The sequence below is a fragment of the Geotrypetes seraphini genome, chromosome 10, assembly GCF_902459505.1.
Source record: "Geotrypetes seraphini chromosome 10, aGeoSer1.1, whole genome shotgun sequence".
Lineage (NCBI taxonomy): Eukaryota > Metazoa > Chordata > Amphibia > Gymnophiona > Dermophiidae > Geotrypetes > Geotrypetes seraphini.
The window spans coordinates 118,519,835-118,591,923 of record NC_047093.1 but is presented as its reverse complement, the minus strand read 5'-3'; the positions used below and the strand labels follow the sequence as shown (position 1 = coordinate 118,591,923).

The window sequence follows — 72,089 nt, the reverse complement described above, 5'->3', positions numbered from 1 at the left end:
TAGATTAGACCCGGTCAAATATGTGGAGCAGTAATTTTCCAAGGGTTCCCAAATCTGTGTGAATTTAGGTAGAGAGCCAGACTTTTCAGCTACAATTCTTTCATATAATTAAGCAAAGTACCACCATGAATTAAAAGTTCAGTTGGTAGGATGTTTCCAGTTGGTTAGAAACCCCATTTATCAAAATTTGAACCTCCTAAATGGAAGTGTAGTTGGCCGTTGCCTCCTTTATTCTCCCCTGGATGAATGGAGTTTTAATATGGCTAAGCATCCTGACTTGAAAATACTCTCCTCTTTGTCAGATGTTGAAGGAAGATGGGGTAAGGCGAAAATACACGTCAAAGACACTATAATGGTTATCTTAAATATCTATGTTCCAAATATAGATAATCCTGTATTTTTTGATAATCTAGCAGATATTATTGCTGATGATGGTGGGTGGTGACTTTAACTTGACTCTACAACCTGCTATATAGACAGTTAAATACAATAAATGTATAATGTGAATGATATTATACATCAACTCAATTTAATGGATTCATGGCCTGTTATGCATTCAAAAGACAAAGAGGGGCATAATAAAAAAACATGTCTAAGTCCCCTTTTGACCTAGGCCCTAAACGCTGAAAGTAGAAGCAGGGAAAATGTCCATTGTAAAAAAAAAAACGTCCAAAAGGAGGGATTTTTTAATAATGGCCTGCCTCAACGTTCAGCTGTTTAAATGCCTAACACAAAAGCTTTTAGGCAAAGGAGGAGCCAGTCCTTCGCCTAAAAGCTGGATACTGTAACCGGTGTCTGCCAAAAAGAACACCGGTTACAGAATCCACACCCCCCCAGCAACGATCGCGGCAAGAGAGATGGCTCATCTCCCCTGCCGCAACCCACCCAACCCTCCCAAACATGACAGGGGCAGGAGGGAGCCCAAGCCCTCCTGCCCGAAAACCGCCACCCTCCCAGAGACTGGCACCCTCGCCGACACGATCAGGGCAGGAATGAGCCCGAGTCTTCCTGCCCCAGCGATCCCCCTACTCCCCACCCCTACTAAAATACAGGCAGGAGGGATCCCAGGCCCTCCTGTCCCAATGCAACCCCACCACGTCCAGCCCCCCCCGAACCCCTGATCGCCCCCTGAACACCCCCCCACCCGCCGACCTGTGAGACACCCACTGAACACACGACCCCACCCTCACCCCCGACACTCCCCGCACCATAAAAACGTTAGCTGGACAGACGGGTTCCAAACCTCTCCATCTGGCAGGCCCACCATCCTCAGAATGGCGGGGCTTAGGGCCTGATTGGCCCAGGAGCCTCAAGCCCCACCCACAGGTGGGGCCTTAGGCGCTTGGGCTGACTGGCATAGGCCCAGTTGCTTTAGGCTCCTCCTGTGGGTGGGACCTTAGGCACATGGTCCCCCACATTAGCCCTCCGAGCCCCCGATCGGCCCCCCGAACACCCCCCCATCTGCCGACCCAGAGGACCCCCCCGCCAACCTGCAACCTCACCCCCACCCCTGACACCCCCCGTACGTTAAGAACGTTGGCCAGACAGACGGGTCCGGCAGGCCCGCAATCCTCAGAATGGTGGGTCTTAGGGCCTGATTGGCCCTTGTGCCTCAAGCCCTGCCTACAGGTGGGGCCTTAGGCACATGGGCTGGGTTGGGCCCATGTGCCTAAGGCCCTGCCCACAGGAGGGGCCTAAGGCAACTGGGCCTATTCCGGTTGGTCCAGGTGCCTAAGGTCCCACCTGTGGGTGGGGCTTGAGGCGCCTAGGCCAATCAGTCCCTAAAGCCCGCCATTCTGATGGCAGGTCTGCCAGTTGGACAGGGTCGTGGGGTCAGTGGGGAGTCTCGCAGGTTGGTGCATGGGGTGGTGTTCGGAGGCAATTGGGGGTCTGGGGGGGCCGGACATGGGGGGGCTGTGTCAGGGAAGGAGGGCCTTGGATCCCTCCTTCCCGTATTTTAGTGGAGGTGGAGGGTAGGAGGGTCTTTGAGGCAGGAAGGCTTGGGCTCCCTCCTGCGCCGATCGTGTCGGCGAGAGTGCCACTCTCCGTGGGCAGGAAGGCTTGGGCTCCCTCCTGCCCCGGTCGTGTTGGGGGGGGTGGATTGCTGCAGGAGAGATGGCTCATCTCTCCTGCCACGATAGCGATCGCCCCCCCCCCCCCCAACTGTGGCACTTCGGGGTGAGGATTGCAGCAGGTGAGGATTCTTCCTGCAATCATTGCTGGGGTGGTAGGCAGGTTGCCGGGGCCGCTGAGCTGATCACGGCAGCTTCCATCAGCTCAATGGCCCCTTTTCGGCCTGCTAGGTCGGCCTACCTCTCGCCCTTTCCCCTCCTCTAAAAATGCCTCTCTTTGCTCTATGCGTTTAGAGGCAAGGGAAAGGCCTAAGCTGGTTTTAGATACATCTAAAACCAGCTTTGGTTATGGGTACTTGGATGATCAGGCTTTATGATCGTCCAAGTACCCATTTAGGCCACTTTTTAGACGGTTGGTTTTTTTTTTTATTATGAGCCCCAAAGCTTTTACCTTTATTTTGCCACCACATAATTCATACTTTCGTATTGACTACTTTTTGATCTATAATTCTTTAATGGCATCAGTTATTAGTACTGACATATCCTCTATTTGTGTATTGGATCAGGCTATGATTCTACTACAATTGAATAATCCGATATTGAGGCCTAGCAGATCGGGATGGAGGTTTAATGCATTATTACTTTCTGAATCTGACTTCAAAGAACATATATAGTTGCTTTTAATATATATATTTTGATATTAATACTGTGGATAATGGTTTGGGATGTCTTCAAAACATATATTAGAGGAATGATCAATGCATATTCAACCAATCCCCCCCAAAAAAAGTAACAGAGAACTGCAAGAACTAGAGCTAAATTGTTAAATTGAAGAATGAACATCAATCTTATCTTAATAAAGTAGAAACACTGGAATGTCTTAAAAAATGCATTTATCAGTATAATTTCATATTAAGCAATAGGGCTGGGAATTTTGTATTTTTGAAGTCTGCTACTCGTCGAGGGGCGGATTCTGTCGGCAGAAAGGGTTGAGCATCTTCATACCGGCAAACTTAGGGGCAGTGTTGGATGTTCCGGCAGTAGTGCACCCTCCTGCTGGTGATCTTCGAGGGGGCCATTGGGGGGATGGCAGGAGGAGTTGGGTATCTTCCTGCCAGCGATCAACGGGGGGAAAGTTCTCTTGGCAGGAAGGGCTGAGCACCTTCCTGCTGATGATCTTAGTGGGGGCATAGGGGGGTCCGGTAGTAGGGGATAGGTACCTTCCTGCCGGTGATCTTAGGGTGTGCCATTGAGGGGTCCGGCAGGAATTGGGCACCCTCCTACAGGCGATCTTTGGAGGGCCTTTGGGGGGGTCAGCAGTTGCGGTGGGGGACCCTTCTGTCATTATCCTTGGCGGGACGGGTTCTGTCAGCACTTTCCTGCAAGCGATCTTAGGGGGCCTTTGGGGGGTCGGCAGGAGGGGTTGAGTACCCTCCTGCTATGATTATAGGGGGAGTGGGTTCGGTCGGCAGGAAGGGCTGAGCACCTACTTGCCGGTGATCCTAGAGGGGCATTGGAGGGTCCGGCAGGAGGGGTTGGGTACCTACCTGCCGGAGATCATCGTGGGGCGGATTCTATCGGCAGAAGGGCTGAGTACCTTCCTGCCGGCAATCCTAGGTGCGGCATTGGGTAGTCCAGCAGGAGCTGTGCACCCTCTTGCCGGCGATCTTCAAGGGTGCCATTGGGGTGGTCGGCAGGAGGGTTTGGGTACCTTCCTGTCGGCGTTCCTTGGGGGGAGGGTTTTTTGGCAGGAAGGGCTGAGCACTTTCCTGCCGGCGATCCTACTAGGGCATTAGGGGGTCCGGAAGGAGGGGTTGGGTCCCTACCTGCCAGCAATCATCGAAGGGCAGATTCTGTCAGCAGAAAGGGCTGAGTACCTTCCTGCCGGCAATCTTAGGTGCGGCATTGGGTGGTCCGGCAAGAGTTGTGTACCCTCCTGCGGCGATCTTCAAGGGGGCCACTAGGGAGGTCGGCAGGAGGGATTGGGTACCTTCCTGCTGGCGTTCATCAGGTGAAGGGTTCTTATGGCAGGAAAGGCTGAGCACCTTCCTACCGGCGATCTTAGGGGAGGTGTTGGGGGGTCCGGAAGGAGGAGTTATGCATCCTACTGCCGGCGATCATCAGGGGGGCCATTGGAGGGGTCCGGCAGGAGGGGTTGGGTTCCTTCCTGCCAGCGATCATCAGGGTGTGGGTTCTGTAGGCAGGAAGGGATGAGCACCTTACTGCCAGCGATCTTAGGGGAGGCGTTGGGGGGTCCGGCTGGAGGGGTTGGGTACCCTCCTTCCGCGATTGTCGGGGGTAGGTTCTGTTGGCAGGAAGGGCTGAGCACCTTCCTGCCAATAATCATAGGGGGGTGTTGGGGGGTCTGGAAGAGTTGAACACCTTCTGCCACCGATCGTCAGAGGGGCCATTGGAGGGGTCCAGCAGGTGGGGTTGGGTACCTTCCTGGTGGTGTTCTTAGGGTGGGCCATTGTGGGGGTCAGCAGGAGGGATTGGATGCTCTCCTGCCGGTGATCAGAGAGGGGCATTGGGTGGTCCGGCAGGAGGAGTGAGGTGCCCTCCTGTCGCAATCACTGGGGGGGGTTCTGTTAGCAGGAAGGGCTGAGCACCTTCCTGCCAGCGAACATAGGGGGCATTTGGGGGGTCGGCAGGAGGGATTGGCTATCTTCCAGCCGGAGATCGTCGGGGGGGCGGGTTCTGTCGGCAGGAAGGGCTGAGCACCTTCCTGCCGGCAAACTTAGGGGGGGCGTTGGGGTGTCCGGCAGGAGCAGTTGGGTTACCCTCCTGCCGGCGATCGTCGGGGGACCATAGGAGTGGTGTTCTTAGGGGGGGCGTTGGGGGTCCGGTAGTAGAAGATGTGCACCCTCCTGCCGACAATCTTCGGGAGGGGCATTGGGGGGGTCGGCAGAATGGGTTGGGTACCTTCCTGCCAGCGATAATCGGGGGTGGGTTCTGTTGGCAGGAGGAATTGGGTACCCTCCTGCAGCGATTGTCGGGGGCAGGTTCTGTCAGCAAAAAGGACTGAGAACCTTCCTGCTGGCAATCTTAGGGGGGAAGTTAGGGGGTCTGGCAGAAGGAGTTGGGAACCCTTCTGCTTGCGATTTTAGGGGGGCCATGGTGGGAGGTCAGCAGGAGAGGTTGGGTACCCTCCTGCCGTGATTGTCATGGGGTGGTTTTTGTCGGCAGGAAGGGTTGAGCACCTTCTTGCCGGGATCTTAGGGGGGCCATTGGGGGCAGCAGGAGGGGTTGGGTACCTTCCTGGTGGTGGTGTTAGGGGATGCCATTGTGGGGATCAGCAGGAAGGATTGGGTACCCTCCTGCTGGCAAACTTAGGGGTGGAGTTGTAGGGTCTGGCAGGAGGAGTTGGGCACCCTCCTGCCAGCGATATTTGGGGGGCCTTGGGGGGAGTCAGCAGAAGAGGTAGGGTACCCTCCTGCCGCGATTGTCATGGGGGTGGATTTTGTCGGCAGGAAGGGTTGAGCACCTTCCTGCTGGCGATCTTAGGGGGAGCCATTGGGGGGCAGCAGGAGGCATTGGGTACCTCCCTGGTGGTGTTGTTAGGGGCGGCCATTGGGGGGTCAGCAGGAGGGATTGGTACCCTCCTGCCGGTGATCTTAGGGGTGGAGTTGGGGGGTCCGGCAGGAGGAGTTGGGCACCATCCTGCAGGTGATATTCAGGGGCCGTGGGGGAGTCAGCAGGAGAGGTTGGATACCCTCCTGCCGCGATTGTCATGGGGGTGGTTTTTTTCAGCAGGAAGGGTTGAGCACATTCCTGCCGGCGATCATATGGGGCCATTGAGGGGCAGCAGGAGGGGTTGGGTACCTTCCTGGTGGTGTTGTTAGGGGGGGTCATTTGGGGGTCAGCAGGAGGGATTGGTACCTTCCTGCCGGTGATCTTAGGGTGGGCCATTGGGGGGTTCAGCAGGAGTTGGGCACTCTCCTAAGAACATAAGAACATAAGTGGGAGCCTTCAGAAAAAGGACCCACAGATGGGACTGAGAGGAAAATCTTGGACAAAGGCACTGAGAGGAAATTTTTGGACAAAGGGACTGGGAGGGAACTTTTGGACAAAGGGACTGAGTGGAAATCTTCAGAAAAAGGGCCCACAGATGCAATGCAGGGGCCCAGTGCCCAAATGAATCTAACAGGCAGGGTCGAGAGAGAACAATGGGAGCCAGGGGACCATCCAAAAAAGGGGATACTGGCTGGGGGCAGAACGGACACGCCACGGGAGGTGGATGACCGAGTAAAGGCAAGCCAGGTGGGAGCGCCGAGCCATGGAAAGAAAACAGCAGGGCGGGCGACAAATCAGGACCTATATTGCCTCTACACAAATGCGAGGAGCCTCAGGGCCAAAATGGGAGAGTTGGAAATTATAGCCAGTCAAAAAGCCTTAGACATAATTGGAATCACAGAAACGTGGTGGGCTGATGACAATAAATGGGATGTGGTCATACAAGGGTACAAACTCTACAGGAGAGACAGGACACACAAGAAGGGTGGAGGAATAGCGCTATACATAAAGGACTCCATACCCTCAACCAAAATGGAAACAGCAGTAAGGGCGGACGGCTTGGAATCAATATGGGTTAAGCTACCAGGAGGATCTGGAGCAGACATCAAATTGGGTCTATACTATCGTCCGCCTGGCCAATCGGAAGAAATCGACCGGGACCTGGAGACTGAACTGCGGCAGGTATGCAAGAATGGAAGTGTGGTGGTGATGGGGGACTTCAACTACCCTGGGATAGACTGGAGTATCAGGCACTCAAGTTGCGTGAGAGAGACCAAATTCCTGGAAGCCACGAGGGACTGTTTCCTGGAGCAGCTGGTCACGGAACCTACACGAGGAGAAGCTACTCTTGATCTAATCTTCAGTGGACTGGGGGGACCTGCAAAGGAAGTAGCAGTATTAGACCCACTGGGGAACAGCGATCATAACATGATCCAGTGCAGACTAGAACTGGGATCATCCAGGGTGAAAAGAACCACAACAACAGCGCTCAACTTCAGAAAAGGGAATTATGATGCAATGAGGAAAATGGTGGGGAAGAAACTCAACGGCAGCACAAGGAAGATAGAGTCCGTAGAAAGCGCCTGGACTCTGCTCAAGCGTACGGTGCACGAAGCACAGAACCTGTACGTCCCCAGGTTCAGAAAAGAGTGCAAGAAAAATCGAATAAAGAACCCAGCATGGATAACGGCTGCTGTAAAAAAGGCGATCAATGACATGAAAGCATCGTTCAAAAAATGGAAACAGGACCAAACGCAGGCCAACCAAAAGGAACACAAGGAAAGCCAGAAGGAGTGCCACCGAGTGGTTAGGAGAGCAAAGAAGGAATATGAAGAAAGACTAGCGGGAGAGGCAAAAAATTTCAAATCATTCTTCAGGTACATAAAGGGAAAGCAACCAGTGAGGGAGGAAGTGGGGCCCTTGGATGATGGGGATAGAAAGGGAGTAGTGAGGGAGGAAAAAGAAATAGCTGACAAGTTAAATGACTTCTTTACGTCGGTCTTCACGAGGGAGGACACATCCAACATTCCGGAACCAGAGGCAATAGAAAATGGAGATCAAGATAGCAAGCTGGTCCAACTAGAGGTGAGCCAGGAGGATGTCCTCAGGCAGATAGACAAGCAAAAGAGCGACAAGTCGCCAGGTCCGGACGGCATTCACCCAAGGGTGCTCAAGGAATTAAGGAATGAAATAGCAGAGACACTTCAGCAAATATGCAACCTATCCCTAAAAACTGGAGAGATCCCGGAGGACTGGAAAATAGCTAATGTCACGCCCATTTTCAAGAAGGGTTCAAGGGGCGACCCGGGAAACTATAGGCCGGTGAGCCTCACATCGGTCCCGGGAAAGATGATGGAGGCGCTGATTAAGGACAGCATCTGTGATCATATTAAAAAAAATGGACAGCTAAGGTCGAGCCAGCATGGGTTCTGCAAGGGTAGGTCGTGCCTCACAAACTTGTTGTACTTCTTTGAGGGGGTATATAGCCAGGTGGACAAAGGTGAACCCATAGACATAATTTACCTAGACTTCCAGAAAGCCTTCGATAAGGTACCACATGAGCGGTTGCTCAGGAAGCTATGGAATCACGGGGTGCGAGGGGAGGTCCACCGATGGATCAAAAACTGGCTGGCAGATAGAAAGCAGAGGGTTGGTGTAAAGGGCCACTACTCGGACTGGCAAGGGGTCACGAACGGGGTTCCTCAAGGGACCACTCCTGTTTAACATATTCATAGACGACCTGGAGGCGGGAACAAAATGTGAGGTCATCAAATTCGCAGATGACACCAAACTATTCAGCAAGGTTGAAACCACGGTAGATTGCGAGGATCTTCAAAGGGATCTTACGACACTGGAAGAATGGGCGAAAAAGTGGCAAATGAGCTTCAACGTAGGGAAATGCAAGGTCATGCATATAGGGAGAAGGAACCCGATGTTCACTTACAAAATGGGGGGATCAATGCTAGGGGTCAGTAAGCTGGAAAGAGACCTGGGAGTGATGGTAGACAGAACGAAGGAAGTCATCCTGCCACTGTACCGGGCTATGGTGCGCCCGCATCTGGAATACTGTGTACAGTACTGGTCACCGTACCTCAAAAAGGACATGGCAATGCTTGAGGGAGTCCAGAGAAGAGCAACTAAACTGATTAAGGGTATGGAAAACCTTACATACACTGACAGACTGAAGAAGCTGGGGCTGTTCTCCCTGGAAAAGCGGAGACTCAGAGGAGATATGATAGAGACCTTCAAGATCCTGAGGGGCATCGAAAAGGTTGACAAGGAAAGATTTTTCAATTTGAAAGAAACCACAAGAACAAGGGGACACTCGATGAAATTGAAGGGGGACAGGTTTAGAACAAACGCAAGGAAATTCTTTTTCACACAGAGGGTGGTGGACACATGGAACACCCTTCCGGAGGCCGTGATAGGAAATAGCACAGTACAGGGTTTCAAGGAAGACCTGGATAGGTTCCTGGAGGACAAAGGGATTGAGGGGTACAGATAAGAGCAGTGGAAGGTTTAGAGATAAGTGTAAGAGGTAGGTATAAAATTAGTCAGGGACCGCTGCTCAGGCAATATGCCTGATGGGCCGCCGCGTGAGCGGACCGCTGGGCGGGATGGATCTCTGGTCTGCCCCGGCGGAGGCAACTACTTATGTTCTTATGTTCTTATAAGAAGTTGCCTCCGCTGAGTCAGACTAGAGGTCCATCCTGCCCAGCGGTCCGCTCTCGCGGCGGCCCATCAGGCCTAATTGCCTGAACAGTGTCCCTGACTAATTTTATAACTGCCTCTAATCCTCTAATCCTATCCCTATTACCTACCTCTACTCCTATCTGTACCCCTTAATCCCTTTGTCCTCCAGGTACCTGTCCAGACCCTCTTTGAAGCCCTGTAGCTTGCTCCTGCTTATCACATACTCCGGTAGCGCGTTCCATGTGTCCACCACCCTCTGAGTGAAAAAGAACTTCCTGGCGTTTGTTCTAAACCTTTCCCCTTTCAATTTCTCTGAGTGCCCCCTTGTACTTGTGGTTCCCCGTAATTTGAAAAATCTGTCCCTGTCTACCCTTTCTATGCCCTTCATGATCTTGAAGGTTTCTATCATGTCTCCTCTAAGTCTCCGCTTCTCCAGGGAGAAAAGCCCCAGCTTCTTCAGTCTGTCAGTATATGAGAGGTCTTCCATACCCTTTATTAGCTTAGTTGCTTTTTTCTGGACTCTCTCAAGAACCGCCATGTCCTTCTTGAGGGCGCACCATTGCACGATACAGTGGCAGGATGACTTCCTTCGTCCTGGTCGTGATACCCTTCTTAATGATGCCCAACATTCTGTTTGCCTTCCTTGAGGCTGTGGCGCACTGCGCCGACGCCTTCAATGATGTGTCTATCATCACTCCCAGGTCTCTTTCAAGGTTACTCACCCCTAGCGGTGATTCCCCCCATTTTTTAAGTGAACATCAGGTTCTTTTTCCCTACATGCATGACCTTGCATTTCCCTATGTTGAAGCTCATTTGCCACTTTTTGGCCCACTCTTCCAGCGCTGTCAGATCTTTTTGGAGATTTTTACAGTCCTCCTTGCTTTCAACCCTGCTGTATAATTTGGTGTCATCCGCAAATTTAATAACCTCACATTTTGTTCCTGCTTCCAGGTCGTTAATAAATATATTGAACAGGAGCGGTCCCAGCACCGACCCCTGAGGAATTCCGCTCGTGACCCATTGCCAGTCTGAGTAATGGCCCTTTATTCCAACCCTCTGTTTCTTGTCCGCCAGCCAGTTTTTGATCCATCGGTGGACCTCCCCTTGCACCCCGTGGTTCCATAGATTCCTTAGCAGTCTTTCATGTGGTACCTTGTCGAAGGCTTTTTAGAAGTCAAGGTAAATGATGTCTATAGATTCCCCTTTATCCACCTGGCTGTTCACCCCCTCAAAGAAGTATAATAAGTTGGTGAGGCATGACCTGCCCTTGCAGAAGCCATGCTGGCTCGGCTTTAGCTGCCCAGTGTTTTCGATGTGTTCCCAGATGCAGTCTTTAATCAGCGCTTCCATCATCTTTCCCGGGACCGAGGTCAAGCTCACCGGCCTGTAGTTTCCTGGGTCTCCCCTTGAACCTTTCTTGTAGATGGGCGTGACATTTGCTATTTTCCAGTCTTCCGGAATCTCTCCAGTTTTTAAGGATAGGTTGCATATTTGTCTAAGTGGCTCAGCTATTTCGTTCCTTAGTTCCTTGAGTACCCTTGGGTGAATGCCGTCCGGACCTGGTGATTTGTCGCTCTTTAGCCTGTTTATCTGCCTGAGGACATCGACTTTGCTTACCTCAAGTTGGACCAGATTTTCATCCTGATCTCCTTTTACGATCTCCTCGGGTTCCGGAATGTTGGTTGTGTCCTCCCTTGTGAAGACTGAAGTGAAGAACTCATTTAGCCTGTCAGCTATCTCCTTTTCCTCTTTTACCACTCCCTTTCTGTCTCCATCATCCAAGGGTCCCACTTCCTCCCTTGTTGGTTGCTTCCCCTTGACGTACCTGAAAAATGATTTGAAGTTTGTTGCTTCCCTTGCCAGTCTCTCTTCATATTCTCTTTTTGCTTTCCTAACCACTCGGTGACATTCCTTTTGGTGTTTTTTGTGCTCCTTTTGGTTGTCCTCTGATTTGTCCTTTTTCCATTTTTTGAATGATGCCTTCTTGTCACTTATCGCCCTTTTTACTGCATTTGTTATCCACACTGGGTTTTTTGTTCTATTTTTTTTGCACCCTTTCCTGAACTTGGGGACGCACAGGTTTTGTGCTTCGTGCACCATGCCCTTGAGTAAGGTCCAGGCTTTTTCTACGGACTCCATCTTCCTTGCAGTGTCGTTGAGTTTCTTTCCCACCATTTTCCTCATGGCATCATAATTCCCTTTTTTGAAGTTCAGTGCTGTTGTTGTAGTTCTTTTCACCTTTGATGATCCAATTTCTAGCCTGTACTGAATCGTGTTATGATCGCTGTTTCCTAGTGGGGCTAATACCACCAGCTCTTTAGTGGGTCCCCCATGTCCGGTGAAGATTAGATCAAGAGTGGCATCTCCCCGTGTTGGTTCCGTGATCAGTTGTTCCATGAAACAGTCCCTCGTGACCTCCAGGAATTTGGTCTCCCTCATGCAGTTTGAGTGCCCTATACTCCAGTCTATTCCAGGGTAGTTGAAGTCTCCCATCACCACCACACTTCCGCTTTTGCATACCTGCCCCAGTTCAGCCTCCAGATCCTGGTTGATTTCTTCCGTTTGTCCCGGTGGGCGATAGTACAGACCCAATTTTATGTCTGCTCCAGTTCCTCCGGATAGCTTAACCCATAGTGATTCCAAGTCATCCGCCTTTGCTATTGTTTCCATCCTGGTTGAATGTATGGAATCCCTTATATATAGTGCTATTCCTCCACCTTTTTTGTGTGGCCTATCTCTCCTGTAGAGTTTGAACCCTGGTAAAGCCACATCCCATTTATTGTCATCAGACCACCAGGCGATCATTGGAGGGGCGGTGGGGGACCCTTCTGTCATGATCCTTGGGGGTACGGGTTCTGTCAGCAGGAAGAGCAGAGCACTTTCCTGCAAGTGATCTTAGGGGGCCTTTGGGGGGTCGGTAGGAGGGGTTGAGTACCTTCCTGCCGTGATTATAGGGGGAGTGGGTTCGGTTGGCTGGAAGGGGTGAGCACTTTCCTGCCGGCGATCCTAGGGGGGCATTGGATGGTCCGGCAGAAGGGGTTGGGTACCTACCTGCCGGTGATCATCGTGGGGTGGATTCTGTCGGCAGAAGGGCTGAGTAAATTCATGCCGGCAATCCTAGGTGCGGCATTGGGTAGTCCAACAGAATTTGTGCTCCCTCCTGCCGGCGATCTTCTAGGGTGCCATTGGGGTGGTCGGCGGGAGGGGTTGGGTACCTTCCTGCCGATGTTCCTTGGTGGGGAGGGTTTTCTGGCAGGAAGAGCTGAGCACTTTCCTGCCGGCGATCCTATGGGGACGTTGGGATGTCCGGCAGGAGGGGGTGGGTACCTACCTGCCAGCAATCATCGAAGGGCAGTTTCTGTCAGCAGAAAGGGCTGAGTACCTTCCTGCTGGCAATCTTAGGTGCGGCATTGGGTGGTCCGGCAAGAGTTGTGCACTCTTCTTCCGGCGATCTTCAAGGGGGCCATTAGGTGGGTCGGCAGGAGGGATTGGGTACCTTCCTGCTTGCATTCATCAGGGGGAGGGTTGTTTTAGCAGGAACGGCTGAGCACCTTCCTATTGGTGATCTTAGGGGGTCCGGAAGTAGGAGTTGGGCACCCTCCTGCTGCGATTGTCAGAGGTAGGTTCTGTTGGCAGGAAGGGCTGAGCACCTTCCTGCCAACAATCATAGGGGGGCGTTGGGGGTCTGGGACAAAGATTTGAACACCCTTCTGTCGGCGATCGTCAGGGGGGCCATTGGAGGGGTCCTGTCGGCAGGAAGGGTTGAGCACCTTCCTGCCAGCAATCTCAGGGGGGCATGTGGGGTCCGGCCGGAGGAGTTGGGAACCTTCCTGCTTGCGATCTTCGGGGGGCTGTGGGGGGTCAGTAAGAGGTGTTGGTTGCATTCCTTCCGGCAATCGTCGTGGGGGTTGTATCGGCAGGAAGGGATAAACACCGGCAATCTCAGGGGGGCATGTGGGGTCCGGCCGGAGGAGTTAGGTACCTTCCTGCTGGCGATCGTCGGGGGCGGGTTCTGTCGGCAGGAAGGGCTGAGTAACTTCCTGCCGGCAATCTTAGAGGGGGCATTGGGAGGTCTGGCAGGAGAAGTTGGGCACCCTCCTGCCGGCGATCGTTGGGGGGCCATTGGAGGGGTCCGGCAGGAGGGGTTGGGTACCTTCCTGCCCATGATCTTAGGGGGGTGTTGGCGGGTCCGGTCGGAGGAAATGAGCACTCTCTTGTTGGCAATCTTCGGGGGGGCCATTGGGGAGGTCGGCAGAAGGGGTTGGGTACCTTCCTGCAAGTGATCATCATGGGGTGGGTTCTGTCGGCAGGAAGGATTGAGCACCTTCCTGCTGGTGGTCTTAGGGGCGTCCATTGGGGGGTCAGCAGAAGGGATTGGTACCCTCCTGCCGGTGATCTTAGGGTAAGCCATTGGGAGGTCCGGCAGGAGTTGGGCACACTCCTGCAGGCGATCTTTGGAGGGTCATTGGAGAGTCAGCAGTTGCGGTGGGGGACCATTCTGTCACGATCCTTGGGGGGACGGGTTCTGTCAGCAGGAAGAGCAGAGCACTTTCCTGCAAGTGATCTTAGGGGGCCTTTGGGGGGTCGGCAGGAGGAGTTGAGTACCCTCCTGCTGCGATTATAGGGGGAGTGGGTTCGGTCGGCAGGAAGGGCTGAGCACCTTCCTGCCAGCCATCCTAGGGGGCATTGGGGGGTCCGGCAGGAGGGGTTGGGTACCTACCTGCCGGCGATCATTATGGGATGGATTCTGTCGGCAGAAGGGCTGAGTACCTTCCTGCCGGCAATCCAAGGTGAGGCATAGGGTAGCCCGGCAGGAGTTGTGCACCTTCCTGCCGGCGAACTTCAAGGGTGCCATTGGGGTGGTCGGCAGGAGGGGTTGGGTACCTTCCTGTCAGCGTTCCTTGGGGGGTGGTTTTTTTGGCAGGAAGGGCTGAGCACCTTCCTGCCGGCGATCCTACGGGGGCGTTGGGGGGTTTGGCAGGAGGGGTTGGGTACCTATCTGCCGGCAATCATCAAAAGGTAGTTTCTGTCAGCAGAAAGGGCTGAGTACCTTCCTGCCGGCAATCTTAGATGCGGTATTGGGTGGTCCGGCAAGAATTGTGCACCCTCCTGCCGGCGATCTTCATGGGGGCCATTGGGTGGGTCGGCAGGATGGATTGGGTACCTTCCTGCTGGCGTTCATCAGAGAGAGGGTTCTTTTGGCAGGAAGGGCTGAGCACCTTCCTACCGGCGATCTTAGGGGGGACGTTGGGGAGTCTGGAAGGAGGAGTTGGGTACCCTCCTGCCGCGATTGTTGGGGGTAGGTTCTGTCGGCAGGAAGGGCTGAGCACCTACAATCATAGGGTGCATTGGGGTGTCTGGGAGGAAGAGTTGAACACCCTTCTGTCGGCGATCGTCAGTGGGGCCATTGGAGGGGTCTGGCAGGTGGGGTTGGGTACCTTCCTGGTGGTGTTCTTAGGGTGGGCCATTTGGTGATCAGCAGGAGGGATTGGGTACTCCCCTGCCGGTGAACAAAGGGGGGGCATTGGGTGGTCCGGCAGGAGGGGTGGGGTGCCCTCCTGTCGCAATCATTGGGGGTACATAAGTACATAAGTAGTCGCCTCCGCCGGGGCAGACCAGAGGTCCTTCCTGCCCAGCGGTCCGCTCACGCGGCGGCCCATCAGGCATATTGCCTGAGCAGCAGTCCCTGACTAATTTTATGCCTACCTCTACACTTATCTCTAAACCTTCCACTGCTCTTATCTGTACCCCTCAATCCCTTTGTCCTCCAGGAACCTATCCAGGTCTTCCTTGAAACCCTGTACTGTGCTATTTCCTATCACGGCTTCAGGAAGGGTGTTCCATGTTTCCACCACCCTCTGTGTGAAAAACAATTTCCTTGCGTTTGTTCTAAACCTGTCCCCCTTCAATTTCATCGAGTGACCCCTTGTTCTTGTGGTTTCTTTCAAATTGAAAAATCTGTCCATGTCAACCTTTTCGATGCCCCTCAGGATCTTGAAGGTCTCTATCATATCTCCTCTGAGTCTCCGCTTCTCCAGGGAGAACAGCCCCGGCCTCTTCAGTCTGTCAGTGTATGTAAGGTTTTCCATACCCTTAATCAGTTTAGTTGCTCTTCTCTGGACTCCCTCAAGCATTGCCATGTCCTTTTTGAGGTACGGTGACCAGTACTGTACACAGTATTCCAGATGCGGGCGCACCATAGCCCGGTACAGTGGCAGGATGACTTCCTTCGTTCTGCTCGAGATACCCTTCTTAATGATACCTAACATTTGGTTTGCTTTCCTCGAGGCTGTGGCGCACTGTTCCGATGCCTTCAATGTCGTGTCTACCATCACTCCCAGGTCTCTTTCCAGCTTACTGACCCCTAGCATTGATCCCCCCATTTTGTAAGTGAACATCGGGTTCCTTCTCCCTATATGCATGACCTTGCATTTCCCTACGTTGAAGCTCATTTGCCACTTTTTCGCCCATTCTTCCAGTGTCGTAAGATCCCTTTGAAGATCCTCGCAATCTACCGTGGTTTCAACCTTGCTGAATAGTTTGGTGTCATCTGCGAATTTGATGACCTCACATTTTGTTCCCGCCTCCAGGTCGTCTATGAATATGTTAAACAGGAGTGGTCCCTTGAGGAACCCCGTTCGTGACCCCTTGCCAGTCCGAGTAGTGGCCCTTTACACCAACCCTCTGCTTTCTATCTGCCAGCCAGTTTTTGATCCATCGGTGGACCTCCCCTCGCACCCCGTGATTCCATAGCTTCCTGAGCAACCGCTCATGTGGTACCTTATCGAAGGCTTTCTGGAAGTCTAGGTAAATTATGTCTATGGGTTCACCTTTGTCCACCTGGCTATTTACCCCCTCAAAGAAGTACAACAAGTGCGGGTTCTGTTAGCAGGAAGGGCTGAGCACCTTCCTGCTAGCGAACTTAGGGGTCCTTTGGGGGGTCGGCATGAGGGTTTGGGTATCTTCATGCCATAGATCGTCAGGGGGCAGGTTCTGTCGGCAGGAAGGGCTGAGCCCCTTCCTGCCGGCAATCTTAAGGGGGGCGTTGGGGTGTTGGGGTGTCGGGGGGGCCATTGGAGGGGTCGGCTGGAGGTATGGGTACTTTCCAGCCGGCAATCTTAGAGGATGTGTTGAAGGGTCCTTCCTTAGGGTGATAGTCGGGGGGTCCGGCAGGAGGGGTTGGGTACCTTACTGGTGGTGTTCTTAGGGGGGGTTATTGGGGTGTCAGCAGGAGGAATTGGGTACACACCTGCTGGTGATCTTAGAGGGGGCATTAGGGGGTCCGGTAGGAGCAGTTGGGCATCCTCCTGCCAGCGATCTTCGGGGGCCCTTGGGGAGGTCAGCAGGAGGTGTGGGGTACCCTACTGTCACGAACCTTGGGTGGGGGCAGGTTCTGTCAGCAGGAAGGTCAGAGCACCTTCCTGCCAGCGATCTTAGGGGTCCATTGGGGGGTCGGCAGGAGGGGTTGGGTACCCTCGGCCAGATTATCGGGGGAGTTTGTTCTGTCGTCAGGAAGGGCTGAGCATCTTCATGCCAGCGATCCTAGGTTGGGCATTGGGGGTCCAGCAAGAGTGGTTGGGTACCTTCTTGCCGATGATCGACGAGGCACTCATCAATACACTCAGTAAACTTATTTTTTGTTTAGAACTCTGCTCAGAGACATGAAGGCTGATTACTCGGCCTCACCTACCAATCATTGCAGTGTTCAGAAAATTTTTTTTTGAAATTCTTATTAATAATGCGCTAGCCAGAAGGCTATGCTGAAAGTATAATGTTCTCATGAATCCTATAAATTATACAAAATGACTTAACTTTGAATAATGACTGGTTCCGACGTGCACGTTTCGTTGCTGCGTCAGGGAACCGACAATACAGCTAAGTTTAAAGCTGGTAGTGAAGTCACTGAAAGCAAGAAATAAATACTGTAAATAACAATTCTTTAAAGTAAATGCAAGTTATAAAATACTATAGCTCTATCTTATGGCTATTAACTGGAAGAGCACACTCACCAGTGCTCTTCCACTGGTGCTCACTCACTGGAGCTCACTCACTGGTGCTCTTCCAGTTAATAGCCATAAGATAGAGCTATAGTATTTTATAACTTGCATTTACTTTAAAGAATTGTTATTTACAGTATTTATTTCTTGCTTTCAGTGACTTCACTACCAGCTTTAAACTTAGCTGTATTGTCGGTTCCCTGACGCAGCAACGAAACGTGCACGTCGGAACCAGTCACTATTCAAAGTTAAGTCATTTTGTATAATTTATAGGATTCATGAGAACATTTATACTTTCAGCATAGCCTTCTGGCTAGCGCATTATTAATAAGAATTTCAAAAAAAAAATTTCTGAACACTGCAATGATTGGTAGGTGAGGCCGAGTAATCAGCCTTCATGTCTCTGAGCAGAGTTCTAAACAAAAAATAAGTTTACTGAGTGTATTGATGAGTGCGGTGACTTTATTTTGTTCTATTGATCTCTTTAGTCACTCGACAGTAACCTTGACTTGAAAGAGTTACCCCTGTATATCTTTTTCGATGATCGACAAAAGGCAGATTCTGTCGGCAGATAGGACTGAGCACCTTCCTGCCGGCAATCTTAGGTGCGGCATTGGGTGGTTCGGCAGGAATTGTGCACCCTCCTGCCGGCGATCTTCGAGGGTACAATTGGGGTAGGGTTGGCAGTAAGGGTTGGGTACCTTCCTGCTGGCGATCATCGGGGGGAGGGTTCTGTTGGTAGGAAAGGCTGAGCACCTTCATTCCAGCGATCTTAGGGGGGGTCGTTGAGAGGTCTGGCTGGATGAGTTGGGTACCCTCCTGCTTGTGATCTTCGGGATGTTATTGGGGGGGTAAGAAGTCTAGAGGCGGATTCTGTCGGCAGAAAAGGTTGAGCACCTTCCTGCCAGCAATGTTCGAGGGGGCCATTGGGCGGTTGGCAGGAGGAGTTGGGTACCTTCCTGCCTGCAGTCAACGGTGGGGAAGGTACTGTTGGCAGGAAGGGCTGAGCATCTTCCTGCCGGTGATTTTTGGCCGGGCGTAGGGGGGTCAGGCAGTAGGGGAAGGGGTTCTTACTGCTGGTGATTTTAGGGGGAGGCGTTGGGGGGTCCGGCAGGAGGAGTTTAGCACCTTCCTGCTTGCGATCTTCGGGGGGGCCGTGGGGGTCTTCAAGAGGGGTTGGTTGCCTTCCTGCTGGTGACCGTCGGGGGGGCGGGTTCTGACAGCAGGAAGGCAGGGCTGAGCACCTTCCTGCCAGCAGTTTTAGGGGGGGCATTGGCGGGTCTGGCTGACGGGTTGGTTACCTTCCTACTGGCGATCGTAAGGGGGCGTGTTCTGTCGTCAGGAAGGGCTAAGCAACTTCCTGCTGGCAATCTTAGGGGGGCATTGGGGGATCCAGCAGGAGGGGTTGGGTACCTTCTTGCCGGCAATCAAAGGGGGGCTTTGGGTGGTCTGGCAGGAGGAATTAAGCACTCTACTGCCGGTGAGCTTCGAGGGGCCGTTGGGGGTCAGCAGGAGGGTTGGGGTACCCTCCTGCCGTGATTATTTGGGGGGCGGGTAATGTCGGTAGGATGTGCTGATCACCTTCCTGCCAGCGATATTAGGAGGGCATTGGGGGGTCCGGCAGAAGGGGTTGTATTCCTTCCTGGTGGTGTTCTTAGGGAGGCATTGGGGGGTACAGGAGGAGTTGGACACCCTCCTGCTAGAAATCTTCAGGGGGGCCATTGGGGGGTTAGCAGGAGGGGATGGGTACCTTCCTGCCAGCAATCATCGGGGGGGTGGGTTCTGTCAGCAGGAAGGGATGAACACCTTCCTGCAGGCGATCTTAGGTTGCTGTTGGAGGGTCCGGCAAGAGGGGTTGGGTACCTTTAGGGAGGTCATCAGGAGGGATTGGGTACTCTACTGCTGTTGATCTTAGGGGGGCATGTTCTGTCGGCAGGAAGGGCTGAGCACCCTCCTGCCGGTGATCGTCGGGCGGGCCTTAGGAGGGGTCGGCAGGAGGGGTTGGGTACCTTCCTGCCGGCAATCTTAGATGGGGTGTAGGCGGGCCCGGCAGGAGGAGTTGGACACCCTCCAGTTGGCGATCTTCAGGGAGCCATCTACCAAAACAATAGACTCACTCCGTGTAATCAGCAAGTCAAACAATCACTCAGTGCAAAGTAATTCTTCTTTCAGTGGGAATTCTGACTCCACTTGCTCAAAACGAGTCCGTGGTCATGGAATTCTTCATTATTCCCTTACTGATAGAATTATTTTTTAGATATTTTTTAAATTTATATACTGTTATATATCATTTTTCAACTTTTTATAACTTTTTAAATGGATATAAAAGTGTAATCACTTATCTTCAATCTTTATCAATTCCCCTTTCCGACGCGTTTCGAAGTCCTTTATCAAGGTCGGGGGAACTACAAAGGAACATAAGGATATTATACCTTCTGCTAATTTTAAAAGGCTAAAAAGTTTTGTAAATAACAGTCACTCACCGATAAGATAAGGTAATCTTACTCCAATATTCTGCCACCGGTTATCCGAAAAGATGGCCGCGGCGTTCATACTGAGTGTTCAAATAACCCCTCCCCTTACATCATACTCTCACCTAGCAACCAGCCCGACGCAAATCGCGTCACTCAAACCACATCTGAACCACGGAGACTCACACTGTCATCAAGAATCCACCTGAGCCATCCAATCCGAGGCTTCATTCAGCCCGGAGGGGGCCATAGTTTGAAGTTGGAACATCCAGCGTAATTCCCTAAGATTTAAAGTACGCTCTATATTTCCTCCCTCCCACCCTACAGTAATCATGTCCATTACCCTCCATTTTAAATCTTTCAGACCATGTTTACATAACCTCCAGTGTCTAACTAAAAGGGAAGCTTCATAGTTCATATTCACCCTAGACTTATGCTTTGTTAATCGGATCTTCACAGCTCTAGTAGTGCGACCTACATAAAGTTTTGGGCAAGGGCATTGGATCAAATATATAACGTGATCAGAACTGCAATTCCTGTTATGTCTAGCAGTATATTGAGTGCCTAAAATCGGATGGATCCACTTATCCCCTGGCATCACAAACGGACATCATTGGCAACTACCACAGGGTTCATGACTCCCCCTAATTTTAGTCATATCCTCCCTCGGGATATAATGGCCCAAACTTTCCCCTAGATTTTTCCCCCGACGATAGGAGCATATAGGGTACTCTATCAGGGATGAGATAGCAAGTTGGACAATGTGCCAATGGTTCCGTATCATACGAGCTATTTCAGAAGCTTGGGAGGAGAAATTTTTGCACAAATGCTCCAGACTCCAGTTCTTCAGTATCATCAGTGGTATTAGTTACATTCGGTTTTAGCAACAATTCTCTTTGGGCATATTTAGCTCGTTTATATGCCTTCTGGACCACTTCAATCGGATATCCTCTTTCATAAAACCTTTTTTTCATTATCTTTGCTTGAAGTCTAAACTCACTTCTCAAACGAAGGAACTGGCTAATAGGGAGATTTTGTATTAATCCCTTAGGGTGGAAGCTATGGAATCTCAGTAGACTGTTGCGATCAGTTTCTTTACGGTAAATCGTTGTAGTTAATTTACCACCTGATTTCATAATTTTTAAATCTAAAAAATTAATCTGATTTTGATGAACAGTCATATTAAATTGGATATTACTATCCACCTGATTCAGCCACTCCACAAAACTGTTTAGTTCTTCCATGGATGCAGACCACACACAGAGGATATCCTTGCTGGGGTTGAAAACCCACTCGCCGAGATTTCTGTCTTCCTCGCTGTCCCCGTGCATGCTGAAAACCCGCCTGGCCTCGTTGGCCTCTTATGGTAGAGCGTCCTCTACTCTGTCCACTACTTGAATTTGAGTCTGTGGATAGTTGATCATCATCGAAAGCCTGTTTATTACTTTGTGTGGGATTCCCTCTAAATAACCATAGATATACCTGGTTATGCATGTAATCACGTTCATCTCGCTTATATTTTTTGATCTTACTCTGTTTTATAGTATCACGATATTCCTCCATTTTTTGGTTATGGTCACTTTCCAGAACAGCATATACTTCAAAAATGTAAAGATCTGGAAAAGATTTCTGGACGATATCCTCTGTGTGTGGTCTGCATCCATGGAAGAACTAAACAGTTTTGTGGAGTGGCTGAATCAGGTGGATAGTAATATCCAATTTACTATGATTGTTCATCAAAATCAGATTAATTTTTTAGATTTAAAAATTATGAAATCAGGTGGTAAATTAATTACAATAATTTACCGTAAAGAAACTGATCGCAACAGTCTACTGAGATTCCATAGCTTCAACCCTAAGGGATTAATACAAAATCTCCCTATTAGGCAGTTCCTTCGTTTGAGAAGGATCTGTTACTCCTTGGATGAGTTTAGACTTCAAGTAAAGATAATGAAAAAAAGGTTTTATGAAAGAGGATATCCGATTGAAGTAGTCCAGAAGGCATATAAACGAGCTAAATATGCCCAAAGAGAATTGTTGCTAAAACCGAATGTAACTAATACCACTGATGATACTGAAGAACTGGAGTCTGTAGCATTCGTGCAAAATTTCTCCTCCCAAGCTCCTGAAATAGCTCATATGATACGGAACCATTGGCACATTGTCCAACTTGCTATCTCATCCCTGATAGAGTACCCTATATGCTCCTATCGTCGGGGGAAAAATCTAGGGGAAAGTTTGGGCCATTATATCCCGAGGGAGGATATGACTAAAATTAGGGGGAGTTATGAACCCTGTGGTAGTTGCCAATGGTGTCCGTTTGTGATGCCAGGGGATAAGTGGATCCATCCGATTTTAGGCACTCAATATACTGCTAGACATAACACGAATTGCAATTCTGATCACGTTATATATTTGATCCAATGCCCTTGCCCAAAACTTTATGTAGGTCGCACTACTAGAGCTGTGAAGATCCGATTAACAGAGCATAAGTCTAGGGTGAATATGAGCTATGAAGCTTCCCCTTTAGTTAGACACTGGAGGTTATGTAAACATGGTCTGAAAGATTTAAAATGGAGGGTAATGGACATGATTACTGTAGGGTGGGAGGGAGGAAATATAGAGCGTACTTTAAATCTTAGGGAATTACGCTGGATGTTCCAACTTCAAACTATGGCCCCCTCCGGGCTGAATGAAGCCTCGGATTGGATGGCTCAGGTGGATTCTTGATGACAGTGTGAGTCTCCGTGGTTCAGATGTGGTTTGAGTGACGCGATTTGCGTCGGGCTGGTTGCTAGGTGAGAGTATGATGTAAGGGGAGGGGTTATTTAAACACTCAGTATGAACGCCGCGGCCATCTTTTCGGATAGCCGGTGGCAGAATATTGGAGTAAGATTACCTTATCTTATCGATGAGTGACTGTTATTTACAAAACTTTTTAGCCTTTTAAAATTAGCAGAAGGTATAATATCCTTATGTTCCTTTGTAGTTCCCCCGAACTTGATAAAGACTTCGAAACGCATCGGGAAGGGGAATTGATAAAGATTGAAGATAAGTGATTACACTTTTATATCCATTTAAAAGTTATAAAAAGTTGAAAAATGATATATAACAGTATATAAATTTAAAAAATATCTAAAAAATAATTCTATCAGTAAGGGAATAATGAAGAATTCCATGACCACAGACTCGTTTTGAGCAAGTGGAGTCAGAATTCCCACTGAAAGAAGAATTACTTTGCACTGAGTGATTGTTTGACTGGATCTTCAGGGAGGTCAGCAGGAGGGATTGGGTACCCTCCAGCCGCGATTGTCAGGGGGCTGGTTCTGTCGGAAGGAAGGGCTGAGCACCTTCCTGCTGGCGATCTTAGGGGGGCCGTTGGGGAGGTGAGCTGGAGGGGTTGGGTACCTTCATGTTGCGATTGTCAAGAGATGGTTTCTGTCAGCGATTTTAGGGGATGTTGGGGGTCCGGCAGTAGGAGTTGTGTACCTTCCTGGCACTGTTCTTACGGGGGGTCATGGAGGGGTCCGGCAGGAGGACTTGGGCACCCTCCTGCCGGCGTTCTTTGGGGCATCAGCAGGAGGGGTTGGGTACCTCCCTGCTGCGATCATTGGGGAGAGCGGGTTCTGTCGGCAGGATGTGTTGAGCACCTTCCTGTCGGTGATTTTAGGGGGGGCGTTTGGGAGTCCAGCAGGAGGGTTAAGTACCTTCCTGCCAGAGATCTTAGGTGGGGCTTTATGGGGACCAGCAGGAGGAGTTGGGCAACCTCCTGCTTGTGATCTTCGGAGGTCGTTGGGAGGGGGGGTAAGCAAGAAGGATTGGGTACCTTCCTGCCGGCGATCGTCGAGGGGCGGATTCTGTCGGCATTAAGGGCTGAACACTTTCCTGCAGACATCTTAGGGGCAGCCTTGGGTTGTCTGGCAGGAGTTGTGCACCATCCTGCCGGCGATCTTCGAGGGGGCCATTGGGTGGTCGGCAGGAGTGGTTAAGCATCTTTCTGCTGGCGATCATAGGGGGGCTTTGGAGGGTCCAGCAGGAGTTGGGCACTCTCCTGCCAGCGATCTTCGTGGGTCCATTGGGGGGGGTGTCAGCAGGAGGGGTTGGGTACCCTCCTTCCGTGATTGTTGGGAGGGCCGTTGGGGGGCCAGCAAGAGGAGTTGGGAACCCTCCTTCCAGCAATCTTAGGGGGAGCATTGGAGGGGTCGGTAGGAGGGGTTGAGTACCTTCCTGCCCATGATCTTAGAGGGGGCGTTGGGGGGGTCAGGCAGGAGGGGTTGGGTAACCTTCCTGGTGGTGTTCTTAGGGGGGCTTTGGGAGGGTCCAGGAGGAGTTGGGCACCCTACTGCTGGCAGTCTTCAGGGGGGGGCATTGGGGAAGTCAGCAGGAGGGATTGGGTACCATCCTGTCATGATTGTCAGGGGGCAGATTCTGTCGGCAGGAAGGGCTGAGTACCTTTCTGCCGGTGATCTTAGGGGGGGTGTTGGGGAGTCTGGCAGGAGGGGTTGGGTACATTTATGCCTGTGATCTTAGGGGGGCATTGGGGGTCCGGCAGGAGATGGGCACAATCTTGCCGGCGATCTTCGGGCAGGGCCATTGGGGGGGGTCGGCAGAAGGGGTTGGGTACCTTCCTGCCAGATTTCATCAGCGAAGTGGGTTCTGTTGGCAGGAAGGGATGAGCACCTTCCTGACAGCGATCTTAGGGGGACATTGGAAGTCCGGCAGGAAGGGTTGGGTACCCTCCTGGCGGTGTTCTTAGGTGGGCTTTGGGGATGTCCAGCAGGTAGAGTTGGGCACCCTCTTGCCGGCAATCTTCAGGGGGGCATTGGGGTGGTCAGCTGAAGGGGTTGGGTACCCTCTTGCTGTGATTGTCAGGGGGCGGGTTCTATCAGCAGGAGGAGCTAAGCACATTCCTGCTGACGATTTTAGGAGGAGTTGGGCACCCAACTGCCGGTTATCTTCTGGGGGCCATTAGGGGTTCAGCAGCAGGTATTTCGGTAACCTCTTGCCGCGATTGTGGGGGGCAGGTTTGTCAGCAGTAAAGGCTGAGCACATTGCTGCCGGCAATCTTAGGGGGGGCATTGGGGGGTCCGGCAGGAAGAGTTGGGCACCCTCCTGCTGGCGATCATCAAGGGGGCTATTGGAGGGGTCGGCAGGAGGGGTTGAGTACCTTCCTGCTGTTGATCATAGGGGCGGATGTTGTTGGCAGGAACAGATAAGCACCTTCTTAGGGTGATCTTAGGGGTGTGCTGGGGGGTCAGGCAGGAGGGGTTGGGTACCTTCCTGGTGGTGTTCTTAGGGGGGCATTGGGGTGTCAGGCAGAAGGGGTTGGGTAACCTTCCTGGCGGTGTTCTTAGGGGGGCGTTGGGGAGTCCATCAGGAGGAGTTGGGCACCCTCCTGCCGGCGATTGTCAGGGGGCCATTGGAGAGGACCAGCAGAAGGGGTTGGGTACCTTCCTGGTGGTGTTCTTAGGGGTGTTTGGGGGGACCTGGCCAGAGGGGTTGGGTACCTTCCTGCCCGTGATCTTAGGGGGGGAGTTGGGGGGTCTGGTAGGAGGAGATGGGCACCCTCCTTCCGGCTATCTTTAGAGGGGGCCATTGGTGGGGTCGGCAGAAGGGGTTGGGTACCTTCCTGCCAGCAATCATCGGGGGTGGGTTCTGTCAGCAGGAAGGGATGAGCACCTTCCTGCCAGCAATCTTAGGGGGGGGCGTTGGGGGGTCCAGCAGGAAGGGTTGGGTACCCTCCTGCCACGATTGTCGGGGGGGAAGGTTCTGTCGGCAGGAAGGGCTGAGTATCTTTTTGCTGGCAATCTTAGGGGTGATGGGGGGTCTGGCAGGAGGAGTTGGGCACCCTCCTGCCTGATATCATCAGGGGGGCCATTGGAGGGGTCTGGCAGGATGGGTTGGGTACCTTCCTGGTGGTGTTCTTAGGGGGGCCATTCGGGGGGTCATCAGGAGTAGTTAGATACCATCATGCCGCAATTGTCGGTGGGGCCGTTGGGGAGGTTGACAAGAGGGGTTGAGCACCTTCCTGCTGGCGATCTTCGGTGGGCCATTGAGGGGGGTTGGCAGGAGGGGTTAGGTACCTTCCTGCCGGCAATCTTGGAGGGGGAATTTGGGGGTCCAGCAGGAGGAGTTGGGCACCCTCCTGCTTGCGATCTATGGGGGGCCAGGGGGGCAGCAGGAGGGTTTGGATACCCTCTTGCTGCAATTGTTGGGGGGTCAGACAGAGGGATTGAGAACCCTCTTGCTGCAATTGTTGGGGGGCCACTGGGGGGGTCGGCAGGAAGGTTTTAGCACCTTCCTGCCAGCAATCTAAGGGGGAATGGGGGGTCCGGCCGGAGGAGTTAGGTACCTTCCTGCTGGCAATCAGCGGAGGGGCGGGTTCTGTCGGCTGGAAGGGCTGAGTACTTTCCTGCCGACAATCTTAGGGGGGTCTTTGGGGGGTCCGGCAGGAGATGTTGGGCACCCTCCTGCCGGCGATCGTCGGGGGGGCCATTGGAGGGGTCCGGCAGGAGGGGTTGGGTATCTTTCTGCTCGTGATCTTAGGAGGGCATTGGCGGGTCAGATAGATGGGCACCCTCCTGCTGGCGATCTTCAGGGGGGCCATTGTGGGGGTCGGCAGAAGGGGTTGGGTACCTTCCTTCCAGTGATCATCAGGGGTGGGTTCTGTCAGCAGGAAGGGATGAGCACCTTCCTGCCGGCAAACTTAGGGGGGGTGTTGGGGGGCCGGCAGGAGGGGTTGGGTACCCTCATGCTGCGATTGTCGGGAGCAGGTTCTGTCAGCAGGAAGGGCTGAGCACCTTCCTGCCAACAATCTTAGGGGGGCATTGGGGGGTCGGCATCCTCCTACCGGCGATCGTCAGGGAGGCCATTGGAGGGGTCCAGCAGAAGGGGTTGGGTACCTACCTGGTGGTGTTTTTATGTGGGGCCATTGGGAGGGTCAGCATGAGAGGTTGGGTACTCTCCTGCCGGTGATCTTAGGGGGGCAGGTTCTGTCGGCAGGAAGGGCTGAGCATCTTCCTGCCGGTGATCTTAGGGGGGCCATTGGGGGGCAGCATGAGGGGTTGTGTACTCTCTTGCTGCATTTGTCCGGAGGGCCTTTGGGGGGTCAGCAGGAGGGGTTGTGTACCCTCCTGCTGCAATTGTCGTTGGGGCCGTTGGCGGGGTCGGCAGGAGGGGTTGGGTACCTTCCTGCTGACGATCTTTGGGGGTCCGTTAGGGGGTTCAGCTGGAGGGATGGCGTACCCTCCTGCCGCGATCATTGGGGGAGCGGGTTCTGTCAGTAGGAACGGTTGAGCACCTTCCTGCCGGCGATCTTAGTGAGGGCGTTGGAGGGTCAGCAGGAGGAGTTGAGCACCTTCCTGCCGGCGATGTTAGGGGGGGCGTTGGTGGGTTCGGCAGGAGGAGTTGGTCACCCTCCTGCTGGCGATCTTCGGGGTAGTCCTTGGGGGGTTCCGGGGAGGGGGTTGCGCATTGTTAAACCCGAATCTGTAACCGGCGTCTGCAACATGGATGTCGGTTACAGAATCGGGTTAAGTTTGGGCGGGTGTAGGCCCGATTCTGTATAGGATGCTCGGACCGGCGTCCTTTACAGAATCTGGGCCTAAATCTCCGTTGTTTTTGTGGTGATTTTTTGCATAGATCAGACAAGTGTAGGATCACCAGAGCATGATCAGAAATGGCGATTGGCTATTTAAAAAAAGTCAATCGTTGAGTAGAAAGAATGAGGAGCAGAGAAGAACGTAAAATCATGCTCCTGAAGATTGTGCCAAGATTTGGATTTTCTATTAGTGATGGAAGATTTCCTGTCCATCTCCAATAATGTCTTTTTCATTATTAATAATTTCATCTAAAAAGACAGGATTGTCTATTTTGGGACCATAGATATTTGTAACAGCAATTAAGGACCCCTAAATCTTTATAACAGCTTTGAAATCAATTTAAGGTCAGGTGTATTTCTTATTAGCATGACAACTCAACTGCAGGAGAGAACAAAGGCGGGCGTACCCAACGTTCTGGTATTTTTTTCGCTTCATAGTCTGGCAGGTGCATCTCTTAAAATAGGACAATGTCTGGCTGAAATTTAGAAAGATAGTCCGAGATTTTTTTCCCATTTGATAGGATTATTAAAACCCTTCAGTGTCATAATATCAAAGGAAAGATAACATCCATTCCATCAAAACTAAATAGTAAATGTTGCTATACCATGCTCTCTAACTTTGCTGAATTGGCATATAACAATAACATCAGTACAATACAAAATATAATTATTAATTAAGGACAAAGAAACCCCAACTGGGCAGTAGTTGTCGGTCATAAAGTATAAGTAATAGTAAGTCACTGTTAAAGAACAAATCACAAACTGTGACTGAATACTGGCACATGTAAACATCATATTTTTCAATGGAAGTTGGAGAAACGTTACTTCTTGGCAGCTCTTTTTCTGTATTCTGGGTGTTGTCTTGCTGGTGAGTGACGCGCAAGATCCAGCTGGGTTTATTTGACTGACGTTCTCGGACGTCACAGTGTTGTCACCTGCAGCAGAAAGTGAAATAAAATCAAGATGGAAAAGCCAAAGGATAGAAACATAGAAACATAGAAAAAGATGGCAGATAAGGGCCGCGGCCCATCTAGTCTGCCCACCCTAATGACCCTCCCCTATTTAGCTCTGTGCAGAGATCCCACTGACGATCCCATTTCTTCTTAAAATCAGGCACGCTGCTTGCCTCGATCACCTGAAGTGGAAGTCTATTCCAGCGATCAACCACTCTTTCGGTGAAAAAGTATTTCCTGGTGTCGCTGTGCAATTTCCCGCCCCTGATTTTCCATGGATGTCCTCTTGTCGCCGTCGGACCTTTGAAAAAGAAGATATCTTCTTCTACCTTGATACGGCCCGTGAGGTATTTGAACGTCTCGATCATGTCTCCCCTCTCTCTGCGTTCCTTGAGTGAGTATAGCCATAATTTATCCAGCCGTTCCTCGTATGGGAGATCCTTGAGTCCCGAGACCATCCGGGTGGCCATTCGCTGGACTGACTCAAGCCTCAGTACATCCTTGCGGTAATGAGGCCTCCAGAATTGTACGCAGTACTCCAGATGGGGCCTCACCATGGATCTATACAACGGCATAATGACTTCAGGCTTGCGGCTGACGAAACTCCTACGTATACATCCTATGATCTGCCTAGCCTTAGATGAAGTCCGCTCCAGTTGATTGGCAGTCTTCATGTCTTCACTGATGATTACCCCTAAGTCCCGTTCTGCAACAGTTCTTGCTAGGATCTCGTCATTTAGGGTGTAAGTCTCGCGTGGATTTTGACTGCCAAGGTACATGACTTTGCATTTCTTGGCATTGAAACTCAGTTGCCAGGTCCTAGACCATTGCTCCAATAGGAGTAGGTCATGTTTCATATTGTCCGTTGTGCTCTTGCTTGTTATGTTACACAGTTTGGCGTCATCGGCGAATAACGTTATTTTACCGCGAAGCCCCTCAGCCAAGTCCCTTATAAAGATATTGAAAAGGATCGGGCCCAAGACCGATTCCTGCGGCACTCCGCTGATCACTGCCGTCGTTACGGAGGGGGTGCCGTTCACCACCACCCTATGAAGCCTACCACCAAGCCAGTCCCCAACCCATTTTGTCAAAGTGTCACCTAATCCTATAGAACTCATTTTGCACAACAACCTGCGGTGAGGGACACTATCAAATGCTTTGCTGAAGTCCAAGTATACAATGTCCAAGGACTTTCCAACATCGAGCTTCCCTGTCACCCAGTCAAAGAAGCTGATTAAGTTGGATTGGCAGGATTTCCCCTGGGTAAATCCATGTTGACGGGGATCCCGTAGATTCTCCACATCCAGGATCTTATCTAATTGGTGTTTGATTAGAGTTTCCATTAGTTTGCTCACTATTGGTGTGAGACTCACTGGTCTGTAGTTCTCAGCCTCTGTCCTGCAACCTTTTTTGTGGAGTGGAATGACGTTAGCCGTTTTCCAGTCCAACGGGACTCTTCCTGTACTAAGGGAGAGATTGAAGAGCGCGGAAAGTGGTTCCGCCAGGATGTCCCTTAACTCCCTGAGCACCCTGGGGTATAGGTTGTCTGGCCCCATTGCTTTGTTAACCTTGAGTTTTGACAACTCACAGTAGACACTGCTTGTTGTAAACTTGAAATTACTAAACGGGTCTACTGAGCCATCCTTTTTTTGTAGCTGAGGGCCGGAACCTGGCGCCTCGCAGGTGAAGACCGAACAGAAGTATTCGTTTAACAGTTCAGCTTTTTCCGAGTCTGCTTCTACATAGGTCCCGTCTGGTTTCCTAAGGCGTACTATCCCGCATGTGCTGCGGTTTCTGTCGCTAATGTACCTGAAGAAGGATTTATCGCCCTTCTTGATGTTCTTTGCTAAAGTTTCCTCCATTCGGAATTTGGCCTCTCTAACTGCTGTTTTGACGGCTCTTGCCCTAGTCAAATAGACTTCTCTAGAGTCCTGAGATACTGTATGTTTGTAGGAGATGAACGCTTTTTTCTTCTCTTTTATGAGGTCCGAGATCTCCGCAGAGAACCATTGTGGCTTATTGTTCCTGTGCCGTTTGCTCACTGATTTTATATAGCGATTGGTTGCCTCCTGAATGGTAGCTTTCAGAGTCAACCACAGTTCCTCTACGTTATCTGTTCCTGCTTGGTTTTGTAGTGCTTGATGGATGAAATCCCCCATACCCTCAAAGTTGGCGTTCTTGAAGCTAAGGACCCTGGTCAATGTGTTAGTTTTGGCTAAACCCTTCCTGAGTTTGAACCATATCATATTGTGGTCGCTGGAGGCCAACTTGTCGCCCACTGAGACCTCAGTGACACTTTCACCATTGGTAAGCAATAGGTCCAGTATTGCCTGTTCCCTCATTGGCTCCAATACCAGTTGCCTCAATTTAGCTCCCTTCATAGAGTTCAATAGTCTCCTGCTGCTGCTGGATGCAGAGGAAAGTGTGTTCCAGTCCACATCAGGCATGTTGAAGTCTCCTAACAACACTGTATCCCCACGCAAGGTGATATTCTCTATGTCACCGATTAATTCTATATCTATGTCATCCTGTTGCCTTGGGGGTCTGTATACTAAGCCAAGATACAGGCATTTGTCATTCCCCCTAGTCAAATTTACCCAAAGGGATTCCCCTGTGTACCTGATATCTGTGATTCTGGTGACTTTAATATCATCCCTAGTGTATATTGCTACACCACCTCCCATTCTGCCCTCCCTGTCTTGGCGAAGAAGGTATCACCATGTCCCACCCGTGGGAGTCGGTGAGCCAGGTCTCAGATATCGCCACCACATCCAGGTCAGCGTTTCTCATTTCAGTCTCAAGTTCCAGGATCTTGTTGCCCAAACTATGGGCGTTGACGTACATAGCCCTCCATGTAGCATGTTTGCTATGCCTCCCTGGGGCTGTTCCTGCTTGAGCTGCGTGGACCTTTTCAGTACTTGTAGTTTGTGTACCTTCCCTAGACCCAGTATTGCAAAGTGTACCTACCCTAGGTTCGAAAGTGTTTGTACTCTGTGGGGGAATAACTGTTTGAGCTACTTTAATTCTTTTAGTACAGCTTGCAATGTGTGTACCCTCCCTAGACCTGGAATTACAGTATGAACCTACCTTAGACTTAGAAATGTGTGTACTCGCCCCATACTTAGAATGTGTTTACTCATCACAGTCCCAGACCCAGAATTGCGGTGTTTGCTTACCCCAGACTCAGAAAAGTATTGATGGCATAGCTCGTCAGATAGGTTGTTTGTGCTTGTACCCTCCCCCAACATACCTAGTTTAAAGCCTTGTTAAGTAGGCGGGCCAGTCGGTGTCCAAGGACGATCTTCCCTCTTCTAGTCAAGTGTAGCCCAACTGGTCCCTGTAGTCCTAGTAGTGTCTCTCCATGTTTCAGGAACCCGAAGTTCATCTCCTTGCACCAATCTCGCAGCCAGTCGTTAGTCCTCTGGATGCGATCCTCCCTGGCTCTGCCCTTGCCCCTTACAGGGAGGATCGAGGAGAAGACCACATGTCCATACATTCTCCTCAGCTTCTCACCCAGGGCTCTGAAATCTGCCGGTATGCTATCCTGGGTGCTCCTGGCGGTGTCGTTTGTTCCGACGTGGATGAGGATCATGGGGAAGTGGTCCTGAGGCTTGATGAGTCTATCCAGGCAAGCGGTTACATCCCGGATCCTGGCCCCTGGCAAACAGCAAACCTCTCTTGATTGCAAGTCTGGTCTGCAGATTGGTCCCTCGGTGCTCCTCAGTAGCGAATCTCCAATGACAACCACTCTGCGCTTCTTATGGGTGGTTCGTCCTGGTGTCTCTGGAACTGGAATCTCCTGTTGATCATCTCTCTGTACCTCATTGTCAGGTTCGTCCTGTAGCAGTTGGAATCTGTTCTTCAGGGTGATCTGCGGGGTCGATGTAGAACAGCCCTGTGTGTGAGAGAAAGAGACAGAAGATGAGGAAGGTCTTCTGCGTTTTCCTGTGGAGGAAGTTACCAGTTGCCAAGAGTCAGCGTCCCCTGCCTCCTCCTGTATTCCGATGGTTGGTCTGGAGGTTTCAGGATTGGTAGTTTGTTTGGGTGTCGCGGGTATGGTCACATTAGGTTCCTGTTTGGTGATCTGGGACAGTTCCTGGATGACACCGTCGATGAAGGTCTCGTCATCTCGAATGCTTCTTAAGCGCTGGACCTCTTCTCTCAGGTTCCTCAGCTCCAGTAAAAGGTTTTCATCTGGCTGATCCGTTACATCTGTCTGTGTAGCAACTGTAGACATTTTCAAGGGGATGGCCTCGGTCTGTACAGAGACCTCTGTACTCCGTCCTGGTTTCCCCTCCATCTGCACATGTGCCGTAGCCACCCCCTGGATATCCTCGGTGACTGTACTGCCTGTCTTGATTGAAGTCTTGCTACTTCTGGTTCTACCTGCCATTTTAGAAGGTGAAAATTATTTAGAAATCCCTTTTTTTTTTTTTTTTTAGATAGTTATAGTTTTTTTTATAGGTTAGATAGTGTTGAGGTTATAGTTTTTTGTTATAGGTTAGATAGTGTTGAGGATATAGGTTAGCTAGTGTTGAGGTTTAAGAGATAGAGATAGTCAGTAGTCAGATGATTGTTAGTTAAGACTGTCTGTTTCTTAGTGGGCTAGGGAGGTCTAAATGGTTTGAGGAAAGTGACTGGTGAGGTCTGCCTGCTTAGAGTGAAGGTTGTAGGTGCTTGGTGGTTTGGTAGAGAGTGGAAGGATTTGGTAGGAAGTTGGTAGTTTAGATTGTAGTTAATTTGGTAATTAGTAGTTGTAGAAGCTCAAGTACAGATTAAAGTTGAAGGTTATTCCTTTGAGGCCCTTCTTGAGGCCCTTCGCAAAGGCGCTCTCGCTAAGGCGAGCGCCTTTGCCGCTCGCCTTCGCCGCACGCCGAACGGCTGCGTGCCATTGGCTCGACCACTTTTATGGGGGAGTCAGCTGGTGACGTCGGGGGGTGGGCGGATATATCTCTCGCCTCTTTCCCCTCGATTCTGCTAGGTCTGCTCCTGTCCTTCTGCTTTCTCCTCTGCCTGCTCGGCTGCTTTCACTCGCTCTCCTCTCCTTACTTTTGACCCCCTCTGCACAGTCTGCCTCTCTCTCCGCTTTCACTTGTTGACCTATTGCTGTCCCCAACAATTTAATATTATTGCTAAATAACCTCTATTACTTAATTAAATTAAGTGAAATAGGTCTCACTGATACTGCACTTAGTTGGTTTAATGATTTTTTAAAAACTGTAGTAATCATAGTAAATGAGTGTGTAATGAAGGTATACGTGTATCATTGAGCAGGGTACCACAAGGTTCTCCCTTATCACCAATCCTGTTCAACATTTTTATGAGCTCCTTGGGAGCTGTTTCTTTAGATCAAAATGAATGTCTTTACTTATTTGCGGATGAAATTTTTGTTTAGGTTCCTGTTCTTAAAGACCTAGTTAGCACCTATCCAAATATATGACTGTTTAACAAAGATTGGGCTTCTTCCTACTTATTGAAATGGAACATAAATAAACCTAAAGTTTATTTATTTAAATGCTTATTAATCACACCAACCATAGTTCTGAGTGATTGCCTATAAAATGTATACAATAAAATTGAACATAAACCCAAAACAGGTAAGAAGCAAGTGCCGTTGCTGCTCTGGTCTAGCCAGGGCTCCCTTTGGAACACTCTTGCTGCACCTCATGAAGGTCATGTGACTACAGACTTCCAGCTTGCTTCTTACCTGGATCTTGCACTGACCAGTGGGCGCCATAATGTACTGCTTTTCTTGCAAGACAAGTACTTTCCACGTATCTTTCACCCTAGGACTAGCAGGGACCCCTGAGGAAGATTTGTTTGTCGAAACACGGACCGTGTTTGGTCCAGTGTTCCCAGAAGACTAGGTCCTTAAGGTGTTAATGTGGATTGCTACATATTTATGCATTTTTAATAAAGTCCATCTCAGGAACATCGTCTCTCCACAGTGTTTCTTTGCTTTGCTTTAAAAGAGCATAGAGCAGTTTTTCTCTTTTCAGGTGGTTTTTATTTGGAATGCTTTTCTTCTGCACATTAAGGGCCTAATTCTTTTTTTTTTCAATTCTTTATTCATTTACATCTTACATCAAGAACACAATATTACATCAATTGAATCATATACATCACTTGAAATTCTTTCTATATATCATCTTAAATACATAAATTAACTCCCTCCCCCACCCACCCTTTTCACAAATATTGTAATCAAAAATATCATACATGTATTATATTAATAATATTGATTGAACCTTTAATATAACAATACACCACCCCCTTCCCTAAAATTATAATATATACTTACAGTGTAAAAAGGCGTCTAATCATTACAATAAGTTATCAATGGCCCCCAAATCTTTTTAAAATTATTATAATTCCCTGATTCTAAATAAGAAGCCCGGTCTCAGCAGCCGCCTAAGGGTGTCCTATATAGAATCACTTCTGTCCTGATGGACAGACACCTAATTCCACCTAACCACCCCGATTCTCTAATTGGCATCTATGTCACAGGCGCCAGTTAGAGAATCTCGTTGCTGCTGAGCTGAGTACAGCAAGGGAATCTCCTTGTCGTGATCAGCTCAGCAGCCGTGGCAGGAAAACCCCTAGCAACAAAGTTGGCTAGCCGGAGGGATCCCACTCCCTCCTGCTGGAACCTCCCGCCCAAAGATCACCAGCAGGGAGATGCCCAGTAACTTCTGCAGGTACCTCCTCCTCCCCACCCCCCCAATATCCACAGCAGGAGGGATACCAACTCTTTCCTGCTAGCACCCCCCCCCCCAGAAAATCACCGGCAGGAGGGATGCCCAGTTCCTCCTGTTCGAAACTCCCGAACTCCCGAACATCACTGGTAGGAGGGATGCCCAAGCCCTTCTCCAGAACTCCTTCCTACCAGTGATCTTTGGGGGTGGTGGGGGGGTTCCTGAAGGAGAGAGTGGGAATTACTCCTGCCGGTGAAGGTGAGTAAGAATCCCTCCTGCTGGGGACATTCAGGGGGTGCTGGCAAGAGGGACTGGATATTTCTCCTGCTGGCTGACTTCACAGCTGGGAGGTTCCTGCTGTGGCCACTCAACTGATCGCAGCAGGGAGATTCCCTTACTGCGATCAGTTTAGCGGCCATGTATAATTGAAATGTCTACATTTTAGGTGTCTTTCGTGGCCCTAGGGAGGTATCTAAGACTGCTTAAGCTCACCCAAGGCCACTTCCAGGTAAAACCATGCCCATGTCCAGCCTTGGGCGAGCTTAAGCTTCCCTAAATGTCTCTCTGACCAGCGACAGATGTCTATAATGTAGGTAGCCTGCCTCAGGGTATTTAAAAAAAAAAAAATTAGATCCCGATTGGCTGTTTAGATAGCCGTAGAATGCCTACCACTGCGTACAATTGGAATGCTGTTTCTAGAATCTGCCCCTACATCTGTCTGCTTATGCTTAATTTTGAAAACATCTAAAAGCTTTTCTTTTCCAGAATTACTTGATAAAAGATGATTACTGACTCTTTTATTGTTCATATTCTTTCACTTGCAATTCCCAATTACCCCTAATTCTATAAGAAGTGCCAAAAATTACACACACAATTTTGGTCATGTACTCAAACTGAACACAAAATTTAATTGAATAATAGCTCTAATTGGTATTTTAACAAGTAGTTATTGACATTAATTAGAATTAAGGGTTATATGCCTAAATTTTACGCGCAAACAGGAACGGTGCAGCAATGGGTGGATTGGGGTGTTTTTTAAATTACTTGTGTAATCTGGTGAAGCTTGATGAATGGTCAAACAATTGGCAACTAAGATTTAATGCTAAAAAATGTAGGATCATGCACTTAGGCTGCAAAAAAGCAGGAGAATCGTATAGTATAGGAGGTGAGGAACTTCTGTGCATGGAAGAATTGCGGGACTTGGGAATGATTGTGTCTGATGATCTCAAGGTGGCAAAACAGGTAGAAAAGGCAAGGTCAAAGCTAAGAAGATGCTTGGGAGCATAATAAGAGGAATGGCCAGTAGGAAAAGGGAGGTAATAATGCCATTGTATAAATCCTTGGCGAGGCCGCATTTTATTATTTTTTTTTATAATTCTTTATTCATTTTTAAACTTTCAGCAAGTGCACAATATAAGTAATACATAGATTTACTAACATCACTTGATAAATCTATCAAGATCATAACAAAGGTATATATATCTAAACTCTTCTTCCCCCCTCCCTTTCCATACAATTATTTAATTGAATCAATCTTTGTCATATTTCTTTTTTACATTTTTTTTTTTTTCATTTATATAAACCCTCCCCTTTCCCTTCCAATCATAAATAATGTTAAGAAAATGGTGTTTATTCATTACAAAACAATGTCAATGGCCCCCATATTTCATTAAACCTTTTATAATTTCCATTTTGTATTGCTATTGATTGTTCCATTCTATATATGTGACATAGTGAATTCCACCAGAAATTAAAATTAAGTCTTGTGTGATCTTTCCAATTTGTAGTAATATGTTGCATGGCAACTCCTGTCATAATCAATAAAAGTTTGTTATTACTTGCCAATATCTGACTCTTTTTCCTCATAGATATGCCAAATATCACAGTATCATAAGTTAATGCTACAGGATTATCTAATAAAGAATTTATTTGATCCCAGATCGAATTCCAAAAGGCTAATATATAGGGACAGAAAAATAAAAGATGATCCAAAGTCCCTTTTTATTTATAATTTTTCATTCTTACAATAATTTAATTTTACATAAACTTCAATTAATACATGAAAAATTGTGATTACAAGTAATTCATCTTATCACATAAAATATAACCCTCCCCTTTCTTCATTTCTTAAATCCATATAATATACATTCCCACCCTTCCCCAACCTAATATATCCATTACTAATGTGCTATGAAACCTGATCATTGGAATATCGAGTCAATGGTTCCCAAATTTTCTTAAAATTATGAATATTTCCCTGTTGTAATGCTATTGTTTTTTCCATTTTGTATATATGACAGACTGAATTCCACCAATTAATTAATTAATTAGACTGACTTCTCACGACATGACCACCCGATATCCACCATCTTGAGAACTAATATCGGGTGGTACGTCGTGAGAAGTCAGTCTAATTAAGGGATTGTAGCCCCGAGGAAACCCCCTTTAAGGGTGAAACATGTTGGCGTACTCATTCCTTGTCAACCACAACCACCTCGGTTAAGTTAAGTATTGATTCAAATACTATTTAAATACTATTTATTATATTATATTCAAGTTGCATATTCCTCAAAACTCATTAAGTTAAACATAAGTATCGACCCGGTGACGATTGGGTGCTTAAAGCCAAGGGTTATGATCTTTTATTGAACTCTTGGTTGCATCTCTGAGGGCCGTGAGATAAAGCAAGTTAAAAGTAAATAGAAGGTATTCAAGGGAGGTCTACAGCACCACCCCCATTTATGGTCTAGATTAGATAATAACATATACATTGGATCTGTGGCTCCTAAGCAGCAGCCTTGCCGATTGTGCTTTGCACATAATAAGGGCCATATGAGCCTTTTCAGAAACGTCACCTCTTCTTAAATTGATCCATTTATAGTCCAATCCTTTGTCCTAGGTCTAGTGGACTACTGCAATATCCTCTACCTACCATGCCCCACAAACTTGATAAAACAACTACAGACTGTACAAAATACAGCCCTCAGACTGATCTATTCACTTGGAAAATTTGACCATATCACCATTGCCTACCTAGACTCACACGGGCTACATATACGAGCTCGAATTCAATTCAAATTATACTGTCTATTATTCAAAGCAATAAACGGTATTTCACCCACCTACCTAAACAATCGCCTAAATCAGAACCTTACAACCAGACAAAGGAGAACTCAGACCCCATTCTCCTACCCCCAACTCAAAGGTACTCAGCGCAAGAAGATGTATGACAACCTCCTAGCGACGCAGGCAGCGAAACTAGACCCCTCTATCTCTAACCTGCTGACAGCAACAAGCGACTATAAATCATTTTGAAAAGAAATCAAAATCTTGCTGTTTAATAAATTTATCCAGATATCCTAACTCTCCCCCTCGTCCTTCCCCTCCCTAGAAAATTTCCCCCTTAAATTCCTACTCCTCTTGTAATTTCTCCTAAACTGTAATTTCCCTGAAAAAGTCCAGTTTTCTTCTGATGTAATCTTCAAACGTCTTCCTTTCTTACAATTTCTCCTCAAAGACTCAATTACATAACAAGCCCCCTAAATTGTAACTCTCCTGGAAATGTCCAGCTATCCTCTGATGTAATCCGCCTAGAACTGCAAGGTACAGGCGGAATAGAAGTCACTAATGTAATGTAATTGGTAAGTTGGACTATGCAAACTCATTTTTTAATAGTTTATCAAAGTGTGCCTTGCAGCATTTTCAGACTATCCAAAATCCTACCTTTAGGCTCAGTTCTGATGCCCGTTCTTTAGAACATATTAGTTACCTATAGACTACCACACAAAGTGTAAAGTACTAATCTTGGCCTATAGGGCATTCTATACAGGCTTACCTCATTAACTTCCCGATTGATTGATTCCATATATTCAAGGCAGTCCTCACAGTCACAGGACCAGAATTGTTGAGTAGTTCCATCATTAGCCTGAGCTAGGCTGGATTCAACGAAACTACCGTTTTGTTTTGTTTTGTTTTTCTTTTTAGCACCTACTCTTTAAACTTGCTTACTTTATACATTACTACTAAGTTTAAGAAGGTTCTTAAAACCTATTTTTTTTCCATTGGCATATCAAAGAGCTAGGTATTTGGCACCTGATCTACAGTAGATGTACTGTGATGATATTTTATGCACGTGTAGCTTTTTATTCATTCCATTATATGTACTGTTTATTTGAATTTATGTCAATATTTGTGAACTGCTTTGATTAAATTTTATTTTTTTTATAAATCTTTATTCATTTTCAAAAATTACAACAAGTGTACAACATTCATTCAGAAATACCTTAATTCATCACTTGACATTCTTATTTGTATTACTTCAAATAAATAATTATATAAGAAACCCATCCCTCCCTCCCAGATACCAATTTGAATTACTCCAAATAAATAATTATATAAGAAGCCCACCCCTCCCGCCCATATACCAATAAATAACAATTATCAAATTTTAAATTTTAAAATAGGAACTATATCCAATGTCACAAATAGGTAAATACAATAAATTTTAGTCAATATCCTGACATATCTACCTCCCCTCTCCCAATCCTCTGGAGTACGGTAATGTGGAACATAAATTTGAAAGGATGACAAAGAATCATAGGCCAAAAGACAATTTTAGGCTAGACTGATAAGAAAATTTCTGATGTGCTATTCTAAGTCTAACAAGAATTTTTTTTTTTTTTTAGTTTTAAATTCTTTATTCATTTTTGTATGTTACAACAAGTGCATCAATTAACCTCATATGAACTTAAAGATACACACTTGATTAACTCTCATATAAGCATAAAGTTTAACATTTCATTACAAATTAATATTTTATAAAATTTTAAATATTATGTAAGAAATCTAAAATTTATATCATTCTTATTGAATATAATAATCCCCCACCCCTCCCTCCCTATTCAATAATACATAAAATTTTTGGAATTCGATCTGGGATCAAATAAATTCTTTATTAGATAATCCTGTAGCATTAACTTATGATACTGTGATATTTGGCATATCTATGAGGAAAAAGAGTCAGATATCGGCAAGTAATAACAAACTTTTATTGATTATGACAGGAGTTGCCATGCAACATATTACTACAAATTGGAAAGATCACACAAGACTTAATTTTAATTTCTGGTGGAATTCACTATGTCACATATATAGAATGGAACGTTCAATAGCAATACAAAATGGAAATTATAAAAGGTTTAATGAAATATGGGGGCCATTGACATTGTTTTGTAATGAATAAACACCATTTTCTTAACATTATTTATGATTGGAAGGGAAAGGGGAGGGTTTATATAAATGAAAAAAAAAAATAAAAATGTAAAAAAAGAAATATGACAAAGATTGATTCAATTAAATAATTGTATGGAAAGGGAGGGGGGAAGAAGGGTTTAGATATATATACCTTTGTTATGATCTTGATAGATTTATCAAGTGATGTTAGTAAATCTATGTATTACTTATATTGTGCACTTGTTGAAAGTTTAAAAATGAATAAAGAATTATAAAAAAAAAATAATAATAATACATAAAATCATCCTTACTGTGAAAACTATTCAAATACTCATGTATTATATAATAACAAAAAGTAAAACCCACCCCTTTTCCCCCTAATCAAATATCTTATCATGGGAAAAGTTAATCATTCATTACAAAAATCTGTTAATGGTCCGAGAATTTTTTGATGTGCTCTCCTAATCCTACATTCATATCCTTGTTGACTGTCAGTGCTGGCCTGCAAAGAGGCTCATGGCCATGGCACTACAGAAAGTAACAAAGTGTGCAACAACCTTTGTAGAGTTTTTAAAAATGTAACTGGATCAGGAAATAGCCTTCCATGGTACTTGTCTATAACCCAATGTAGAGTAGTAATCTCATTTGTTGGAAATATCACACCCTGTGTAGCACTACCTTCGCACTGAGTCCTCAGAGTTGATACTTGGAGCATAGTGTTCTGGGTACCTTCGGACTGTTTCTTGTCAACAGCCTCCTCTGCCACACCAATGTACTTCTGGAAAGAACCTGTGCCTGTGGAAATAAAAAAGTTGTTGACATACCTCTGTGTTAGAGAAGTATGTGACCTGAACTGAGAATATTTCATGAGACAAGGAAGTACAATTTCTCTCACTCTTCAGAATAAAAAAGTATTTTGAAATACAGATGTTTGCCTAGCCTGGTTGCTCAAGTGGTACGTATTTTGCATTCCCATACAGAAGGGTCACATTAGTAAGTATAAAGCAGAAACCTCAAAGGAGAGCTTTAAGGAAGATTCCAGTTTCCCAGCCTAAACATCCTTCAAGGCTATTTTGCCCTCCACAAAAAGGGTGGTCTTTTTGGTCACCGTTGCTACCAAAGTGTAATTTCAGTTTTCAAGCTCTTCTTGAGAAATGTGACATGGCCTGGCAACCCTGCAAGGTTGTTAAGCTCATTGCCAGATAATCTGTTCCAATGGCTTACTAATTTGATAAACTCTGTACTATAGCATACATTTGAAAGATATGGGAATAATTTTGTTAAATCCCTTATTAAAAGGAGAAGACCTGGATCCCATAATTTGTAGCTAATCTTCCAACTTTAACTAAAGTCATAAAAGCAATTGTTACATTACAGGTTCAGGAATATGTAGAACGTTTTGATTTGATGGATCCTTTTCAGTCAGTTCTTCTGGTGCTTATGTCTACAGTAAAAAATGACTTTGATAAAAATCTGGGATTGTTGCTGATGCAATTAAATTTATCTGCAGCATTTGATTTAGTCAATCATGACTTGCTTTGGGCTTTAATGAATAGGATGGGTATAGGAGGGAATATTTGGGAATGGTTGGAAGGTTTCCTTAAGAATAGAGGTCTTCGGGTTAGTTGGCAAGAAAATCTTTCACAACAAAGGGAGATGGCCTAAGGAATTTTCCAGAGCTCTCCCCTTTCTCAAATTCTTTTTAACTTATACATCAGAGACTTAGGTTTATTCCGCCAGGAAAAACATATTGACTATTTTTTCTATACTGATGATATTGTATTAATCTTTCCTGTATTATTTGACATGTCTTCAGTTAAGGTTTTGATGAATGATGTGTTTATGGTGGTTTATGTCCCAATTGAAGTTAAATTCAGATATGACAAATGTAGCTCCAAAATGCGGTTTGGTTGGATGTAGGCTTAACTAAGGATCAATAATATGATCATAAAATTATAGTGTAAATTTAAATTGTTGTGTAGAATGAAGTTTTATAGAGAGAAGTTTTCTGCAGGTTATAGTAAAGTCCTTAATACCTCATTGGATTATTGTAATGCTAGGCCTTCCTGCCAAACAATTATAGATTTTACAAAATGTTGCTGCTAAACTTATACTGTGGGGGAAATAGATTTGATCATGTTACTCCATTGCTACGAGAAATGCATTGGTTGCCAATTGAGGCAAGAATTGAATTTAACGGCTTGCTTTTTATTTTGATGGCTTTGATAACAGTATATCACTCAACTAGCACTTCCTGAAAATTGTGATTGGTACTACAATACCATCTTGTAAAGATTGTAGATTGCTCTCCTCTAGGACGAAAACACTGTTGGGACCTGGCGCCATCAGATGTTCTCCTAAAGTAGGTATCAATTAACCTAGACACCCTAAAGCTCAACCGAACTGGGAGACCCAGAACAAAAGTTAAATCAAAGATGAGACAAAGAGCTTGGGAAACACCATCTACTGTCTGCTGGAGATAGAGATATTCTGGCTGACCAAGGAGCATAAGAATAGCCTTACTGAGTCAGACCAATGGTCCATCAAGCCCAGTAGTCCGTTCTCACGGTGGCCAATCCAGGTCTCTAGTACCTAGCCAAAACCCAAGGAGTAGCAACATTCTATGCTACCGATTCAGTGCATGCAGTGGTTTCCCACATGTCTTTCTTAATAACAGATTATGGACTTTTCCTCCAGGAAATTGTCCAAAGATTTCTTAAAACCAGCTATGCTATCTGCTCTTACCACAACCTCTGGCAATGTGTTCCAGAGCTTAACTATTCTCTGAATGAAAAAATATTTCCTTCTTTTGGTTTTAAAAGTATTTTCCTGTAACTTTAACGCGTGACCCCTAGTCTTGTAATTTTTGACAGAGTGATAAATCGATCCACTTGTACCCGTTCTACTCCACTCAGGAGATGAGGTGTTTTATTTTGGAGGGTTGGTACAATGGGCCAACTCTGTTTGATAAAGTACAGTTACTAATGCTGATGTTCTCAACATTTTTCAGATAAATACTCATTATTGCTATTATTATGATCTCTTTTGGATTTGAAATTTGGTCATTATAGACCTCACAAGAAATTTTGTGAATGAAGCTATGCTATTGCTTGCTTTGAGGGCAGAACTTACGAAGACTGTAAGCCGGTTCACACTGCAGTGACATAAACTGCAATTTCTTCTCATCCATCTCTATGTACAGGTTGGAGAGGTACTGCTTCACCTGCCGGGCCATCTGTGTATCCTTATACAATTTCTTGGCATTGACCAATAAGCTTTTCCGGGTTTGTTTTATGCGGGCAGATCCCTGTGCAGTCAGCAGTTCTGGATAAGTGCTACTTTGGCTCAGTAATCTACAAAGAACCAGAAAAAGAAAACCAAACAACGGTCAACTTTTGTCCAGACCTTAGACTTAGTGGGGATGGGCGGACCCGCTATGCCTAAGGCCTGATTGGTCCAGGCATCTAGAGCCTGGGCCAATCAGGCCTTAGGCTTCGGCGGGATGGGCCGGGAAGGGGCGGGCCCGCTTAATTTTGACGAGGCGTGCCTGCCGGCTCAAGACGTGCAAGACCCATCTAAGAACAGGTTCGGTGGAGTGGAGGTTTGGGGGTTGTTAGCGCCGGGGGGGGTGCATCTTCGGGCAGGAGGGATTGGACACCCTCCTGCCAGCGAAAGATATTGTCGGGGGGGGGGCAGTCGGTAGTGTCGGGGGGCGGTCGGTAGTGTCGGGGGGGGGTGCGTCTTCTGGCAGAGGGTTTGGGCACCCTCCTGGTCAGGGGGCCACGGCCCGCTATACTTATAGCGGCAGAGAGATCCCTTGCCGCGATAAGTGTAGCGGGCCGTGTCTAATCTAACCTGATTCTCTAACCCGCGTCTGTAACATGGACAGAATTTAGTTTAGGCCGATTCTGAATAGAACGCCTCTCCTGGGCGTCCTATACAGAATCAGGGCCTAGGTGTCTTGCGGGCCTCGCCTTCAATATAGGCGGCCTGCCTGGGGAGCATTTTTTTATTTTTATTTTTTTTATAATTTTTTATTCATTTTAAAACTTTCATCAAGTGTACAAAAATTGCAACACAATAATATAGATTTAACCACTTGTACATCTTATCATTATAACTTATAGTTGTAAATATAACCCTCCCTCTCCCATCCTGAAATCCTTTTAGTAATTTTTATTTTTCATGTAATAGAAACCCTCCCCCACCCCACCCTTATCTTACATATTAAAAATAGAAATATTAGGAAAATGGCATCAATCATGACAAAAGGATGTTAATGGTTCCCAAATTTTAATGAAGTTTTTATAATTTCCATTTTGCACCGCTATTGATCTTTCCATTCTGTATATGTGGCAAACTGAATTCCACCAAAATTTAAAATTGAACCTACTATGGTCTTTCCAGTTATTAGTAATATGTTGGATGGACTAGAGGGAGGGTGGGAAGGGGGTTACATTTATACTTATAGATTATAATGATAAGATGTTCAAGTGTTCATGCTAATTGTGTTTATTATGAATATTTATTATGAATATTATGAATGGCTACTCTGGTCAAAATCAATAAATTAAAAAAACGTGCATCCCGATTGGCTGATTAGACAGCTGTAGGACGCCTACAGCTGCCTAAAATCGGGACGCACTTTTAGAGAATCAGGCCCCAAGTGAACAATATTACATCAGTTAAATCCTATACATCACTTGAAAATTATTCCTTATTATTATTTCAATACATATTTTAAATCCCTCCCACAAATAATCCTTTCCACAAATAATGTAAATCAAACATATCATACATGTCTTTCCAATTTCTAGTAATATGCTGATTGGCAACTCCTGTCATTATTAATAAAAGTTTATTATTATTAGATGAAATTTGACTTTTTTTGCTCATGGACGTTCCAAATAGAATTGTATCGTATGATAGAGCTACATGATTTTCTAATAAGCCATTAATTTGGGACCAAATTGATTTCCAAAAGGCCATAATACAGGGACAAAAATAATGTAGATGATCTAGAGTCCCTGCTTCCAGATTACAATGCCAGCATCTATTAGACTTAGAGCAATCCAACTTTTGTAATCTAACTGGGGTCCAAAATGCTCTATGTAACAAAAAGAACCAAGTTTGTCTCATAGATGCAGATACTGTACATCTCATTCTCCAAGACCAAATTTGTGGCCATTGAGATGCAGAAATTTGATGCTTAATCTCAATGCTCCAAATGTCTCTAAGACCAGTCTTTGTTTTTTTATTCATAAATCCAGATAGCAATTTATACCACTGTGCGGCCTGGTGTCCGAGAAAATTGGCTTGAAAGCATAAAAATTCCAGACTATACTGATTGTTAAGATTTTTCCATTCAGGGAACCCCTCCTGAATAGCCTGCTTCAGTTGCAACCATTTAAAACTTTGTGACTTATTTAGGCCATATTTATGTTGTAACTGCGAAAAATCAAGCAGTTTTCCATTTGAAATAACATCATTTAAAGTTCGTATGCCTGCAATAATCCAATACTTCCAAACAATTTTAAAACCGCCAATTTTTTTATAAAATCATATATTTAAAACCCTCCCCCCACCCAATACTACATGATGTATAAATAATAGAAAAATGGCATTTAATCATGACAAAAAGATGTTAATGGCTCCCATATTTTAATAAAATTTTTATAATTTCCATTCTGTACCGCTATTGATCTTTCCATTCTGTATATGTGACATACTGAATTCCACCAAAAATTAAAATTAAGCCTACTATGATCTTTCCAGTTATTAGTAGTATGTTGGATGGACTAGAGGGAGGGTGGGAAGGGGGTTATATTTATACTTATAGATTATAATGATAAGATGTTCAAGTGTTCATGCTAATTGTGTTTATTATGAATATTTGTACACTTGATGAAAGTTTTAAAATGAATAAAAAAAAATTTTTAAAACCACCAATTTTAATCTTGAAGTTTAGCCAAATGGGTTGATTTGTTGATTTATGTATTGGGTCAGGTGTTAAATTATTGACACAACGTAAGGTCTTTCATGTATCTATCAATATTCTATTCTCTTTATATTTCCTAGGCATTGTTACACTAATAAAATGAGAGAGATGTAAAGGAAACATGAGTCTCCATTCCAAATATAACCAGTCTGGGATGTTTTCCATGAGTTCTGGGAGGACCCAATACATACCCTGACGTAAAATATAGGTAAAACCCGACTAAACCACAATTAAGGGCATTATCTCAACAAATACATCTTTGATGTGTTTACTGCACCCAAATTACAACTGTGGTACCTACAATACATATTCATTTCCACTCACCTTTGTTTGAATATGAGGGCGGGAGCCATATTTGCAAAGGCCATTTGTGACACAGTGCGGATGTTATTTGCAATAAGTCTCCGCTTCTCAAAGTTGACCAGACCTTCCACCATCGAATCATTCCCTGTGGGATTGGCACAACACTGAATCAATTACACCAGCACTGGCTAGGCAAGCAACTCATCTTCGTTTAGGATTAGTCCCACACAGTAGATGTCGAAAATGCCTGGGATTGTGTAAAATGCACAAAAGCAAGATTTTCGGACGACCAAGCAGCCAGCATGCTTAGCAAACTGTTCACAGAGAGCTGAGCAGAGCAGAAGGGCACTCTAAGAGTTACTGAAGTCAATGTCAGATCAGATGTCCAAGGGAAACACATTGCATGGTGAGCCCTCCAAAACCCACCCAAAACTCTACACCACAACAATAGCTCTTATGCCTGCAGGTGTCATCTTAATGTCGGTACAGTAGGTTTTGGAGGGCTCACATACAATATATGCAAGTTATAGTGACATCTGACCTGGGACTTTTAATGTGACATTCACTGCAGTAACCTTTAGAGCAGTGGTTCCCAAACCTGTCCTGGGGGACCCCCAGCCAGTCAGGTTTTCAAGATATGCCTAATGAATATGCATGAGAGAGTTTTGCATACCTGTCACTTCCATTATATGCAAATCTCTCTCATGCATATTCATTAGGGATAGCTAGAAAACCAGACTGGCTGGGGGTCCCCCAGGACAGGTTTGGGAACCACTGCTTTAGAGTGTCCCTCTGCTATGCTGTGGAGATGTATTATGAGCCATGTGAATCTGTAAGACAGACTGAAAAGTACTCTTTTTTCCACATATGAGTGGTGGGAGGGGGGGTCGGTGACCACTGGAGGAATAAGGGGGCCATGAATTAATCTTTCCAGTGGTCATCTGATCAGTTTGGGCAGCTATGTTTTAATCCTTATTCATTTTTAAAACTGGACATTTTGTTAAAAGTCTGATTATCTCTGCAGAATGTCCAAGTCCTAAACCCGACCAAAACGCGCCTCTAACATACTCCCTTAAGGTTTAGATGCACTGGAGAGAACGTGACCAGAAAGATGTCTAGAAACTCTGCTTTGAGAATGCCAACATGGACGGTTGGACTAGTTAGATATCCAAATGCTGGTTTAAGCTGCCTTATGGAAGTTTATCTTTTTTGAAAATGAGTCCCAAAATCTACAGCACATACCTGGAAATTGCCAGTACACCCACTAAACTGGCAGATTGTATAGGCAAAGATTAAGAGAATAATTTCCAAAACATTTCTGCCAATAAAACAATATATTCAATAGAGAAATGGGCTTTTCTAAAATTGTATTCCACATGTACATAAAGTTAGTTTTGTATAACCTGTACATGTGTAACTTTAATCAGACTTAGAGGAGATATTCTTGGAGGCAAGGCTGAGGAGATGTTTGCGTTTATCTGCAGACTTCTAAAAATACAGTGATACCTTGGAATCTGAACGCCCCAGTACTCGAACAACTTGGAATCCAAACTAAAAATTCAAGCAAATTTTGCCCCAGAATCCGAATGTCCTGCACAATGTATGTTTGTGCCCTCTCGTTCTTGTAGTTGTCGAAAGTTTGAAGAATCTGTCCCTCTCCACTTTCTCTATGCCCTTCGTGATCTTGTAAGTCTCTATCATATCCCCTCTAAGTCTCCGCTTCTCCAGCGAGAAAAGCCCCAGTCTCTCTAATCTTTCAGCGTAATGATATGGTTATTGTTTAATTTAAGCAATGATTTACTATACAATGTTTAAATTTAGTGCTGGCAGATCATATTTGGTTAATAGATATTTTCGTGTATAACAATCCCGAGATAGTCAAAATATTTATGTGTTATAGTTATATAATTGGGATTTAGATTTTCAATATTTTTTGTTTTATGCACTGATGTTATTTTGCATTGGGGTTATTCTTTTACACTTGGCCTTTTTTAATGTTTTTGTTTTTGAAGTGCCTTCACCTAGTTATTTCTGGTCTGCAGAAACTACAAAGGATTTCAATGTCATCCTGAGTCTACGTGCGTATTTGTGGCTGTGTGAGATCCTGTACCTTCATGAAGAAAGAAGAGATCCTTCTTCACAAGTGGGAAGAGAGGAATCACTGGAGGCTGCATGCTCTGGGTTCTGAGGCTATTGCGGTAATTTCTCATGTTTCCTGATGGACTGAAGAAATCCTGGAGGTCTTCAAGATATATCTTATATTTGTTTGGCAATATTGCCCAAGTGCCTCTGAGCCGTGTGACCGAAGAATGAGTTAATCCGCTGTAAACAGTTACAATGAAAAGAAGACAAAATGTTAATGCTGCAGCAATCTTAACCTAGCTAATCACTTTATTTTCCACATATCTACATGCAACAGTAGGAGAAAGTATGAATTATAGTGCTGTATACATATTTCTCCTGCCTGGTCCTAAAAGTTATCATGTCCATTCCAGTGACAGCTGGCAACATCCTTTAGTTCAATAAAAACCAAGAAGCACATCAGTCCAAGATGAAGACATCTGATTTAATAACAAATATCCTTAGATGACACCTTGCAAATAGTACATTATTAGTGCAGTGGGTTTTCTTTCAGCTACCTGCATTCCTAGTAATTAGAACTGCAATTTTGATCTCATCTTTTTTCTCTGCGTGAGCTTTCTGCACCTGATTTATGAAGGGGAGTTCAGGGAGGAATTCAAAAGGGCCTCACAGACATTATGGCAGCAGTAGCTGTCAGAGGCTCATGTCAAGGCTTCTGGTAATTTCTGGAATTAGACCCAATTAGAAGCCAAGGTAATGGCATTGCATTGTGTCTGCGTATGCGCAAATGCCATCTGGGGGGCGTGGCAGTATGGGGACCTTTCTCGCCCCATGGAGCATTACTATCCATGTAGCCCATATTAGACTCTTATGGGAATCTACATCTCTGGCAGAGGGGAATATATAAGAACCGGGCACAGGATACTGGTACCTGGCTACTCAAGCAAAGGTATTTTGTTTTGAACGATATAATCTGTATGAACAGCACTGACATTTGATATGAACAGTGCTAATTTACCATCTGAATTTCCATCAACCTACCCTATATACTGTAGAGCAGGGGTTTCCAAAGTCCCTCCTTGAGGGCCGAATCCAGTCGGGTTTTCAGGATTTCCCCAATGAATATGCATTGAAAGCAATGCATGCACATAGATCTCATGCATATTCATTGGGAAAATCCTGAAAACCCGACTGGATTCTGCCCTCAAGGGCCCCTGCTGTAGAGGGTAACATATTTTTGTGAATGGAGAAGAGGAGAAAAGGTAAAGGATATCCTGTGTAAATAAGTTGGAACAGTTTTTCTATTGAACCACATCTTTCATCGACTGAGAAAGTAAATTCAAGTTTGGAGTTTAACATCTGGTGTGTTCTACATTATTGTGTGAGTGGAGGGTCTGATGCTAGCTTGCTCAGCCCCCAGCTCTAATGTTGGTCCTGGCCCTGGTCTGGACAAATATAATGCTTTTGTGCCCCTCTTGCTATCATCTGGGCAAGATCTAGGCAACTGCCTAGCATCCCTTATAAGAAGGGGGCTTACATACATAGAGACAAAACTAAGCCAATCCAAATGGTATTGTAAATACTTTTCTGAATGGCATATGGATAGGTCAAAATGATATGCAATCTTTGCAGTTTGCTCTTCAGATTCTATACGCATCTTCCCCAACTCCTAATAACAAGAATGAGATGTTATTCACAGATCTTTCTGAGGCACAAAGGTTATCTTTTTGGCAATGCTGAGGGAGATGTACTTAGCAATTTCCTCCTACAGCCTTCATTCCCAGTTGCCTGAAGATTTATCCTCTATTCATAACCCTTTCCCATTCTCAACACTAGTTTAGTCATTGCAGTGATGGGCCTTGGCCACAGAAAATGCATCAGGGCTTTCTTTGGACCCCAGCATTGAATATTTAGCTTTATCACCACCGGCGGGCAGTCATAGTGACGCCCATTGCTGGCAGAATATCAGGCCCTATGAGTTTTATTAAAATCTTCTTTATATTCAGTGTAATCTGTTCAAGAGTATAAAATCTTAAACTGGGTGCCCAAAATATACAGAATGTGCTGAATGATGATGCTCCCTCTAATTTTATGAATCGTTTGCCCTCCAAAATCTCTTCAATCTTTGAACAAATCACTTTTAGAAGAGTCTTCTTATCAACAGATCAGGTTAGAGCAGGGGTAGGCCATTCCGGTCCTTGAGAGCTGGAGCCAGGTCAGGTTTTTAGGATATCCTCAATGAATATGTATGAGTTGGATTTGCATGCACAGCCTCCTTGTGATGCAAATCTATCTCATGCATATTTAGTGTGGATATCCTGAAAACCTGACCTGGCTCCGGCTCTCGAGGACTGGAATTGCCTACCCCTGGGTTATATTTAATGTTCTCAGACCTGTTTTATGGAATACTTGCCCCTTCAAATTAAGGAGGGTCTTGAGTCACGTCTCCTTTTGGATGTTGTTATAAGCTCACCTATTTAGGACAGTATTTTTTCAAGTTAGACTAGTTACAAAGAGCAAATGCTAGAGCAGTGGTTCCCAACCCTGTCCTGGAGGACCACCGGGCCAATTGGGTTTTCAGGCTAGCCCTAATGAATATGCATGAGAGAGATTTGCATATAATGGAAGTGACAGGCATGCAAATCTGCCCCATGCTAGCCTGAAAACCCGATTGGCCTGGTGGTCCTGCCAGGACTGGGTTGGGAACCACTGTGCTAGAGGATGCAGTTATGCCAGTGGCTGATACTATGATTCATCTTATTGATTATGACTTTAGTTGCCTTTTTTATTGTTGTTGAAATGTTTAAGTAGGTTTCAATTTTGCTTTGTCCAAGTTTAATTAATTTATTTGTTTTTCTGTCACCTGCTTGTGGGCTATAAATTTTTTAAATAAAGATGCTAGTTCTGACTGATCCAGTAGCTCAAAACTGAAAAAGAAATACAATTGCATTACAGTATCAAAGAGGTGACAGGCTACGGGCTCCTTTTATCAAGCCACACTAGCGGGGTTAGCGTGTCGGACATGTAATCACGCGCTAACCCCTGCGGCAAGCCAAGAAACTAACGCCTGGTCAATGGAGGTGTTAGCGACTAGCGCGGCAGGTGGTTTAACGCACGGTATTCTGCGCGCTAACCCCTACCGCGCCTTGATAAAAGGACCCCCGAGTCTTCATTTCAAAACTCCAATACTATATTAAGCTGGCGGGTAAACAAAATATGTGCGTACAATCCAAAAGTAACCAAATGAAATTATGCCATTTTGGATAGTTGGAGCTTGAAGACAAAGCTCCATCAAGATTAGGAGCAGGATTTTTGCCCTATCTCTCTCCTCCCCTTCTTATCCAAACTACTTGAACATACTGTTCACTGCCATTGCCTGGACTTCCTTTCATCTCAAGCTATTTTTGACTCACTTCAGTTAAGCCATTCCACAGAAACTGCCCTAGCTAAAGTCTCCAATAACCTGTTCCTGTCCAGATCCAAAGGCCTCTAATTTATCCTTATCCTTCTGGATTTATCTGCCGCTTTCGACACTGTTGATCACCACCTACTCCTTAATATGCTGTCCTCATTGGGATTCCAGGGTTCTGTTCTCTCCAGGTTTTCTTCCCATCTCTCCCATCATACTTTCAGTATATGCAATGGTGGATCCTCCTGTGCTGCTATCCCACTATCAATTGGTGTACCCTAAGGCTCTGTCCTGGGACCTCTTATTTCCCCCATCTATACTCATTCCCTTGGTGCTCTGATTTCCTCCCATGGTTTTATGCTGATGACTCCCCGATCTACCTCTCTACACGAGAAATCTCTACAGGAATCCAGGCTCAGGTCTTGGCCTGCCTGTTCAACACTGCTGCCTGGATGTCTCACCACCATCTAAAACTGAATATGATTGAGACAGAGCTCCTTATCTTTCTCCCTAAACCCATCTCCCCACACACCCCTTTCTCTATTTCTGTGGAAATCATTCACCTCCTCCCTGTCTTGTCAGCTCACAACCTCAGGGTCATCTTCAACTCCTCTCTCTCCTTCTCCACTCAGATTCAACAAACTGCTAATGCTTGTTTTGTTTCCATTTATAATATTACCAAAATCTGACCTCTCCTTTCCGAGTACACTACCAAACCCATATCTACACTATCATGAACTCTCGCTTAGATTACTGCAACTTGTTTCTCTCATGTCTTCTACTCAACCATCTCTCTCCCTTTCAATACTCATATTCCATGAGAGCCGCCATGCTCACATTACCCCTCTCCTAAAGTCACTTCATTGGCTCGCCATCCATTTCCGAATATAGTTCAAACACCTCTTACTGACCCACAAGTGCATTCATTCTATAGCTTTTCAATATTTCTCCTTATCTACCTCTATTCTCCCCCTCCATGAACTCCATTCATCTGGTAAGTCCCTCCTATCCATACCTTTCTCCTCTAACATTACCAGATTCCATCCCTTTTAGCTTGCTATGCTATATGCTTGGAACGGACAACCCAATTCATTATGTTAGAGCAGTCTGTAGCAATCCTCAAATCCAAGTTAAAAGCCTACTTTTGTAAGGCTGCTTTCAACTCCTAACTACCACTCACTGTAAGATACCTATGTCCATTGCTAGAAATTCCCCAACCCTTATAGGACCTGTATGTCTGTCCAAATTAGATTGTAAGCTCCTCTGAGCAGGGACCGTCTATTACATGAAAAATAATAGTAGTAGATATTCACCCAAGTTCTTGAAGCAGTCATTTATGATAAAACATGCAGAGTCGGGCAAAGTAGGGGAATTGCAAATGGACTTCGAATTGAAGATAAGTGATTTCTTGATTTTGGCACCTATAAAGTGGAGCCTGATGAAAATAAAGGGCCCTCCTTCTAAAAATCATTGAATTTGTCACTTTTTTACATAATTTCATTTGGTTATTTTGGTGGCACTGGGGAGCTGGATTGTACACACATACCAAGTCCTCATTTAACATTGTACAAAATATTTCTGGTAATATTTGTCACTATTTAAGTTGCTTCTGGCATACTGTTTCAGGTTTCCTCTGTCTGACAACTTCACTACCCCATGTTTAGGCTCTGGAGACCTGAGAAGTTATGAATCAACAAAATATAAATCAAAGAATAATACTCTACCCCATAATTGCAAATGCAGCGTTGAAATTCTTGCATTTCTTGCAATGCATGGCGATTTTAATAAAATGCTTGATGGTCTTCATTCTTCTTTTCTGGTTGGCTTCGCTCAGTGTTTCTGTCACCACCCAGATTGTCATGTTGTTACTGAGCTCCTCATATTTTTTCAGGTGAACATGCCCTGCTCTTGAGCCCAGCCTGAAAAGCTCCTCGATGTACTCCGTGGGGTCGATGTTTTGGAGCATTTTTAAATCCCTCACGGAGAGCTGGGTGGCCACCTCTACAGTACAGAGTTGGAGGAGAGACAGCTTGCTCTTTTTCAGAAGCTTCTGGGCAGCCTTATTTGAGCACAGATGCTCCATTTTGTTGTTGTTCTTCAGATAATACCTTTTAATGAAATGACAAAAAAAAAGACAGATCAAAACTTTCTTGATATCTACAGTACTGTGTAAGCTGTAAATCCCTTACCATTGTTTCCAGTAACTGGTTTTCCCAACATTCTAAAAAGTGATTTTGAAGGTGCAGAATAAAGTGGACAGGGTCATCGTTGCAAGTCCAGAGAAATGGTTTTGAAATTACACACAACCAGGTTTCTTGGTGGCCATAGAAAGCTAAGGTCAGATGCACCCACTCAGCTGCACTCCATGGGGTTTCTCTTTGTGGGACACAAGCCATAAGCATTGCTCGTGTAACTTACAGGACAGTAAGACAAACCCAGAGGCCGGTGGGAGGCCACTATAAAATCTACCTCTTTTGGGATCTACCAGGTACTTATGACCTGGTTTGGCCACCACTGGAAACAGGATTCTGGATTTGATGGGCTTTTGGTCTGCCCCAGTATGGCAACACTTATGTTCTTCACTTGGTTGTGCGAGTGCTTCTTTAATGACTTTTGGAAGGCAGCTTAGGAGGCAGATTCACTTATAAGCATATCGATAGTATGTGGTTCTAAGGTTATTGCCTCCCATTTACCATATTGTATTAATGCTTTACTGTACAATATACCTTTACCCTTTCTTATAGAATGAACTTAAAAACCTTCACAAACGTAGAAACCCAAAGTTACATCTGCTCTTTTCAGAGTGTAGATTTGTGCTTGTTAATGGAAGTGCGTCCGGAAATACGGGGAGAATCAGGAAGTCGCGGCAGTATGATGTAGGAGAATTAAACTGTTTGTGGAAGGTGGTAAATGGGGAGATTAGAAAAATCTTACACTTTTCTTTGTCCTTTTTAACAGGGGAGTACTTGATAAGGCCGCTAGACTTAGGCAAAACTTGTTGGACACATTCTCCCAGTCGGACGGACAATAAATTCAAAATGAGATAAGTGGATTGTTTAAAACATGTCCCTGTTGATTAAGAAGTTGATAGAGTTATAAAACTAATGGGGTATTGAAGAAATTTAGTGTAAAAGGAAAAAAAGGCTGATGACAAGGTGGGTATGTAAAGCTCGAAGCAATGAAAATTTATTTTTATTGTGGATTCAAAAGAAAATAATACAAACAGCAAAGACAACAGCCAACAATACAGAATTTGTATACAGAAGAGTAGAAAACCTGCCACCTACCTACCCAAACCCTTCCCAGCCAATCAAATCCCAGAATGCAACCCCCCCCCCTGGAAAAAAGAATACAGAAGGCGACCAAAAGGTCTCAAACAATCCAGAGCCCCATACTCTTGTGGCCCCTGGGCAGCCATACAAATAATCCTCCAAAAGAAGAACACATCCCACCCCCACAAAACAAAAAAGGGGGGTCCCATCCTGAGAGAGAGTCAGGTGCACCCCAGTTAATCTAAGCAAGAGGGTTCAAAAGGAGACTACGATCTCTAGGCGGTAAAGAAGCCAGGTAAGCTCCCCAAACAAGCAAGAAACTGTGCCGCCTATGAGGGTGACCCACCGCCTCTTGAGCCTCCCAAGGCCAAAGTATGCATCAGAGATCTCCAACTCCAAAAGGAAGGTGGATCAGAAACAGTCCAAGATTATAAGATACATTTGCGAGCAAGAAGGCACACCTTATGACACCATTGGGGACCCCCCTGAGGGAGCCCACTAAAAGCCCCAGGCATGTCTAAAACCAATTGCTCCACCATTCTCAAGATGGGACTGGTAAATAAATCCTGTACATAATGGACGATGGACTTCTAAAAAACTTGTACAGTCCAACAGTCCCAGAAAGAGTGAGCGAACGTATTTGGATCTCGGCCTCATTTCAAACAGAGAGAAGAAGCAATACCCCCAATTTTGTGTAATTGGACTTGTGTATAATAGGCCCTATAGGTCACTCAAACATAACACTCATGAAAACCTGATCCCGTGATCAATCTAGGGACCCCACGTATGGCGCGCAAAACGTCCCAGTGGCTAAGGTGTTTATGAAGTTACTGACCCCAGCGCTCTGTAATCCGGGTGATATCTTTGGGGCTATCAAACAAAGAAAAGCCCTCTCAAATGCCGACACTGAAGTAGAGCAAACCGCCACTCTGGCAAAGAAAACCCAAAGCCGCTCCCCCATCGGCTATGCTAGCCGTTCCTTAGGCAAAGTGATAATATAATGTTTGACTTGACAGTAGGCAAAAGTATCTCCCCAACAACTACCCAATTGGGCATCAAAAGCAGCTAAGGGTTTCAATTCCCCCTCAGAGGTGAACAAGTGCTCCATGAGACTAATCCCTCGTTCAGCCCAACCAAGAATGCAGGGTTATCTCTGCCGGGCAAAAAGGCCAAATTCCCCCACAGTGAGATCTGATTAGTCACATAAGAAAATAAGAATTGCCGCTGCTGGGTCAGACAAGTGGTCCATCGTACCCAGCAGTTCACTCCTGCAGCGGCCCCAAGGTCAAGGGCTTGAGCCCTAACTCAGTCTAGCCTTACCTGCATACATTCTGATCTAGCAGGAACTTGTCTAACTTTGTCTTGAATCCCTGGAGGGTGTTTTCCCCCACGACAGCCTCAGGAAGAGCGTTCCAGTTTTCTACCACTCTCTGGGTGAAGAACTTCCTTACGTTTGTTCGGAATCTATCCCCTTTTAACTTTAGAGTGCCGTCTCGTTCTCCCTATCTTGGAGAGGGTGAGTAACCTTTATCTATCTACTAAGTCTATTCCTTTCATTATCTTGAATGTTTCGATCATGTCCCCTCTTTTCAAGGGCGAAGAGGCCCAATTTCTCTAATCTCTCACTGTACGGCGTCTCCTTTAGCCCCTTTACCATTTTAGTTGCTCTTCTCTGGACCCTTTCGAGTAGTACCGTGTCCTTCTTCATGTATGGCGTTCAGTGCTGGACGCAGTATTCCAGGTGGGGTTGCACCATGGCCTGGTACAGCGGCATGATAACCTTCTCTGATCTGTATGTGATCCCCTTCTTAATCATTCCAAGCATTCTGTTTGCCCTTTTCGCCGCCTCCACACATTGCGCAGACTGCTTCATCGACTTGTCGACCAGTACTCTCAAATCTCTTTCCTGGGGGGTTTCTCCGAGTACTGCACCAGACATCCTGTATTCGTGTACAAGATTTTTGTTACCAACATACATCACCTTACACTTATCCACGTTAAACTTCATTTGCTATGTCGCGGCCCATTTCTCGAGCGTGTTTATGTCCTGTTGCAGGTCTTCGCAATCCTTCTGTGTCTTCACTACTCTGAATAACTTTGTATCATCTGCAAATTTAATCACCTCTCTCATCGTTCCAATTTCCAAGTCGTTTATAAATATGTTGATGAGCACAGGCCCATGCACCGAACCCTGCAGCACTCCACTGGTGACGCTTTTCCAGTCGAGTATTGTCCATTTACCTCTATTCTCTGTTTTCTATCCACCAACCAGTTTTTGATCCCCTTCTAGTTTACCTATCAAACTACCCCAGACCGCACACATTGATTTCAAAAGCACCCTCGAAAGAAACAGCACTGGTATCTCCTTAGTAAGCAAATGTAAGAGACTAGACACAGGGCAGGATTAATTTTTTGGTGGGCCCTAGGCACACAACTACAATGGGCCCCCTGAACCTATCCCTTCATGGGCCTGCCCCCGGCCCCCACCCTACCCCCTCATTACCCTGGCTCCTCTCCACCTCTTCCCCCACCATGCCCCCCCCCCTCCTGTGAGAGTGGACCTCTGGATAACGTTCCAGAAGTCCAAGTAGCACCTTCTCCTGCCTTTTTCATCATTAAGTCCAGTAGAACTCACAGTTTTCAAAAGGTCACGGGCAGTGGTTCCTACATGCTAACCTGGAAGTCTTCCTTCTAATGCAAAATCCCAAAGTCAGAGGAAAGGCTTCCGGGTCAGCTGTGGGCAACTTGTAGAAACCGCTGCCCATGGCCTTTTGAAGACTGTGAGTTCAGCTGCACTGAATAATGAAGAAGGCAGTACTTGTACATCTGGAGCCGGACCAGGAGGCAGGTACACTGTTGTCATTGGAGCAGGCAGCATTCTGTGCCCCCCTGAACTCTTTGGGCCCGAAGCACGTGCCTACTTGGCCTACCCTTTAATCCTGCCCTGACTAGACAAAGAGTGAGGGGCATAAAAAGCCAATTCAAAATCCAAGGGAGACTACTGATGTTACCCCTGTAACCAGTCGTTCAGATGATGCAATAGGCAAGTTTCATTTTAGCGGCCAAAATCAGGCAACCCTTGCCCCCCCTGCACCCAACCCCCCCCCCCACACACACACACACACACTAAATAAGGGATGCAAATTTTCAGTTTATGAGAATGCCAACAGAAATGAGACAGTAAACGATTCAGACAATGAAGATCTTTCTTCAATAAACGAAGGGGCAATGTTCGCAACACATACAACCAATGGGAAAATCACTAGGCATATCAGAGCTATATGGCCCATTAAGGTCAACGGAAGATCATCCTAGGCTACAAATTGGCGCGTGGTATCATCCAAGAGTTTAAGAATATTAAATGAATAATGATGTGCCATAGAGGTTGAAAGATAGACCCCTAGGTCCTGAAAGGAGCCCAAGGTCCAATGCAATGGGAAGGAATCACCCCACTGGGGCCAGGGAGGAAGGTAAAGCCTCAGATGTGACCAGATTGAGATGAAAACCAGTGTAATAACCATATTCCCTAATAGACTCCAAAAGAGCCTTCAAAGAAGGAACAGGGTCCGTCAGGTGAGCCAAAAGATCATCAGCAAATGCTGCAAGCTTAAAACTCTGAGTCCCAAGTTGAACTCCCTTAATATCCGAATTCGAATAAACATCATGTAGAAGGTCAAGGGGGATAGGGGACAGCCCTGATGGGTTCCCCTATGAATCTCAAAGAGAGATGATCGACAGTTATTAACCCACATAGTAGCCTAGGGAGTAGCATAAAGCATGCGTATCGCTGAAACAAAGCGCCCCTGGAAACCGTACCTAGTCAGAGTAGCAAACAAAAAATCCCAGTGTATGTAGTCAAACGCCTTCTCAGCATCAAAGCTAATAAGTAATAATAATAATAATTTCATTCTTATATACTGCCAAAGCCATATAAGTTCAAAGGAAGGTAACGTGAGTCTAGAACTATATTCTAAAGACGTCAAAATTTTCTGCAGGTTTTTAGCCACCGAAAGACCCTTAACAAAACCCACCTGAGACTCATGAAGAATAAGTGGCAACAGCTGAGTCAAACGATTAGCCAAAATCTTCGCCAATAGCTTGATACTGAAGTTAAGCAATGAGATAGGGCAATATCATTCTGGGAGAGTGGGATCTCTCCCTGGCTTCGGGAGGACTATGATCTGAGCCACATTAAGATGTTTGGGCATAGCTTCCGCATTGACCATCAGATTAAACATATTAGCAAGTGGGGTCACAATTTCCGGTTTCAGAAGTTTGTAAAACTCAGCTCTATAACAATCGATTCCAGGAGCTTTCAAAGTAGAGCTTTGCATAATAGCCAGGTCTACATCCCCAGCATCAAAAGGCGCATTTAACCTCTCAAGCTACGCTTCAGTAACACATGGAAAAACGCCATCTAGATAATTACAATCATACTCAAGGGGATCATTAGACTTAATAGGGAGGGTCAATAGGGTGGGCAGACTCGATGGGCTGTAGCCCTTATCTGCCGTCATCTTTCTATGTTTCTATGTTTCTAACGTAGTTCCCTTTCTTGAAGTTCAGCGCAGTTGTTGCGGTCCTCCTAACTATGGGTGTCCCTCTTTCTAATGTGAATCTGATTGTGTTGTGATCACTGTTGCCTAGTGGTCCTCCCACTTCTACCCCTCTTGCAGGCCCCTCTAATCCGTTTAGGATGAGGTCAAGAGTAGTACCCCCCTCACGTCGGTTCTTTGACTAGTTGCTCCATGAAGCAGTCCTTCACAGCTTCTACGAATCCTGTCTCCCTAGTGCAGTTGGTGTGACCCGTACTCCAGTCTATCCCTGGGTAGTTGAAGTCCCCCATCACTGTTACACTTCCAGTCCTGCACTCCTGTCTCAATTCCGCTTCCAAGTCGTGTCCGACTCCCTCTGGCGTACCAGGTGGTCGATAGTACAGCCCCAGTTTTATGCCCGCACCCTTGCTTCCCAGTAATTTGACCCACAGCGATTCCAGCCCCTCTGCCTTCGTTGCCATATCCATCCCGACCGAGTGGATAGAGTCCTTTATATATAGTGCTATGCCTCCCCCCTTTTTGTGGGTCCTGTCCCTCCTATAGAGCTTGTACCCCGGCAGCGCTACATCCCATTGATTTTCCTCTGTCCACCAGGTTTCTACAATTCCAATTATATCCAATTATATCATAAAAATGGATGAGGAAAACATGAAAAGTGAAGAAAAAAGGTTGATCGCCAAGATGCCGTCCCAGCCTGCGGCATCCAGCAATGAAACAACTAAGCCACTAAGCAAACTTCAGGGCTGCAACCATGGAGTGAGCACTGAGGAAAAAATATCATCTCCCAGGATCAGACACTGCAGGAACAAAACAAAACAAAAAAGAAAAACAATCCTACCAAAAGAAAAACACCCCAACACCCCCCCCCCTCACACACACACACACACACACAAATCTCCCAAATCGGTCCCTAAAGTCATTGCAACCCCCAATCGCCTTTTTTTCCCCCGAAATATAGGCTTTTTCCAAATGAAAAGCAAATCCCGCACAAGGCCTCCCCCTACAGATCTCTCCCAAACCAAGCGATAAAAGCAAGTCCCCCCCCCCCCCACCCTCCAAACTCAAAAGAATGGAACATGGTCGAACCTGCATAGGGCTCAGCAAGTACAGTACCAAAAAGGGAAGGGAGAGGGCTTGGAGTCATAGAAATCCCTGACCAGGCTTTCCACTAGGATAAACCCCCATGCATCCAGTACTCCCTCACAGCACCCACCCCACAATCTCCCAGGGCACCATTAGAGCAGATACCCTTCCCCCCACCCCCATAAATTGAGAATTCATGTAAGTCCCCACACAGATGGAAGAATGGCTCAAATAATAGAGGGCTCCTCAGTAAATCTCCAGGTACGCAAAACTCACATGCAACAATCACCTCACAGTCTATTCCATCTCATACCCCTCCCCCAGGTATTATCCAGGACCCTCCATCAAACACTAATCAAACAAGCCCGATCCCCAAGTGCACACATAACTAGCAATGAAAGTTTAATTTGAGCACTGAGTGACACCGCTGAAGCCAGCACAAACTGAATATGGAAGTGTAATTATTGAAATACTGCAAATTGCTCCTGGGAGTAGAAGTGGGAAAGTGTTATATAAAGGAAGGCAGATGCATAAACCATAGGCAGCGGAACACTTTTTTGTTGGGGGGGGAGGGGGAACCAAAAGCTCTGTCCCAGACCCCGCCACCATAATAATAGCACTAATTGTAAATGCCATTTCTTCCATTAATTTTTCATATACACACAATATCATCTTAACAATACACAATGGTAACCACAAAATTAAACTGCACAAAGTGAACTCTTTTCCCCCTCCCCACCACTGCACAGCAGACTGGACATGGCCTATATTTGCAGTACTTACATTTGATGCAGGCCGCGATTCTGAAGCGGCACCATAATCTGACTGACATGCGACCGGTGCCGTGTTTTCAGAATCCGAGCCTTATTGTATAGTGAGTAGAAAACAAATTCTCCGAGGACAATCAGGACTATAAAATCCTCCTCTATGGGTGACATAACTGACAGAGCCCAGCATGGAAACCAGTACCCCAGCTACTTTTCTCTAGAAGCCTGTTCCCACCTGCCAACTTCATGCAGGACCTCCTCGGCCTAAACATTTCCGTGGAGCAGGCTGGGCCTGTTTTTTTTCCTCAATTGCCTCAGTGTCAAATTTTTTCTCATCGTGCAAGTCCTGTTGAAATCATGCAGTTCTCTTTCATGAATTTTCTGGTAGTTCCTTAGGCAGGTTTTCCATCTTGCTTCAAGTTTTATTTCTTTGTTCTTTTAGCTTGATTAAGACCATTTATAGACCACTGTCTGTCTGCTGAGGCATTTTTGGACCAGCTCTGCCTCTCCTCTCCCGCCGCGTGTCTACCTTTTTTTTTTTTTTTTTTTTTTTTAATCTTTATTCATTTTCATATCTTACAACAAGTGTATAATATTCAGAGAATTCTTACAACTCACTTGACATTCTTATCTATTATTATCAAAAGCATATAAAAGAACCCCTCCCTCCCCCAAGCACTGCGGCCCCAGCGTCTGCTTTCTACTGTGGCCTGCCCTCTCTGAAAACTTCCTAAAGATAGACACGCGGCGTGTGGAGGAGTGGATGCCGGCAAAGGGGCAGAGACTGCCGACCAGCAGGCACGCTGGTTGGTAGAAAGGTGCCGCTCCAGCCTCGCAAGAAGTGTTCCCCCACAGGATCCCCCCACAGGGCGAGCAATTTTGGGGAGGCCATGGCCCCTGTGGTCTCCCCCATTAGACGCCTACGGCATAAACAATCCACTCCATTCCCTGCTCTCTTCTGTGTGCATAAAAGTACACTCGCAATTACAAAAACAGAAACATAGAAATATGATGGCAGATAAAGGCCAAATGGCCCATCCAATCTGCCCATCCACTATCTCCTCCTCTTCCTATAAGCTAAGGCTCTTGACACTTGCATTCTGAGGTCATAGAATTTATTGTTTCCAAGTTTCCAAATTTATTAAAAATTTGTTATACCGCCATATCAAAATTTCTTAACGGTTTACAGAGCATTAAGCTCTTCACAGCTGCATTGTGAGGTCCTAGAGCTTTATGGTTATAGAAACATGATGCCAGATAAAGGCCAAATGGCCCATCCAGTCTGCCCATCTGTAGCATCCAACATCTCCTCCTCTCCCACACTTTCTTGAAAGACACAGTCTTTACTTCCACTACCTGTACTGGGAGACTATTCCACGTATTTTCTGTAAACAACTCAGAACATTTTATGCACTAGAGCAAAATCCTGAAATTAAATAGACCATCACAAGGAAGTGAGAACTTTTAGACTCAGCTGGTGGCTAATTTGGTTCCTGGAGAGCTAGGAAAACCCTCCAGTTGGTAAGGGAGGGGAAAAGACTCCCAGAGCTTGAGTGAGCACATCAGAAACAAACAAGGCATCTTAGAGAAATGAATTCTTTATAATTGCCCCATATTACAAAAATATTTGCAGGATCTATCAAGAATGTTTTATCTAAACATGTACTAAATGTGCATAATCCAGGGAACGTCTGCACAGAGAAGCTTGGTGATATTGGTTCTGTGCCTAAAAATTTTTATGTGAACAAATCCCAGGCAATTTGCTAAGATGTAATTTATTTGGATTTCAGCAAAGCCTTTGATACAGTTCCTCATAGGAGGCTGTTGAACAAACTTGAAGGGCTGAAGTTAGGACCCAAAGTGGTGAACTGGGTCAGAAACTGGCTGTCGGACAGACGCCAGAGGGTGGTAGTTAATGGAAGTCGCTCGAAGGAAGGAAAGGTGACTAGTGGAGTCCCTCAGGTATCAGTGCTGGGGCCAATCCTGTTCAATATGTTTGTGAGTGACATTGCTGAAGGGTTAGAAGGAAAAGTGTGCCTTTTTGCAGATGATACCAAGATTTGTAACAGAGTAGACACCGAAGAGGGAATGGAAAATATGAAAAAGGATCTGCAAAAGTTAGAGGAATGGTCTAATGCCTGGCAACTAAAATTCAATGCAAAGAAATGCAGAGTAATGCATTTGGGGATTAATAGGAAGGAACCGTATATGCTGGGAGGAGAGAAGCTGATATGCACGGACGGGGAGAGGGACCTTGGGGTGATAGTGTCCGAAGATCTAAAGGTGAAAAAACAGTGTGACAAGGCAGTGGCTGCTGCCAGAAGGATGCTGGGCTGTATAAAGAGAGGCGTAGTCAGTAGAAGGAAGAAGGTGTTGATGCCCACTTGGAGTATTGTGTTCAGTTTTGGAGACCGTATCTGGCAAAAGACGTAAGAAGACTTGACGCGGTTCAGAGGAGGGCGACGAAAATGATAGGAGGCTTGCGCCAGAAGACGTATGAGGAGAGACTGGAAGCCCTGAATATGTATACCCTAGAGGAAAGGAGAGACAGGGGAGATATGATTCAGACGTTCAAATTCTTGAAGGGCATTAACGTAGAACAAAATCTTTTCCAGAGAAAGGAAAATGATAAAACCAGAGGACATAATTTGAGGTTGAGGGGTGGTAGATTCAGGGGCAATGTTAGGAAATTTTACTTTACGGAGAGGGTAGTGGATGCCTGGAATGTGCTATCGAGAGAGGTGGTGGAGAGTAAAACTGTGACTGAGTTCAAAGAAGCGTGGGATGAACACAGAAGATTTAGAATCAGAAAATAATATTAAATATTGAACTAGGCCAGTATTGGGCAGACTTGCACAGTCTGTGTCTGTGTATGGCCGTTTGGTGGAGGATGGGCTGGGGAGGGCTTCAATGGCTGGGAGGGTGTAGATGGGCTGGAGTAAGTCTTAACAGAGATTTCGGCAGTTGGAACCCAAGCACAGTACCGGGTAAAGCTTGGGATTCTTGCCCAGAAATAGCTAAGAAGGAAAAAAAAAAATTTAAATTGAATCAGGTTGGGCAGACTGGATGGACCATTCGGGTCTTTATCTGCCGTCATCTAATATGTTACTATGTAAGTGATTTCTGCACATAAAACTCTTCCCAGCAAAATGCCACATGAATTCTAGGACAGTCCCTGCAAGTAATGCTTCCCTTACCAGCTGATATACACCTACCTCTCATTCAGATGGAGCCTGTCTGCCAGTCCACAGAAGTTGTCTGGCAGACTCCCTTGCTTCACTCCATCAGGACTCACGGAAACTTTGGCTAGAGAATACGTTTCTGAGTCCTTCGTTAAGGCAAAATCATGCACCGCCTGGTTAGCCACTTCCTCAGCTCTAGTAATTCTGCTGACCCGGATGTATCTATATTGGTCAGCTTTATAAACTTTGATGACATCTAGAGTATCTGCAAGAAAAATCCCACATTTGCATTTGACGCATATATATCTGTTTAAAAATCCATTAGTAGATTTGCAAGTGATGCATTGACATTAATAAAGGGGTAAATATTCAGCTGGCAGTGGTCAGTGTTTTGCTGACCACCGATGGCTTTTTGCCCAGATATTAAATACCAGGCCGCATCCAGGCTCCAGCTTTAAATATCCAGTTTTATGTGGCAGGCTAACACTTAACTAGTTAAGTGCAATATTCAGCATTTAACCGGCTAAGAAGAATCGCATAAAGATAGGGCTGTGCTTTATAGGGTCCTATATATACAACTATCTTAGCTAGTTAAAGTGCACTTAATCGGCCAACAGAAGACTCCACGACCAGAATGCGGCTTGGGTGCTAACCGGGCTCTTTCAGTGGTGCTGTTAGGTTATGTGCTGTTGAATATGCCTGGTGAGTCCCAGACAAGCAATTTAAATGGCCAGGAGCCATTTCCGCTATTTAAATTGTTCGGAATATCAACTGCAAAACATTTTGCAGAAGTTGTGTACTGCATGGGTACCTCTATTCCTGTCCAAAATAGGTAGAGAGAGCATGAAGAAAGGTTGGGGAAGGCAGAATCTATTTTTAAAGCCCCATATGGCCTTCTGTGGTACTCAGGGACACAATGTAAATGCGTACGTAGCACCCACCCAGTGGTGTACCAAGGGAGGGGGGGGGAAGTTTCGCCCCGGGTGCACACTTCAAGGGGGTGCACAGCCGACCAGGTCCGGAACCTCCCACGCTGCTCAAAATGGCACCTAAGCGCGGCTGCCATACTTATTCAAGAGCAGAGTCAGCGGCTGCGCTGAAGTGCAGGAAGGTCCCGCGATGACTACTTCTGCTGCCTCTGCTCCGGAAGAGGTAAGTGACATCGGGGGGGGAGGGGTGGACCGACAACCGCAGTCATCGTGGGACCTTGCCGCAACTCCCTGCGTCTGCTGGCCCAGCTCCCCTTCAACGTCACTTACCTTTTCCGGAGCAGAGGCAGCAGAAGTAGTCATTGCAGGACCTTGCTGATTTGGATGGAGAGAGAAAGGAGCATAGCAAGATGGTGAAGGGAGAGAAAGGGGTTCAGGGTGGTAAGGAAATGTGTGGAGGGTGAGAAAGGGGGTCAGGGTGGTAAGGAAGGGTGTGGAGGGTGAGAAAGGGGCTCAGGGTGGTATGGAAGCATGGTGAAGGGTGAGAAAGGGGGTCAGGGTGGTATGGAAGCATGGTGGAGGGAGAGAAAGGGGGCAGATGCTGATGGAATTGCAGGGAATGAGGAAAGAGACATAAGGGGGAAGGATACTGCATGGAATTGGGTTGGAGGAAGAGAAAGGGGGCAGATGCTGATGGAAGTGGGAAGGGAGAGGAGAGAGTGAAATGCCAGACCATGGGAGTGTGGGAGAGGGAAGGAGAGGAGAGGGATGCCAGACCATTGGAGGAGGGAAGGGAAGAAGATGGATGCCATACCAATGGGGGTAAAGGGAGAGAAGGAAGGGGGAGGCATAAATTTTCTGGGAGGGGAATAGAAGGAGAGAAGATGCCATTTAGAAGGGGCAAAGAGAGGGTAGACAGTGGATGAAAGGAAGAGAGTGACAAGAAGATGAGGAAAGCAGAAACCAGTGAAGACAAGATAGAAAAAAAATTCCATTAATTAATTAATTAATTTAGGGGAGATGCATCGCTATTTCTGTAGTGTTGCATTGTATGCAGAGTCCAGCTTCTTGGTGCTTCAGTTTAACCTTTGTCTACGTATTTTTATTCTATCTCCCCATTTACAAAACTGTAGAGCATTTTTTAGCGTTGGCATCTGAGCTGTTACCACCATGGCTAAAAACTACACAACAGTTTTTTTAAAGGGGAAGGGGTTAGATTGTGATTACATACTAGGCGAAGGTGTTTTCTGTGTTCTGTGTGTTCGAAAAGACATGGTTTTCTGTTAGGATTGACTGTGTAGGATTGATCTGTACTAGTCTGACTTGTTTAGTTTTACAATGGATGTACTGATGTACTGCTCACTGCAATATGTAAGATACTGCCTTTTCCTAGGTACACTCTTGTGTGACATGTGGATTGTTACTAAAAATCATGTTTTTCATACAGATGGGGGGGGGTCAAAAAAATGATGAGACCCGGCTGTCATATATGCTAGGTACGTCATTGCATCCACCCCCCCCCCACCCCATCAGGATTCACAAAGGGAGACCCCATATAAGTTTTCCCTTTCAGAATGTACCTCCAGGCCCATACATATAATAACTGCCTTCCTACTGCTCAGTATAATCCAATATTCTTGCCTCTTAAAGAAAACCAGCAAACGTGCAGTTCTAATTTTTCTTTCTGTACAAAACAATGAACCAAGGCAGAATTGATATCCTACCCCATGACAAGGAACACAGAGAACATAGACATTAACCTAACTTGTTTCAACCTCAGCAAAGCTAGAACGTTGAGGTAAACTCTATTTGAAACATTCCCTCTAAGTTGCGCATAAGTTCATCACACCACCCCCCCAAAAAAAAAAAAATCTTACTGTAGTGTATAGTGCAGTAATTTTGCAGTTTCAATTGTACTGGGCTTGCAGATCCCCCTGGGATTCCTGCGAAACCACTTTGCTCCCTGAGAATGAAACTGCAATACTGCTGCAGCATATACTTCCAACTGCCATGCAGCTCAGAAGGAATCACCCTCACGACCAAAGCATCATTGTTCCTCTTCTCTGTTATTCCTTCCCTCTCCCATCCCAGGTATAACAACAGAACTATAATGTGTAATGACATGGGTTTTGTCGCCATCTAGTGAAATTGTTTGAAACTGCAGCAAAGAGTAACATTCTGATATTTTGTGCTACTACTTAACTGAGTAGTGAAAACTCCTATCTGGTTATATAGTACCAATTGGACTTCACTTGAATTTTTAGTGGCACATAACTGGACAGTGCAGAAGTGTTGATGGATACAGCCAATATTCATTCGTACCCAGACAGCTAACTGGTTAACTTAGGACAGCCCAAAAGCTATTCTAACTTCCTCTTCTACAAAACTCTTCATCTTCCAGACCATGCTTCGAGTGGGTCTGGCCATCAGCAGTCTTTGACTCTAAGAAACAGTTCTGATGCCAGCTCTCCAGTTCCTGTCCTATGCATCGGGGGGGGGGGGGGGGGGGGGGGGGGGTTGGCCTTCCTGGTGGAATGGGAGACCATCTTGTCTGATCGCTGGGTCTTGGGCTCAAATTGGAGTTTCTCTCACAAAGTATTTTCTGGATTCTCCTGCAGGCCGCCCTGAGAAGGAGCTTTGGGTGCAGGCCATGGTCTGCAGACTCTTAAATCTTGTGGCAATCGAACCCATGCCAGAGTGTGATTTGGGTTCTGGGAGATACTCGATATACTTCATCGTTTCATAGAAAGGCTCCAAAGATTGTGTGACCGATTCCGGATCTCAAAGTGGTCAATGCAGCGCTGAAGGTGCCCTGTTTCTGCATGGAGATGATGCATTCTTTCATTGCTTCGGTAAGCCCCAGGAGGAGTTTATGGCCTCCTTGGACCTCTCGGAGGTGTATCTCCATATTCCCATCTTCTGGCGTACAGGAAGTTTCTGCAGTTTCATGTCCTGGAACAGCACTTTCAGTTTGCAGCTCTTCCCTCCGGTTTGGTGACGACACCCAGGGCTTTCATCAAGGTGATGGTGATGGTGGTGGCACGTCTCTGCTCCCTCAGTGTCTTGGTCCATCCGTATCTGGACTACTGGCTGCTCAGGGCTCCCTCTCTGGCCGAGGGGCTCCAGACGGTCCAGTAGATGGTTCACTTGCTGAAGCGTTTGGGCTAGGTGATCAACCTTCAGAAGAGTCACATGGAGCCCCACCTAGGATTTGGGGTACCAGGGGGTCTGCTTTCACCATGGGGCAGAACAAAGTATTCATCCCAATTTCTCATCAAGAGAAGCTTCGGAGAGTCATCAGAGACCTTCTGGTCACTCTCCGACCCCGACGGTTTGGCAGTATCTGCAAGTCCTGGTCTCATGATGGCAATGATCGATGTAGTTCCGTGGGCCAGAGCTAGACTACGTCCTCTGCAGGAGGCTCTGTTGTTCCAATGGAATATGCAGTGGGATCTGTTGCTTGCACTACTGCCCTGGACGGTGGCGTCTTGCAGCAGAATGGAGTGGTGGTTGCGTCCCCTCTCACTGGCCAGGGACTTTCCGCTCTGGATATTGGATTGAGTGACCCTGTCAATGGACATGAGTCTCTCCCACTGGGGGGCAGTATGTATGTCTGTTCAGGTACAGGGCCAAAGGACACCCTTGGAGCTCAAGTGGTCGATCAATCGCCTGTAACTGAGGGCGATTCGGCTGGCCCTTCTCCATTTCCAGGATTATCTCCGTCAATGAGCTGTCTGAGTGTTCTTCGACAATGCCATGGCGGTGGCTTACATCAATTATCAGGGGGTGGCATAAGGAGTCCCTCCCTGAACGTGGAGGCTCGGTTGATCTTTGGCTAGGTGGAGAGACATCTTGTAGCACTGTCCGCAGCTCACATGGCAAGTATGGACAACATTCAGGCAGACTTTCTCAGTCCTCCATATACTGGACCCCAGAGAATGGTCTCTCTCCCCGGAGAGCGCTTGAGTGCATAGTAATAATAATAATAGTAATAATTTTATTTCTTATATACCGCTATACCAGAAGTTCGAAGCGGTTCACAACAGGAATACATACACTCAATATTTGGCGTACGAAATAAAACAGTCATTCTGAAATACAATAAAACAATTGTTCTAAAATACAATAAAAAATCAATGTAAAGTACATCTGTTCAAATCTAAAAAGTTAAAACAGTGGCATAGTATATAAACAGCTGTTAGAATTCATGATAAATTAGAACGATAACATAATTTAAGATTTAAAATTTATCAAACAAATGTGTCTTCAATAATTTTCTAAAATCAACATAAGAAGTGGGCCTCAAGTATAAGTTTTTCCAAGCCATGTATTCAGTTTGGCTGCCTGGAATGTTAAAATTCTATCAACAAACTTCTTATATTGACATGATTTCAAAGATGGATAATTAAATAAATTTATGCTACGAGTGCTCTTATTGGAACAATTTAAAAGGAACTGAGAGGCAAGATAATCTGGTAACATCCCAAAAACTGCTTTGTAACTAATACAGGCAAACTTGAAGAGAACTCTAGACTCCCCAGGCAACCAGTGGAGTTTTTGAAAGTAAGAGTACTCAGGGACACAAGAGGTGATGTGTTCCCATTTTTTTAAACCAAAGATGATACGGACCGCAGTATTCTGGATCAGTCTCAATTTTTTATAGAATTTTTTTGTAGGCCCCTAGATATATAATGTTACAGTAATCCAAATACTCAAGATGGATGTTTAGTACCGTATTTTCACGCATATAACGCGCACCACGTGTACAACGCGCACACGGGTATAGCACGCAGGAACAAGGAATTATGTAAGAAAATTTTGGTATTAGCGCGCCCACGCGTATACCGCGCATGCTGCTTGCCGCCCCGACTCTCTCCTCTCGCTGCCCTGCCCTTGAAGTCCTGTCTCCCCCTTGAAGGCCCGCCCCACCCTGAAAAGCCTGATGCCCCACTACGAAGGACCGCTGCCCCCCCCACCCTGAAGGACCGCTCACCCCCCCCCCCCCCCCGATTTTTTTGTAGACCCCTAGATATATAATGTTACAGTAATCCAAATACTCAAGATGGATGTTAGTACACCTGTTGGGGGGCCCCCGTGTTCGATCTCATGGTGAATGTGGCAAGCAAGGAGGGCTGATGGGTTTTACAGTCATTGTTGGAAAGCCAGCAGCGACTGCCTGGACACTTTGATGCAGCCCTTGCCCTGGGAGGGCCTTCTTTATGCCTTCCCTCCATGGCCCATGATAAGGCATCTGTTGTGTCGAATAGCAGAAACACAGGGTCCGGTGATATTGTTGGCTCCTGATTGGACGAGGTAGCTGTGGTATGCTGACCTGGTTTGGCTTCAGTGGGGTTGAGGGCCTGCGGTTGCCTTGATACCCTCGTCTCCACACACAAGTGCCGATCACTCAGCAGGACCCGGACCGCTTTGGACTTACAGCATGGCTCATCAGAGCGTGGTCTTGATGGCTCGGGACTATTCTTCTGTGGGTGATTGCTACGTTGCTTCACAGTAAATGGAAAGTCCACGGATGGTGGCCTCTGCGAAGGCTTGGTGGTGCTACCAAGCATGGTGTGTCAGCCGACATGAGGATCCTTCTTCTCCCTCATTTGCTCGGGTACTGCAGTTTCTACAGAATGGCCTGAAAAAGGGCCTTTGCCCGGGTTCAGATTGCAGGTTTGTCCTCTCTGGGACCTCTTGCCTTAAGAGGCTCCTTTGCGGTTCATCCGGATGTGGTCCGTTTTCTTTGGGGCATGGTTCATCTGACTTTCCTCCAACGTGCAAAGCAATCATTTTAAAAAAAGCTTTCCATTCGATTGCTGATTGAATCCTGCTGGTTCAATTGTATTCAGCTCAAATATAAGGCACTGCTCTTGTCGTCTGAGGCGTCTTTTCATATTCTCCCCTCGAGAAGACACCACAGATTGCTGGGGACGCATTCTGGTTTAAGACTTTTGAGGCCTTTTATTAAACAGTTATCCGTGCTCTTTGAACTGCCGGATATGAACAGTTAAAGACGTTTCTATAGTTTATTGGTTTTCATATGTTTCCCTTTTTTTTCATTAAAGCCTCAAACAAGTGCCATGCCAACCAGTTTTCTCATTCAGAGGATAATGGACTTGTCTGCACAGTGAGATGGGTGTATTTACCTGAAGAAACTGAAGAAATCCAGCAAGCTGCTGGTAGGGCTGAAGAGGTCAGGGCTGCTGGAGGACAGGGTGTTAACATTAGGCCTGCTCTGTTGGGCTCCAATTATACTTTCATCCTGAGAGAAGCTGATGC

General features: G+C 46.3%; 1 protein-coding gene across 1 annotated transcript; it reads right to left on the bottom strand.

The window, feature by feature from the left end:
- Nucleotides 1–28,266: 28,266 nt before the first annotated feature.
- Nucleotides 28,267–71,377, bottom strand: LOC117368551 (rap guanine nucleotide exchange factor 6-like). The gene is made up of 10 exons (XM_033962283.1): nt 71,245–71,377; nt 64,912–65,143; nt 53,743–54,126; nt 48,638–48,849; nt 46,549–46,672; nt 43,359–43,579; nt 40,905–41,021; nt 32,261–32,685; nt 32,120–32,194; nt 28,267–28,281 (listed from the first exon to the last, which is right to left on the bottom strand). The coding sequence occupies exons 1-10, from the start codon at nt 71,375–71,377 to the stop codon at nt 28,267–28,269; spliced, it is 1,938 nt and encodes a 645-aa protein (XP_033818174.1).
- Between the last annotated feature and the right edge of the window lie 712 nt (nt 71,378–72,089).

What these genes read in the sequence shown, in the direction of transcription:
- LOC117368551 (XM_033962283.1), bottom strand. Translation starts at nt 71,377, where the DNA reads ATGCTTGGTAGCACCACCAAGCCTTCGCAGAGGCCACCATCCGTGGAC. An exon ending in GCTGCATTTGCAATTATGGG is followed by an intron (nt 48,850 to 53,742) that starts GTAGAGTATTAT and finishes AACTGTTTACAG; the next exon opens with CGGATTAACTCATTCTTCGG. An exon ending in TCTGAGGACTCAGTGCGAAG is followed by an intron (nt 32,686 to 40,904) that starts GTAGTGCTACAC and finishes CTAAAATGGCAG; the next exon opens with GTAGAACCAGAAGTAGCAAG.